Source organism: Zingiber officinale, chromosome 4A (assembly GCF_018446385.1).
Source record: "Zingiber officinale cultivar Zhangliang chromosome 4A, Zo_v1.1, whole genome shotgun sequence".
Classification (NCBI taxonomy): Eukaryota; Viridiplantae; Streptophyta; class Magnoliopsida; order Zingiberales; family Zingiberaceae; genus Zingiber; species Zingiber officinale.
This window is the reverse complement of record NC_055992.1, coordinates 83217104-83289192: the sequence shown is the minus strand read 5'-3', so window position 1 is coordinate 83289192 and position 72089 is coordinate 83217104. Positions and strand designations below refer to the sequence as shown.

The window sequence follows — 72089 nt, the reverse complement described above, 5'->3', positions numbered from 1 at the left end:
GAAAACTACTCATGCTCATCTATTAGTAAATAAACAAACATACTGAAGTGCTAAACATGTAAAGCTACTCATGCTCTTCTAATAGCAAAGAACAGTAAGCTAATCTAAATAACATGCTAACATAAAAGGAAATTAAACTTGCTGATTTTAAAATAAAGTGAAACTTGATTCATTTGTTCTAAACTTATTCTTTTATATTTTTATACTTAAGTGAAACTTATTTTGTTTGTTCAAAAACTTATACTTATAATACTTCAAAATAATAATCAACTGTCTTCTTGGGCCCGACAACTGTACTTGCTATGCGCGCATCCCTAACTAGACCCGAGATAGCTGGTCCCGAATCTAGTAGGGTTTACTAGGTTATCTAAACCTAGGGACGACTATGGGAGTCCAGCCCAAGGACAACTGAGAGTCCTGCATACTAGGTTATCTAAACCTAGGGATGACTATGGGAGCCCAACCCAAGGACAACTGAGAGTCCAGTACAGTGCCACTGATAAAAGTAAAATACTTGTTATCTTTTAATACTTCTAATATATAATACCTCGGCATCTTCTTTAGCACCTTGTGTGCCAAAATCCCTAAAGTCTTGACTTTGGGATCTACTTAAGGCCTTGGCCTTTTTCTTTCTTTTCTTTATCTTTCTTATACTTGTTAATACTTCTAAAAGAATGCTTCTTTAAAAGAAACTGAAATGTTTAAGCAAATTCTAATTTTAAAATGCTTAAAAAATATGCCTACTATGCTAATAAAATTCTGCATATTAAGCTACACAATTCTGCATACTAACTTAATTAAATTCTGCATTATAACTTAATAAAATCTGCATGCCATACTAAACTGAAGTGCCTAAAAATAACATGGTACAACACTTAAAACCTCATGATCAAGAACTCTGAACACTTAAAACAGAAATTAAACATACTCCCATGCATCTGATATTTACTAGCTTTGTAAGTTGAGTTAAACATGGGTAAGTTTCTAATCTTCTAAGGAAAACAACTAGAGACATGATAAAATGGCACAGAATAAATTCTGTAACACATTCCAAAAACAGAACCGGTCATGAAGCACAGAGGATAGAGCTCTTCAACCTACAGGAAACCAATGGCACAGAACAACTGAAATCTTAAGCATACTATGCAGCAATGCAAGGAGAAATTAAACATTGGTCTCTTTCTATTATAGCTATTCATAATCACCTCAAGGTTTTAATAAAACTCCTATTCATATAGCAACAGCTCCTAAGGATTTTATATGGCCACTGAATTCTTCAAGCATGCTTCAATCGGAAACAACAAAAAAAAACAATCAAATCTTGATACCACTCTAGGGTTTCCTACAAGCTCTAAAAACATCAATCCACGACAGAAAACCTCAAAGAACACTGCTCTTAAGAACCTGCTCCAACCAGAACTCACGGCAGGAAACCAAAAGAAACAAGCAGCATTCACGGAAATCACATTCGGAAATCTTAAGAAGCTCAACTCTACATCTGTTATGGAATAAATGCTTGCCAAATTGAAACCGAACCAACACCACAGCCATCCCAAGAACAGAACCATCTAAAGAGGTAGAGCCATCTAAAAGAGAAAGGAATCCACACAAGAAGCCAACTTGAACCCGAACTACTCTATTGCAAACCATAAGAAACCAAAGCTTCACCGTTCAAATCGCAACAACACAGCCCTAGGCTTCATCCAAAGCTTCGGGAACAAGAAATAAACTTCAAAGCTATCCTACCACAGGTGAGTAAGTGACTTACATTGCGTTCTTAGACTCTCTACCGAAGGAGAAAAGGCTGTTAGGATCAATGGTCGCGGCTAGAGAGGGGGGGTGTGAATAGCCGCCCCAAATCGTTCGTTTCTTTCTACAAGTCAAGGTTAGCGCAGCGGAAATAAACAATAGAAACGACAACGGAGAATAGCAAACCTCAAACTCGTCGATGTAACGAGGTTCGGAGATGAAACTCCTACTCCTCGGCGTGTCCGTAAGGTGGACGAACCCTATCAATCCGTCGGTGGATGAGTCCCCGGAAAACCGGCTAATAAGAACACTCCTTCTGGGTGGAGAAACCTCGCCACAGAAACTTCTTGCAATAGCAAGAAAGGTGTACAAAAATATAGCACAAAACATAAGACAATATGAATGTACAAAACAAAGCTTGCCTACTATTCTTGTCGACTGGAATCCGAAGCAGCAACTTCAGGAAACTCACAGCAGCAGCTGATCAGTCGAGGAAAGCTCACCCGAAGCTTCGGAGCTCAGCAAAGCTCAAGAGCACAGCAGTGAAGAAGAAAAGGAGAAGCTTCAGAGAGAGAGAGAACTGTAGAAGCCCTCACTCCTCTTATAACCTGCGCCAAGAAGAAGCGAAGAAGACGGAGATAGCTGTTGTCCTCACAACGGATATACCTGGACCGATCAGGCTCCACCGATCATCCGTATCACTGGATCGATCCACAGATCGATCCAGAGCTTGGTTTTTCCCAAACCAAGTCCCAAACCTTCCAAACCAACATCCGGTCAACCTTGACCTATTGGTACATCATGCTTAGCATCCGGTCACTCCCTTGACTGCTAAGACTCCCACCAAGTGTCCGATCAATCCTTTGACCCACTTGGACTTTTCTCTTCGTAAGTATCCGGTCACCCTTGACCTACTTGACCTTCACAATACCGATGTCCGATCACCCTTGATCCATCTGGATTTTCCTGGCTTCACTCACTCGGACTTTCACCTAGCTTCACTCACTAGGGTTTTCACCGCTTCACTCACTGACTTCCCCGCTTCACCACTGATTTCACTCATCAGGACTTTCCGAACTGCCTGGTTTCACTCACCAGGACTTTCCGAACTTCCTGGCTTCACTCACCAGGGCTTTTCCAACTGCCTGGCTTCACTCACCAGGACTTTCCCTTTCACCTAGCTTCACTCACTAGGATTTTCATTCTGCCTAACATCCCAGTTAGGACTTCCCAGTCAAGTATCCGGTCAACCTTGACCTACTTGACTCTTCTTCATTCAACCCGATCAGACCTTGATCAGTATCTCTCTGTATGGACAACTGCACCTGCATTGTCCATGTCTACATGTATTTCTGTATTGTCAAACATCGAAACCATGACCAAGGTTTACGCTTGGTCAACTAGGTCAACCTTGACCTACTGGAAATTGCACCAACAAAGGCTTCTAGGGTTCGGATAACTCGAGTTTTCCGACCTCTCCTTGCGCCTATAGCTTCTTCTCGGTGAGAGGATCTCGGGAAGGCGAAGAGCTCTCGGATGAACCTTGGCCGGTCGCTGGATGCGCACAGAAAAGGGAGAGGAGAGGGATTCTGATCGGGTAAATCAAGCCCTAAGTTAAGTTCCTCTTTTATAACTCAATATTCTGTTAACTTCTTTAAATAAATTTACTACCCTTTTTAAACAAAACCGGCCGCGTGAACACTTGGTCAGCCGGGTTTTGACCGAGCCAAAGGCCGCAGGTTCAAATCCCTAGCCGAGCCTTTTATTCTCCTTGCACACTTGGTCAGCCCGGTTTTAACCAAATCCCAGGTCGTAGCTTCGATTCCTCAGCCGTGCACTTTTTATTTCCAATTTATTTAAACGTTCCTAAATACTGCTTATATATATTTCATCCCATATATATTCACAAAAAGGTTGCAGACCAGTTGGCTGGTTGGATTCGGTTAAGACTCGGGCCAAGTCCGAGGTCCACGGTTCGAATCTTGACTTTGAACATTTTTTTGTCAAAACTTCCTTCGTTTAGTAAAAATACCAAATGACCTCCAAAAATTACATAAAAATATTCTAAAAATTTCTAAAAATCTCTAGAATATTTCTATAGCATTTCTAAATATTTTTAAGAACTTTTAAAACTCCTAATGAGTAAAATTGGGTCGTTACAACTTATGATTATGTTTTGTATTGAATTTTGGATATTTGGATAGTTATGTCTATGTTTTGTATTGAAATTTGAATAGTTTGATTGTTTGTATGTTGTAACAACCCAAATTTGCTCATTACGAGTCCTAATAGTGCTTAAAAATATTTAGAAATGCTTTAGAAATATTCTAGAGATTTTAGGAGTTTTTAGAGTATTTTTATGCAATTTTTGGAGTTCGTTTGGTATTTTTACCAAAAGAAAGAAGTTGCAAAAAAAAATAAAGAGGTTTGGTCGAGGTTCGAACCCGCAACTTCCGACCATTCCAAGTCGTAAGTTGTTTCGACTAGCCAGGCGTCCCAACGGGTGTTTCGTGATAAGAAGGGAAGCGAAACTATCTTAAGCAATAACCGAACCTAAAAATAACCATTGGTTATAAAAGGATAAGTTAAGGAGAGGATGGGACGAAATTTTATCTTGACCTAAATTTTTCCTCCCTGCACGCGTGCGGCGTTTTCTCCCTGGCCGAGAGCAACGAAAAAACTAGGGTTTCTTCTTCGGCGACCGGCCAAGGCTTGGTTCCGAGGAACTTCCGCGGATTCGTGAGCACCTTGTCAAGAAGGATGCGTGGACACGAAGGGAACACCAAAATCGCGAGCTTCTCTGAAACCCTAGGATCTTTTCTTCAGCTGTAAGTCCAAGAACCCCAAGGTAAGTGCTCTCACCTGCAGTAAGGGTAGTTTTCGGGATTTTGAAACGTTTTCTTTTACTTGCATAGCCTTTCACTCTCACAACATGGTTTAAGAATTTGCATTGTGCTTGCTATACATCCATGCGTGTGTTTGTGGTTGGGTTGTTTCGTGCCGCAGCAATTTCATGTGTAGGTGGCTGCAAAACCCTAGTTTCGGTTGTAATTAGACCAGCCTTCCTAGTGAGCTTTTCAGTTTGGTTTCCTTGTAGTTTAACAAGCATGCACAGTTTTGTAATTTAGAAGTTCAGTTTTGAATTCTTTGTTGAAATTCCTGCTATCCAGTTAGCATGATCGTGCTATGTAATGTCATGGCAGTTTTAGTTGTTCTCTTGAAATTTTTGAGCATGAATAGGGCATATATATTTTGCATCACAGATTTAATTTTTCTTGCTGTTTTTATCAAACCGAACAGCCATGTATGTGCAGCATTTTCAGAATTTCTTTAAGGAAGTTCTATTGCTTTATGATAGCCTAGGATCTGTGTTTTTTTTTTCCTTCCATACTGTTGTGCATGCCTTAAAGAACTTCATTGCTCTGTCAACCCTAGTATTTATGTGTAGGCGGCTGTGGAACCTAGAACCCGCATGTGGATGACATGATAAGAAGTTCTATTAAATCCTCTTAGGGGTTTAAGAGGGATTGTAGGAAAGGAAAGACCAAGGTCTTGAAAGGGTCCCAATTTCCAGAAATTTCGGACTAGTAGCATTCCAAGTGCTTGCAAAAATGCCAAGGCATTTTATTATAAGAGTATTAAAAGATAACAAGTATTTTATTTTAAGAGGCTAGTACCCGACTTCCGAGGTTTTCGTTAAACAAATCCAGGTGATCAATTCTGAGGTCTTGGCCCTAGTAAGACCAAGGTATTTACCCTCGTAGGACTGGTGGCTCGCTACCTCAGTTCCTATTAGGGAGCGTGCATTAGTACTAAGCCTGGGCCCAAGAAAAGATTATTATTTTGAAGTATAAAAAGTATAAATTTTAAACGAGTGAAATAAGATTCACATAAGTTTAAAATTCAGCAAGTTTAGTTTCTTTTATGCTAGCATGTTATTTAGAATTTTCTTGCTATTATTTGCTATTAGATGTGCATCTTTACATGTTTAGCATTTCAGTATATTCACATGCATATTCGAGTTTTGTGAGTTAGATAGAGCTTACTAAGTAATTTTGCTTATAGTTGCATTTCCTCTTACTGCAGATAAAGGAAAGGAAAAGCTATAGCGAAGGAAGGCGACAAGGAGGTGCGGATGGATGTGTGATGTTTGGACTATGGAAGCCTTAGGATTTATTTTAATAATTCATTAAGACTTTGTATTCAGAATATTGGAACCATTCTTTCATGTTGTTAGATTTGCATTGGATATTTTATGCTTAGAACTCTTTCTTTTAATTGTTATGCACATTGGTTTATTATCTGAGTTGTATCATTGTTGCATGCTTGTGTAGATTCATATATATAGTTTCTAGCATGTTCAGATTTATGTATAGTTTTAGTTGTGAACGTATGCTTGAGTAGTATGTTTTCCGCTGTTACATATTGTATGCTTTGAGTTTTGAGAGTTTTAAGCATAGATAATTTCATGTGAGCAACATTAGTTAAGATAAGTTAGTAGTCCAGTAGCGCTCCACCCTCACAGACTAGTAGTGAGGAGGGTGGGGTGTTTCATATGTTGTGAGTGTTGGAACCCCAAGGTTGTTTTTGATGTGATCAACAAGTTAAGTTAGGTCCTGTGGTGTTTTAACCCCATGTCTAAGTGTGCAGGAACTTAAGAACACAGAAAGTTGAGCGGAAGATGTGGCAAGTGAGAAGGATGGCACGGGGAGAGAGCCGACGGGCTCGGTGCGTCCAAGGGACGAGGGGTCGCGGAAGAGTACCCCGGCGGACGAGAAAGATGTGTGCGCTAGTTCCGAGGGACGAGAAGCCGGAGCGAAAGATTGCTTGAGGAGCAAGAGATGCAGCTAGCGAGAAGGTCGGCACAGGAGAGAGTCTATGGGCTTGGTGGGTCCGAGGGATGAACAACTATGGATGAGTACGCTGGTGGACGAGAAGGAAGCACGCGACGATTCCGAGGGATGAGAAGCTGGAGCGGAAGCCTGCTCGAGAAGGCCGGAAGTTGGGTTCGGGTGAGCCCTATTCCGGATCACCGAGATCATCCAAGCGAGCGGAAGACCCAGACCGAGGCGAACGGAGCCGGAGCAGAAGACCCATAAAATTTTATCCCCTCCCAAGCACCCGGAACCCTTCCAGGCACCCTGACCAAGGCTATAAATATAACAATGATCCAGAAGCTAAAAAATAGACAAGCAATTAGCATTTCCAACATTTGTGTGTTTCATTTGTAGTTTAGCTTCTTTATTTTCTGTGCTTAAATGTTGTAAGAGGCTTCTCTGCCTGAAGGGGATATTCTAGTGTGCGATTCATTCCTTGGATTAACAACCTCACCGGTTGTAATCAAGTAAAATATTTGTGCCTCTTCTTTTAGTTTCTTTCTATTTATTTAATCTATTTTATGCAAGTGTTATCTTGAAAGATCAAGAAGGGTTGTATTTTGTTTTTACAGGGCTTTTCAACCCCCCTTCTAGCCAACCAACATGGTCCAACAAGTGGTATTAGAGCCAGGACGCCTCAAAAGGACTAACCGCCGACTAAAGCAACGAGATGGCCGGAGTTAACATCTACCCGCCAACTTTCGAGGGGGAGTTCGCTTTTTGGAAGCGACGAATGCAGGTTTATTTTAAAACTGACTTTAATATGTGTCTAACAATGAAATATGGTTTGAGATGCCCAAAAGCAAAGAAGGAGAAGAACTTGTGGATCATCAGTGGACTGACGAGCAACGTAACGATGTTATGGCAAATGGTAAGGCCGAGTCCAGTCTTTTAAGCGTACTACCTGCCAAGGATCTCGACAGAGTCAAAAAATACAAAAGTGCAAAAGAACTTTGGGAAAAGTTCTTGAAGCTATACGAAGAACCAGTTGAGGTCAAAGCCGACTCCTCGATGGACACTGAGCCGTCGTCAGAAGAATCTGAAACCGAGAAAATTGCTGGAACGTCTCTCACCTCCGAGCATCTACCAGAAGATGCAATCAGCTCTTCCTCATTGAGCATCAAGAGCATCGATGAAGGGGGAGCAACGTCGGAAGAAAACAACTCAACAGGGGGAGAGTTAACAGTCGAAAAGGTAAGTCAGGTATGACCTCCACCTCCTGGCCAATTGATTAATTCAATCAAAACCTTATCGAAAGATTTTTTCGAATTAGAAAATATATTATCAAAAGATTTTTGCAAATCAGAAATTATTTTGTCGAAAGGATTTTGCGAATTAAAACCCAAAAAATTATTAAAGAATAGTGAGTTAAAAGAAACTCAAGAAACAACTTGTCAGTTAAAGAATCTCGACAACCTAACAATAGAAAATAACATGATAAAGGAAAGAATACAATTTTCTGCATGCTTAATATTTTTCGCTTCAAATTTGAAAAATTATCATTCGAGAAATTATGATAGACTAAAATCAAAATTAAGATATCATAATGATATTAAAGAAATGGCAATAACTTAAGAATGAATTTTGTTTAAATAACAAGAATAATAATAAGCGAGTATTATTCTTTTTGCAAATTGTTAAACTATGAAAATTTCGTTTGAATTATCCCTGCCTATAGAAGAAATTTTTTTTAATTAATTTTTTTTTCAAAATGCAAGTTGTGATAAATCTTGAAAATGCATGTTCTATTTTTTTCAAGATCTCAAAAATTGAATTAAAAAAAAGGCTATCAGAAAATTCCTTTGGTTTCTATCTTTCAAAGTATTTCATATAAATATACTTTGCTTATTTCAAAGAATTAACCCTTAGACTTTTTCTTGGAACCCCATTTTTTATGTGATCAAAGGGGGAGAAGGTAAATATTAAGTCTAGTGGGAACTAGAATCAAAATTAAAATTTTGATCTTTTTGCACTTTCATTGCAAAATTTAGTTACTTTTAATTTATGTTAGTTACCCTAGCTTAACTTGGATTGCTCACATCAAAAAGGGGAAGATTGTTGGAACCCTAAGGTTGTTTTTAATGTGATCAACAAGATAAGTTAGGTCGTGTGGTGTTTTAACCATGTGTCTAAGTGTGCAGGAACTTAGGACCACAGGAAGTCGAGCGGAAGACGTGGCTAGCGAGAAGGACGACACGGGTAGAGAGCCGACGGGATTTGTGCGCCTGAGGGATGAGGTGCCGCGGAAGAGTACCCCGGCGGATGAGAAGGATGCGTGCACTAGTTCCGAGGGATGAGAAGCCGAAGCGGAAGATTGCTCGGGGAGCAAGAGACACAGCTAGCGAGAAGGTCAGCACGGGAGAGAGCCGAGGGGCTCGGTGCGTCCGAGGGACGAAAAGCTGCGGATGAGTACGCTGGTGGACGAGAAGGAAGCATACTATAATTCCGAGGGATGAGAAGCCGGATCGGAAGCCTGCTCGAGAAGGCCGGAAGTTAGGTTCGGGTGAGCCCTATTCCAGATGGCCGAGATCATCCAAGCGAGCGGAAGACCCGGACTAAGGCGAACGAAGCCAGAGCAAAAGACCTGGCTGAAAAAGTCAATGAGGTTGACTTTCCCCACCCGGGGTGCCCAGAACAGTTCGGGGCGCCTGAAGTTTACTTTTGACTAGGATCGCGTCAAACGCGATCTGTTGCGAAGGGGATACAATTTTATCCCCTCCCAGGCACCCAAAACCCTTTCAGGCGCACCAACCAAGGCTATAAATACAGTCTTGGTCCAAAAGCTAAAAAAACAAATAAGCAATTAGCATTTCCAACACTTGTGCGCTTCATTTGTAGTTTAGCTTCTTTATTTTCTGTGCTTAAATATTGTAAGAGGCTTCTCCGCCTGAAGGAGATATTCTAATGCATGATTCATTCCTTGGATTAACAACCTCCCCGGTTGTAACCAAGTAAAATACTTGTGGTTCTTCTTTTAGTTTCTTTCTGTTTATTTAATCAATTTTATGCAAGTGTTATTTTGAAAGATCGAGAAGGGTTGTGTTTTGTTTTAACAGGACTTTTCAATCCCCCTTCTAGCCAGCCAACGTGGTCCAACAAGTGGTATCAGAGCCAGGACGCCTCAAAAGAACTAACCACCGACTGAAGCAAGGAGATGGCCGGAGCTAACATCTACCCACCAACTTTTGAGGGGGAGTTCACTTTTTGGAAGCGACGAATGCAAGTTTATTTTAAAAATGACTTTAATATGTGTCTAACAATGAAATATGGTTTTGATATGCCCAAAAACAAAGAAGGAGAAGAACTTGTGGATCATCAGTGGACTGACGATCAACATAACGATGTTATGGCAAATGGTAAGGCCGAATCCAGTCTTTTAAGCGTACTACCTGCCAAGAATCTTGATAAAGTCAAAAAATACAAAAGCGTAAAAGAACTTTAGGAAAAGTTCTTGAAGCTATACGAAGAACCAGTTGAGGTCAAAGCCGACTCCTCGATGGACACAGAGTCGTTGTAAGAAGAATCTGAAATCGAGAAAATTGTCGGAACGTCTCTCACCACCAAGCATCTACCAGAAGACGTAATCAGCTCTTCCTCAATGAGCATCGAGAGCATCGATGAAGGGGGAGCAACATCGGAAGAAAACAACTCAACAGGGGGAGAGTTAACAGCCGAAAAGGTAAGTCAGGTATGGCCTCCACCTCCTGACCAATTGATTAATTCAATCAAAACCTTATCAAAAGATTTTTTCGAATTAGAAAATATATTGTCAAAAGATTTTTACAAATCAAAAATTATTTTGTCGAAAGGATTTTGCGAATTAAAATCCAAAAAATTATTAAAGAATAGTGAGTTAAAAGAAACTTAAGCAACAGCTTGTCGATTAAAGAATCTCGACAAACTAACAATAGAAAATAACATGATAAAGGAAAGAATACAATTTTCTGCATGCTCAATATTTTCTGCTTCAAATTTGAAAAATTGTGATTCGAGAAATTATGATAGACTAAAATTGAAATTTAGATATTATAATGATATTAAAGAAATGGCAATAACTTAAGAACGAATTTTGTTTAAATAACAAGAATAATAATAAGCTAGTATTATTCTTTTTACAAATTGTTAAACTATGAAAATTTCATTTGAGTTATCCCTGCCTACAGAAGAATTTTTTTAATTAAATTTTTATTTCTAAAATGCAAGTTGTGATAAATCTTGAAAATGCATGCTCTATTTTTTTCAAGATCTCAAAAATGGAATTAAAAAAAAAGGCTATCAGAAAATTCCTTTGGTTTCTATCTTTCAAAGTATTCCATATAAATATACTTTACTTATTTCAAAGGATTTAACCCTTAGACTTTTCCTTGGAACCCCATTTTTTATGTTATCAAAGGGGGAGAAGATAAATATTAAGTCTAGGGGGAAGTAGCATCAAAATTAAAATTTTGATCTTTTTGCACTTTCATTGCAAAATTTAGTTACTTTTAATTTATGTTAGTTACCCTATCTTAACTTGGATCGCTCACATCAAAAAGGGGGAGATTGTTGGAACCCCAAGGTTGTTTTTGATGTGATCAACAAGTTAAGTTAGGTCCTATGGTGTTTTAACCTTGTGTCTAAGTGTGTGGGAACTTAGGAGCACAGGAAGTCGAGTGGAAGACGTGGCTAGCGAGAAGGACAGCACGGGGAGAGAGCTGACGGGCTCGGTGCGTCTGAGGGACGAGGTGCCGCAAAAGAGTACCTCGGTAGACGAGAAGGAAGCATGTGCTGGTTCCGAGGGACGAGAAGCCGGAGCGGAAGATTGCTCGGGGAGCAAGAGACGCAGCTAGTGAGAAGGTCAGCACGGGAGAGAGCCGACAGGCTTAGTGCGTCCGAGGGACAAAGAGATGTGGATGAGTACGCTGGTGGACATGAAGGAAGCACGCGACAATTCCGAGGGACGAGAAGCTCAAGCGGAAGCCTGCTCGAGAAGGCTGAAAGTTGGGTTCGGGTGAGCCCTATTCCGGATGACCGAGATCACCCAAGCGAGCGGAAGACCCAGACCGAGGTGAATGGAGCTAAAGCAGAAGACTCGGGCTGAAAAAGCCAACGAGGTTGACTTTCCCCACCCGGGGCACCCAGAACAGTCCGGGGCGCCCGAAACTATTCTGAGCGTCCGGAGTTGACTTTCGACTAGGATCGCATCAAACGTGATCCGTTGCGAAGGGGATAAAATTTTATCCCCTCACAGGTGTCAGAAACCCTTCCAGCGCCCCGACCAAGGCTATAAATACAGTATTGGTCCAGAAGCTAAAAAACAGACAAGCAATTAGCATTTCCAACACTTGTGCGCTTCATTTGTAGTTTAGCTTCTTTATTTTCTATGCTTAAATGTTGTAAGAGGCTTCTTCACATGAAGGAGATATTCTAGTGCGCGATTCATTCCTTGGATTAATAACCTCCCCGGTTGTAACCAAGTAAAATACTTGTGCCTCTTCTTTTAGTTTCTTTCTATTTATTTAATCTATTTTCTGCAAGTGTTATTTTGAAAGATCGAGAAGGGTTGTGTTTTGTTTTTACAAGGCTTTTCAACCCCCCTTCTAGCCAGCCAACGTGGTCCAACAGTGAGCATGTTGTATTTGTGAGTATGTTGCATGGATTGTGATTTATGTGTGGATTGTATTTGTTTTGCCATCATTAAAGATAGTTTTTATTGATATGGAAATTATATACAGGATACGTTGTAAATATTAGTGGGGTTTTAAAAATTTTTATTAAATTTTACCGGTGAAATCATTATTTCGTCGGTAATTTTCGATGGAAATCGCCATTTCGTCACAAAATATCAAATTTGCATAGTAAAATTTTGATACAATACTGACTAAATTAACGATTCAATCGGTAAATACCGATGAAATCAGTAATTCAATCAGTAATATACTGACTGATTTATGGATTCAGTCGATAAATACCAACTGAATTATTAATTCAGTTAGTATTTTATCGACTGAATTATGGATTCGATCAGTAATTTTATCAACTTATTTAAATTTAGCCGATAAATTCTGTTACCCCGCCGTTTATGTATGCCGACGGAATTAACTATTTCGTCATTAAAATTTATCTACGAAATTTAAATTCCTTCTATGAATACCAACTAAATATCATTTCCGTCGGTAAATTACATTTTTGACCAAATTATTTCCAATATCACGTATTCCATCATTATTTCATTGGTAAGTCCAAATACCGACGGAATTATGACAACTCAAAGGCATTATTCCAATTAGTCATTATTCGTTGTTATTTTTGTAGTGTATAGAGTAAATTGGAGAAAAATTTCTAACCACAACTTCAACTTTGTATATAGTTCTCATATTCAAAAAACTTTATTTCCACTCCTTACATATAAAGTTTTGTTTGCTTCAACTCCCTCATACAAACATCGTTACCTAATTACTCCTCATATTTTTTAGGTACAAAAAAATCCAAAAATAAAATAATTCTTTTTAAATTCAATATTTAAACTATAATCGAGTATATTTTTTTAATCAAATAATCAAGTATATTTCACTAGACACAAGAAAAGCTTCACCAAATGCAACATGAAAAAGATGTCCAAGCCTGCATCCAATAACTCAAAGGCAAATGTTATATGTTATGGTTGCAACAAGAATGGGCACTTCAAACACGAATGTACGAACGAAGACAAGATCAAGAAGTAAAAGAAAGCACTGAAGGCGACTTGGGATGAGTCTTCTTCGGACGAATCAGAATCTGACGAACTGAAGTAAGCGAGTTACCTCACGCTAATGGCAACTAGAGGTAAAATGAATCAAAAAGATGAGTTAGAATATGAATCAAGCAATGGATCCGCATCTGGTTTAAACAAACCAACTAGGGTAAAATTTAATTATACTATAAATTTCTTTAAAATTATTTCATGCCTAAACAAAAAGTTAACTAAACATGAGGAGCATGCTAAACTCCTCCTTAAGGAAAATAACATCCTTACGGAACAACTGAGCTTGATCTCTTTAACTGACCAAGTTCAAGATAGAAATTTAACTCAAGCTATAAATCTTGAGGAAGAAAATTCTGTTGGTACACGAAATATTGGACAATCAAATCTGAGTTTTGATAATGGCAAAGGGTTCAAAAGTTAAGATGTCTTGTAATCTAACAAGTGTGACTAAGCTTGCAGGAAAATCCTAAGTGTTCTTAGGCAAAAGTCCTAGTGGATTCTAGGCAAGTAGAAAACCCTAAAGGGAGGTAACTCTAGGTCTTAGGGGGAGGTAACCCTAGGTTATAAAAAATCCTAGCTACGGTTAGGCAACGAACTCCTGGTTCGGGAGACTGGGCGAAGTCTTGGTAGGTCGAGGACATTAGGCGAAATCCTAGAGTCAAGGACTTTAGCTGAAAATTCTGGGGGGTGCGGACACCAAGTGTAAGACTATACGAGTCCGGATCAGATGTTCAGTATGAAGTCCTGACATCTAGGCGCTGATCAAAAGTCCAAACGGTCTGGAGGACCAGTCTGGCAAAAAGTAAACTCTGATGAGAGGAGTAGGTGAGGACGTGCTCCTTGAAGAGAGAACAGTAGGTGTCAGTCCGACCTAGAGTTTCAGCCAAACTCAAAGTCAATACCAGATAGTTCGGAGACTATCAAAGTTACATTTTATACTATTTGCCTATTATTCTAACTCTATTTTGCAGGAAACTAATGTTGGTACCCCAAGGTAATTTTGATGTGATCAAACAAGTTAAGTTACGTCCTGTTGTGTTTAACCCTATGTCTTAGTGTGCAGGAACTTAGGAGCACAGGACGTCGAGCAAAAAATATAGCTAGCGAGAAGGGCGACACGGGAGAGAGTTGGCAGACTCAGTGCATCTGAGGGACGAGGTGCTGCGGAAGAGTATGTGGGCGGACGAAAAGGAGGTGCACGATATTTTCGAGGGATAAGAAGCCAGAGCGGAATCTTGCTCGAGAAGGCCGGAAGTTGGGTTCGAGTGAGCCCTATTCTGGACGGTCGAAATCACCCAAGTGAGCGGAGCTAGAGCGGAAGACTCGGACCGTTGTAAATGGAACCAAAGCAGGAGGTCGGGACCAAAAGTCAGCAAAAGGCTGACTTCTGGGGCTCGGGGTGCCCGGACCAGTCCAGGCCACTCAGACTCTGAGCGCCCCTAACCCGAAACTTAACCACATTTGACATGGCATGTACCATTCCGTCACGAATAAAATATTATCTCATTCCTGACGCCTGGAATGCTTCCAGGCGCCCCGAGCAGGGCTATATAAGCAACCCTGCTCCCAGAAACTAAATACAACAAGAAAAAGAGAAACAACACTTTTACTCATTCAGTTTTTTGTTTAGCTTCTATTTCTATGTGTTCATTACTATAAAAGGCTTCTCCATCTAAAGAAGAAATTAGTGTGACTTCATCTGCCTTAGATTAACAACCTCCCTGGTTGTAACCAAGTAAACCTGTTGTGCCTCTTTCCTTTTAGTCTCTTTTATTATTCTTATGCAGGTGTTATTTTCATTAAGTTATAAGTCAAGAAAGGTTCATTTGCTTAATTTATGCAGGGGCTACTCACCCCCCCCCCCTCTAGCCGGCCACCAAGGGCCCTAACAACTAAAAATTTTACATGTTCAGATTTTGACTGAATGTCTGGATCGGTCAACCGAACTACCAAGCTAGAAGATCATATTTTAGCTTGTGATGAAGTGTAGACCGAGGGATCGATTGACTAAATAGGGAGGTTCAATCGATCGAACGGTGGATAAACTGATCAGACTAGATAAGACAAGGAGCGTCGAGGGTTCGATCAATCGAATGGCGGTATCGATTGACCGAATGAAGACTTATCTGGAGCGGCAGCATCTGAACAAGAAGCTAGGCAAATTCATGCGGGTTTAGTTGACCGATCAGGGGGATTGGTCGACCGATCAGGGGGATTGGTCGACCAATCAACGTTGAGTCAAACTTGATCCCGAGATCAGTGGATCTGTATCAAGTTCAACTCGGGTATAAAAGAAGGCCTCAACCTGCACTTCGTGATAACATATTATTCAGGAATAACTTGAGCTCTTGTGCTCACTCCAAAAATATCTAAACGCTGCTCCGACGACGATCAAGCCAGAAGATCAATTTCTCCAAGTCGTCGGTAACCAATTTCTTTTTATGCAATACTTTTATGCTTCATCTTTGTAATCTAAACTTGTAAAGATTTTTTGATATTATAGTGATGGCCCAATGAAAGTGATTAATGGTTGTGGGCCTTGGAGTAGAAGTCATCGCAGGCTTGGAACTAAGTAAATCTTAATGTGTTTGCAATTGTCTAATTCATTATTTCCGTTGTGCATTCTATGTTTTGCGAAAAATGAACGTGAAAGCCATGAGTGCTATTCACCCTCCCTCTCCTTTTAGCAAGTCTCGATCCTACAAATTCTGTTTTAAAAAATTAAGTTATGGAGTTAAAAGAACAGTTGGACAAGTTTACCTCAGGAACCAAGTATCTAAATATGATACTTGGATCCCAAAGAGTTGTGTATAATAAATCCAGATTCGGATACAAGTCTAACTCAACATTTAAATCATTTTTAACTCTAACTTAAAATTTAAAATTAACTAAATCTTGTATTCTGAAAGCATGTCTAACCAGGCAAGTAGGATTCAATCAATACTATGTACCAAAAAAATAAAATTCACTATATAAATCAAAATAAATCAAATAAATCACTCACAACCTCAAAAACTAAACCCTAAAAAATAAAATCAAATAAGCCTTAATTAAATAAAAATAAAATAAGTCTAAACTCAAACTATAACCAAGACTATTATAACTATAAAGCAAATCGACACAAGCCTAAAACCTAACCCCGAAGTTCAATAATTCAGAGGGATACTCCAAATTAGTTGACACCTTTAAAAATAATAATTTACCCGATTTGGTAATTAGGACTAATTTAAGTAGGGACAAAAGTTTAACATGATAAACGATAATGGAAAAGTTTTGAATGATAGTAGATTAGGAAAGCTCTATTTATGCATGTCTAGGAAGATATACCTTTGACTTGGTACATTTGGCTTAGTGGAACTATCTGAAATTACCCCTTACTAATCTTAACTGGTTAGACCAAAGTTTTGTACTAAGTTTAGTGGATATGACTATTTGAAAATTTTTGAAGACATGGTTACTCTAATGATGTCCAGGTGACTCACTACAGCTTAGAGGTTTATCCAAACAATGTTTGTTTGTTGGACCCAAAGCTAAACTTGAATCTAATACAAGTTAAACCAAACCCTAAAATTCAACTTAACTCATCTCATAAAATTATAGAATTTCCTTATTGAAAATATAGATCAGTTTGAGATGAATAAGGATTAAATTTAATTTAAATTCAAATTAAATTCAAATCAAAATTAAATTCAAATTAATAAGTTCAAATTAAGTTAAACAAAGTTCACACTTGAGCTAATTTTTTCCCTATGCATTGGAGGAATCTAAATGGATATTGGATGGTGGTTACTCCCAACACATGACTGGGGATCAAGCAATGTTTACAAAATTATCCTTCAAGAGACTAGGAACAGTTACGTTTAGATAACGACAAACTAAAGGTAATTAGAATAGGTAATATTGAACTAAAATCTAATTTCATTATTCATAAAGTACTACTTATTGAAAATTTCAAATTTAACCTATTCAATGTCAATTAATTGTGTGATTTAGAGTATAAGGTTAGGTTTGCATCCACTAAATGTGTAATTAAACATATGAAAGACACTACAATAAAATTAAAAAGACTTAGAAATAATAGCATTTACACAACTAACCTAGTCAGCTTCTCACTTAAGTATCACTTGACACATAAAAAGGAAAATTGGTTGTGGCATAGGAGAATGTCCCGCACTAACTTTAGAAACTTCACCATACTAAATGGCTTAGTTAGAGGACTACCAAACTACCCAATATAAACTTAACAATCTATAATGTTTGTCAACATGGAAAATAGACTAAATCAACCCACAAACCAACTAACCAAACTCAAACTAATTCAACCCTTGAATTAATACATTTATATTTATTTGACTCACATGGGATTAAATCCATTAATGGAAATTTATACTATCTGGTAATAATTGATGATTACTCAAGATTCACTTAGGTAAAATTCTTAAAAAATAAAGATGAGATATTTAAAATATTTAGTAATTTTTATAAATAAACTAAAAATGAAATATATTTAAAAATCAAGAGAATTAGGAGTGATAACAGTGGAGGGTGTAAAAAATCATAGGTTTACTAAATTATGCTTAGAAAATGGGTACCATCAAGAATTCTTGTGCCCTAACACAGCTCAACAAAATGGAATAGTTGAAAGGAAAAATAGAACTCTCCAAGAAGCCACTAAGACAATGCTAAATGAATACCAACTACCAAAATATTTCTAGGCAGAAGCTGTTAGTACAACCTGCTATGTACAAAAGAGAACAACGATTAATAAAAAAACAAAATAAAACCCCATTTAAAATTTACTATAATAAATTACCAAATATTAAATACTTTAAGTTATTTGCATGTCCTATATATATATTAAATACAAGAGAATACTTAGAAAAATTTTCCTCAAAAGTAAAAAAAAAAAATAGAATCTTTATAAGGTATTCCCTAAATAGTAGAATATATAGAGTTTACAATAAAACTACTCCAAGAATTGAGAAAACAACCAATGTAAAATTCGATGGAGTTACTAAAGAACCTAATTCAACTCAACCTCAATATCAACCAATTATTTCGTTAGAGCGAGCACTGATCTAGGGGGGCAAGTGAAAGCTCAATAGATGAATATGAAGATGAATAAAATCAACCACAAACACAAACTAAGTATAGAACAATAAGAGAAAGTTTAGACCACCCAATTGATCAAATAAAAAGTGATCTGGAACTAAGGGTTTAAATTAAATCCTCATTTAGAAACCAAGTCAAATATCCATAATTTTTAAGGTTAAACCCGAAATAGTAGAAGAATCCTTGGTTGATCCAAATTGGATCATTACCATATAGGTAGAACTAGCCCAATTTGAAAGAAACTAAGTCCGGGACTTAGTTCCTCTACCTAAGAATAAGAAATTCATAGAGACTAAGTGGGTATTTAGAAATAAGTTAAATGAAAAGGGAAAAATTGTAAGGAATAAAGCTAGACTACTAGCTAAAGGGTTTAGTCAAGTAGAGGGACTTGACTATGATGAAACATATGCCCCAGTAATCAAACTTGAGTCCATTAGAATGCTATTAAGCTATGCAGCTCATAAAGGATTTAAGCTCTACCAAATACACGTCAAATCAGCCTTCTTAAATGGACTAATAAGAGAAGAAGTATATGTAGGTTAACCACTTGGATTTGAAAACCTAAAACACCCTGATTATGTTTTAAAATTAAAAAAAAAAGATATTATATGGTCTAAAACAAACACCTAGGGCTTGGTATGAACGATTATCCACCCATCTGATTTTAGAAGGATTCAAACAAGGTTGAATTAATCCAACCTTGTGTTGGTGCAGGAAGCATCCGACGATCGAACCTAAGTTTTGATAATGGCAAAGGGATTCAAAGTTAAGATTCTCTGTTATCTAACATGTTGAATGAGCATTTCAGGAAAGTCCTAACTGCGGTTAGGCAGGTGAAAACCCTAGGGGGTGGTAACCCTAGGTGGAGAAAAGTCCTAGCTGCGGTTAGGCAAAGGGAAAACCCTAGGGGGTGGTAACCCTAGGTCATATGGGGTGGTAACCCTATGCGGAAAGTCTTGGCAGGTCGATGGCTTCAGGCAAAAGTCCTAGGGGGTGGTAACCCTAGGTGGAAAGTCCTGGTGTCGCGAACCAGGTGAAAGACTGGACTAGCCGGGGAAGTGGATGTCCAGCAGAAAGTCCGGAAGCATCGAGTGCTGAGCAAAAGTCCAGTCGATCTGGAGGATCGACTGGCAACAGGTAAATCTCCTGAGTGGAGTAGGTGAGGACGCGTTCCCCATAGAGGGAACAGTAGGCGTCGGGTCGACCTAGGGTTTTCGGTCGGAAACCCGAAGTCAGACTCGGACAGTCCGGAGACTGTCTATACTTGATTTATCATGTTTATTGTGCTAACTTTGTGTTGCAGGATATTGTTTGGGACTAATGTATCTTGTAGGTGCAAAGGAGCAACCTAAAGCCTCGGATGAACAGTGTCCGAGGCGCCTCCATGGAGCTTGGAGGCGCCTCGGGTGCAAAAGCTGAGCTGGCTGCGAAAGTTCATCGAAGGCGCCTTGGAGGGAGTATAAGGCGCCTTGGAAGGCGCCTTGAGCAGGGTATAAGGCGCCTCCAAGGGATGAAGTTCAACCAGTTCAGATCTGATCCACGCGGAAGACTAGGCAGCATGGAGGCGCCTTGAACACCCTTTAATAGGGGGTTTCGACCAGCATCTCAATAGATGAAGTTCTGAGCTTTCCTTCTTCAACGTGCTGCTAACAAAGTCATTCTGAAGTGATGTTGCAACATTCCGACGACCCAGAGCTTCGTTTTTCTCTTCTTTAAGTTGTCGGTACAAAGTTATTCTAATTGCTGTTACATTTTGTAATCTGTAATTCTTATCGAGCTTATAGTTGTTGCCCACCGGAAGCGATCAAGGATCGCGGGCCTTCGAGTAGGAGTCGCCTTAGGCTCCGAACGAAGTAAATCCCTTTGTGTCTTTGTGTTTATTTTATTCCGCTGCATTTTAATTACTCCGATAGTTTTCCGATAATCGAACAAATAACCACGAGCGCTATTCACCCCCTCCCCCCTCTAGCGCGTCTCGATCCAACACCTTGTTTGTAAAAACCTTTAAATCTGATATTTTTGTCGTTTAAGTCTACGTCGATGACATAATCTTTGGATCTATAAATTCAAACTTCAAGAATTTATTGACTTAATGGAGAAATAATTTGAAATAAGTCTAGTAGGTAAGTTAACCTTCTTTTTAAGCTTACAAATTAAATAAACTAATGAAGGCAATTATGTCTATCAAGAAAAATTTACAAAGGAATTGCTTAAAAAATTTAGAATGGATAATGCTAAAGAAATAAAAACACCAATGACAGTAAATGAAAATATAGATAGTGATCCTAATGGAACACTAATAGACCTAAAGTATTATAGAAGTGACATAAGTAGTATGTTATATCTAACTAGAAGCTAACCTGATATACTATTTACAGTTAATATGTATGCTAGATATCAAACCTGTGCTAAGCAATCTCATCTCAAACTTGTTAAATGAATCTTCAGATATCTAAAAGGTACACAAAATATAGGAATGCAGTACCTCAGGACAACTAATTTTGACCTTTTAGGATATTCTAAGTCAAACTATGCTAGCTCTAAATTAGTTAGAAAAAGTATAAGTGATAGATGTCAATTACTTGGACTATCACTTGTGAACTGGCTTAGTAGAAAATAATATTGTATTGCTTTGTCTACAACTGAGGCAGAATATATAGCTATGGGTGAATGTGTAACACAATTATTATGGATGATGCACACATTGCAAGACTTTAACTTAATTATAAAAATACAAAATCTTTATTGATAACATAAGTTCAATAAACTTAACTAAAGGCAACATGGTCCGAGTCATCAAATGAATCCGAATCGAACGAAGAAGAGCAAACGAGCCTTCTCGCTCTACCAGTACTAGCGAACATTATCGACACCGAGTCTGAGTTCGAATCCGAAACGGAGAGCGAGTCAGAAACAGAGTCCGAGCGAAGCCACGAATCCGCATTCGTTTCCGAAGGACCAAAACCCACAGTAAGTGCTTTAATGTCTAGTATTAACTTAGATGACTCACAAAATTTAATTCCATACTTGCTTAAAAAATTGGCTAAATCCAACGTCCGGGTTAAGTCGCTCCAAAAGGAGGTAACAACCCTTAAGGAAGCGACTGACTCGAGCTCTTTAACTGAGTCAGTTCAAATTGAAAGTTCAACTCAAGTCCAACAACTTGAGGAAGAAAATTCCAATTTGAAAGCTCAAATTAAAGAACTCAAGAACACATTGGAACGGTTCACCTTGGGCTCCAAGAATCTGGATCTGATTCTTGGAAAACAGCGAGCCGTTTACAATAAAACTGGACTTGGATTTAAAACTAAAATAAAATACAAATCATACTTATCGCTAGTTAATAGAAATAATAGAAAAATTCTCCATGCATGGGTGCCAAAATCCAACTTGGTTAATCAAGTTGGAACTGGTCACTATTGGGTCCCCAAGGATCAAGTCTATTACCTTGATAGACCATATCGAGGCTATGATTCAGGGGGAGCTAATAGAAAAACAATATTAAGAACATAATTCAAATTCAAATTCAAAATTCAAAATTCAATTAAAAATTTGAAATTAAATTAAATTCGAAATTCAATTTGAAATTAATTCAAAATTAAAAGTAAATTTCAACTTAAGTTAAATAAAAATAGATGGAGGATCCAGACTCGTTGGCACCCCCAACTGGTAATCCAACTTAATCTACCCGAAATGGGTAAACAAGAGTAGACTACCCGACAGGGTAATTAAGGTTAGATCAAAATGGGCTAGGTTTAACTTGACCCACAGTACTGATGAAATTTTTGGATGATAGTACGTTAGGGAAGCTTGGGCATCGTATGTCTAGGAAGATATGGCTTCGACCTGGTGCATTTGGCCAAGTGGAACTGACCGAAGCTACCCTTAAATGGATCCTAACTAGTTAGACCAAGGTTTAGTATTAAGTTCAATGGGTAGGACTATTTGGAAAACCTCGAAGGCATGGTTACTTTAATGAGTTCCTCGGGACTCACCATAGCCCAGAAGTTTATCCAAAGAATGCTTACTTGTTGAACCCAAAACTAAACCTGAATCTAACACAAAGTTAAACCAAACCCTTAAATAGAACCTCAATTCATCTCACAACAATTATAGGATTCCCTGATTGAAAATTTAGATCGGGTGAGATGACTAAGTAATTAAAATCAAACTGATAATTAATTCAAAACTCAAAATTCTTTTAAAATTTATTTGAAAAATCTTTTCAAAATGAATTTCAAGATTTATTTAAAAATTTTTTCAAAATGAATTTCAAAATTACTTTAAACTCAATTTCAAAATGAATTTCAAAATTATTTAAAAATCTTTTCAAAATGAATTTCAAAATTATTTAAAAATCTTTTCAAAATGAATTTCAAGATTTATTTAAAAATCTTTTCAAAATGAATTTCAAAATTATTTAAAAATCTTTTCAAAATGAATTTCAAAATCATTTCATAAAAAAATCATTTCAAAATCATTTTAAACTTAATTTCAAAATCTTTGAAAAATCATTTCAAAATCTTTTAAAAATCATTTCAAAATCTTTTAAAAATAATTTCAAAATCTTTATTTTCAAAATCATTTCATAAAAAATTATTTCAAAATCATTTTAAACTTAATTTCAAAATCCTTTGAAAAATATTTGAAAAACTAATTTCAAAATCCTTTGTAAAATACTTGAAAAACTTATTTCAAAATCCTTTGAAAAATATTTGAAAAACTTATTTCAAAATCCTTTGAAAAATATTTGAAAAACTTATTTCAAAATCCTTTGAAAAATACTTGAAAAACTTATTTCAAAATCCTTTGAAAAATATTTGAAAAACTTATTTCAAAATCCTTTGAAAAATATTTGGAAAACTAATTTCAAAATCCTTTGCTCCCCTAAATTTACTAGACTTACAAAAACATGGAATTAGCCCTGAAGGAAATGGAGATTTGAAGTTTGAGCATGCTCATACTTTAGGGCTCTGATACCTTAACAAAACAATCTCGATAACTTAAAATCTATTTAACCTCATGCTTGGACTTAAAGACTAGCTAAAATAAATAACCTAAATTAAACATTTAGTCACTCCCTCTTTGTATCAACAAATTCTTACTCCTATCTTTTCAAAATTAAGTTTTAACGCTAAGTACCTTTTAAACTGAACCTACATTCTCAAAATTCATTGTTTGCAAAAGGCTTAGCTAAAGTGACTCATATAGCAACCTTCAAACTTTCTCAAACTTAGCCCCCTTATAAATTTTAACTCTAAATGCTAAAATACTTTTCTAAGATAATAATATTCCGTTTAACTAAGTTTCACAAGCCTTCTTCTCTCAAAAAGATTATTTTCTTAAAATCTTAAAACTTGCTTTCAATTGCTTTTTGATATATGGCAAAGGGGGAGAGTAGAAGAAAATTCAAAGAATTAAAGAAAATTGAACGAAATTCAAATTTAAAAAAAAAAAGTGAGCTTTTATTAAGGGGGAGTCTTTATATTAAGGGGGAGCTCAGGGGGAGTCTTTATATTAAGGGGGATCTCTGCACTTAATTTAGCTCTGCACTTAACTATCATTATGCTTGTATTTTCATGCTTATCTTTTAATGGCATTATTTTCTTAACTTTGAATTTTTGTTGTCATAATCAAAAAGGGGGAGATTGTTGGTGCAGGAAGCATCCGACGATCGAACCTAAGTTTTGATAATGGCAAAGGGATTCAAAGTTAAGATTCTCTGTTATCTAACATGTTGAATGAGTATTTCAGGAAAGTCCGCGGTTAGGCGGTGAAAACCCTAGGGGTGGTAACCCTAGGTCCTAGGGGTGGTAACCTAAGTGGAGAAAAGCTGCGGTTAGGCAAAGGAAAACCCTAGGGGTGGTAACCCTAGGTCATAGGGGTGGTAACCCTAGGAAAGTCTTCGATGGCTTCAGGCAAAAGTCCTAGGGGTGGTAACCCTAGGTGGAAAGTCCCGTGTCGCGAACTGGTGAAAGACCCTAGCCGGGAAGCGGATGTCCAACAGAAAGTCCAGCAGTCTGGAGGACCGGACTGGCATCAAGTATGTTCTCCGAGTGGAGTAGGTGAGGACGCGTTCCCGTAGAGGGAACAATAGGCGCTCGAAGTCAGACTCGAACAATCCGGAGACTGCCTATACTTCATTTATCATGTTTATTGTGCTAACTTTGTGTTACAGGGATACTTATCTTGCAGGTGCAAAGGAGCAACCTAAAGCCTCGGATGAGCGAGGCGCCCATGGAGCTTGAGGCGCCTCGGGTGCTGAAAGTTCATGAGGAGATATGCCTTGGGCGCCGCGGGGTATAAGGCGCCTCCAAGGGATGAAGTTCGACCAGTTCAGATCTGATCCACGCGGAAGACTAGGCAGCATGGAGGCGCCTTGAACAGCCTTCAAGGCGCCTTGAACACCCTTTATAAGGGGGTTTCGACCAGCATCTCAATAGATGAAGTTCTTGTTGGTGCGGGTAGCACTAATGGTCTAACCCAGGTTTTGATGAATGACAAATAGGTTAAGTTAGTTGTGTTGTTGTCTGACACTTTGATCAAGTGTGCAGGAAAAGTCCAGCTAGGTCGACGGGCTGACCGGATAGCTGGCGAGAAGTCCAAGCGGGTCGACGGGCTGACCGGACGCTTGAGGTGACTGTGAGGACGCGTTCCCGGGAAGGGGACATTAGGCGTCGATCCGGCTTAGATCCATTTCGGATATCTAAGTCGAGATCGTGACTAGATTCCGGTCTCGGAAAGACGTGTAACACCCCACCCTCCTCACTACTGGTCTGCGAGGGCGGACGCTACTGGACTACTAACTTTACTTAACTATCCTTGTTCACATGTTGATAGAAATTCTTAAAACTCTCGGAGAACTCAAAACATACAATTAACTAGCAGCGGAAGACTAAATGACTCATCTAATACATTCTACTCAACTCTTTGTTAATAAATTCTTATGCTAAATCCCAAGGCTTCTATAGTCCAGGCATCACACATCCATCCGCACCTCCTTGTCGCCTTCCTTTGCTATAACTTTTCCTTTCCTTTATCTGCAGTAAGAGGAAATGCATCTATAAACAAAATTGCTTAGTAAGCGCTATCTAACTCACAAAACTAGAGTATGCATGTAAGCTGAAAGAAATCTAGAAACTGAATGCTCATCTAATAGTAAACGAAACATAGCATACTGAAATACTAAACATGTAAGCAAATCTAAACAATATGTCAGTATATAAGAAAGCTAAACTTGCTGAATTTTAAACACTTTCTGAATCTTATTTCACTTGTTTAAAAACTTATACTTTAATACTTCAAAATAATAATCAACTTTATTCTTGGGCCCAGGCGTAGTACCATCTTATGCGCGTTCCCTAATAGGTTGGGGTAGCGAGCCACCAATCCTAAAAGAGCAGACCTCGGTCTACCAGGGCCAAGACCTCGGAATTGGACACCTGGATTTGTTTAACGACAACCTCGGAAGTCGGGTACTAGCCTTTTAAATAAAGTAAAATACTTGTTATCTTTTATTACTTCTAATATATAATGCCTCGGCATTTTTTTTTAAGCACCTTGTGTGCCAAAATCCCTAAAGTCTTGACTTTGGGATCTACTTAAGGCCTTGGCCTTTCTCTTTCTTTTCTTTATCTTTCTTACACTTGTTAATACTTCTAATAAAAGAATGCTTCTTTAAAAACTGAAATGTTTAAACAAATTCTAACTTTGAAATACATAAACAAAATTCTGCATACTATTCTAATCAAGGTTCTGCATTCTATGCTACACTATTTCTGCATACTATGCAAACATAAATTCTGCACTATAAGCTTACATAAAAATCTGCATTATAAGCTTAATTAAAAATCTACACTATAAGCTTAATTAAAATCTGCACTATATGCTTAATTAAAATCTGCACCTATAAACTTAATTAAAATCTGCACTATAAGCTTAATTAAAATCTGCACTATAAGCTTAATTAAAATCTGCACTATAAGCTTAATTAAAATCTGCAATATAAGCTCTACATAAAAATCTGCATTATAAGCTTAATTAAAATCTGCACCATAGGCTTAATTAAAAATCTGTACTATAAACACTTCTTATGCTTCGAATTCAAGAAGAACAAAGGTCCGAAACTACTCCTACTGCAGGTGAGAAGCACTTACCCTACTTCTTGGACTCATAACCGAACAAAAAGGGCTTCTAGGACCTTGGTCGGCCGCCGGAGATGATGCCCTAACTCCCTTCCGCCATCGTACGCAGAAGAGAAGGAGAGAATGGTTTAAGTCATGGAAAAACAAAGCATCAACTTATCCCTTTTTATAACTTAATATTTCTGTTAACTCCTTAAATAAATTCGCTATCTTTTCTAAACAGACAAATCCAACATCAACTTATCCCTTTTATAATCCAATATTCTGTTAATTATTTTAAATAAATTCACTACTTTTTCTAAACAAACAAATCCAACATTAACTTATCCCTTTTATAATATTCTGTTAACTATCTTAAATAAATTCGCTACCTTTTCTAAACAAACAAATCCAAGATCAACTTATCCCTTTTATAATATTCTGTTAACTATCTTAAATAAATTCGCTACCTTTTCTAAACATAAAAATCTGTTTGCCCACCTGGTCAGCTGGGTTTTGACCGAGTCAAAGGTCGTGGGTTCAATTCTCGGCTTGGACATTTTTTTGTCGAAACTTCCTTCGTTTAGTAAAAATACCAAACGACCTCCAAAAATTACATAAAAATACTCTAAAAATTTCTAAAAATCCCTAGAATATTTCTATAGCATTTTAAAATATTTTTAAATTGCTTTTAGGACTCTAATTGAGGAAATTTGGGGCGTTACAAGACGGAATCTAAGTCATACTCTTATTGTTAATTTTTATTACTTAGCATATCTATAAAAATGTGCTTACAATCTGTGCTGCAGGGTTTTATTTTGCCTCGGACTAACACTGTTTTGCAGGTAGGGAACAGTGAGGGTCCGGGCGCCTGGAAGGGATCCACATTCCAGGCGCCCGGAAGGGATCCAGGCGCCCGGAGCAGCATATAAAAGAAGCCCCAGGCAGGAGCTTCAAAATATCTGTGTTCTGAGAACTCTGAGTTCAATCACTCTGCTACTCTGCGCTCCAACGACGTTCACAAAGCTCCGACGACTCACTCCGGCTTTCTTTTAATTCATTATTTGTCGGTATAGCTTTGTTTTTCTTTCATTAGCAATATTTGTACGTAAATTGTAATTATCCGAATTGCTAGTGAATTGCCCAACGAAAGTACTCAAGGAGTACGGGCCTTCGAGTAGGAGCCGTCAAAGGCTCCGAACGAAGTAAAAATTCGCTGCGTCTTAACTCGAGATTTTCGAATCGATATTCACCCCCCCCCCCCTCTATCGAATCTAACGGTCTTACAAGTGGTATCAGAGCGGGTACCGCTCTGATTTGGTGCAACCACCAAACAGATAGGGGGTGAAATTTTTTAAAACTGATATTATTATTATCTTCTTGGAAGATTTTTTTTTAAATCTAAATTGGTGCAACACCAACTTAGAGTTTCTGTTTCTCCCGCACTGCTAATCCAAGACGAAGTCTTGGGATATTTTTCCAGTTAATTTCGTGTGTGTAGGTAATGATGTCTCAACAAGAAGGCTTCAGCACAGTACGTCCTCCTCTATTCAACGGGGATGATTTTTCGTACTGGAAGAGGAGAATGGAGGTCTACATGAAGACAGACTACGACCAATGGATGAGCGTCACAAGGGCTTACAAAATTCCAGTAGACAACTCCGGGAACATATTAGACCCTGAAGACTGGACAAATGATGTGAAGAAAAAGGCATCAATTGAAAACAAAGCCATCAATACTCTACACTGCAGACTAACACGAGAAGAACTGAACCGGGTCGGACCGCATCAAAACGCTAAGGAACTTTGGGATAAACTGATCGAGCTGCACAAAGGAACGTAACAAAGAGAGATTTGCTGTTAAATAAAATTTTTAATATAAAAATGCAGGAAGGAGAAACGGCAAGTCAGCTCCACGCGAGGGTCAAAGATATCCTCAACGGTCTCCACGCGATAGGCCACCAAATGGAGAACCGAGACTTAATCAGGTACGCGTTAAATGCTTTTCCACGAAACAATTTGTGGGCATCAATCGTAGATGCCTACAAAATTTTAAAAAATTTATCTAAATTAAAATTGGACGGACTCTTTTGTGAATTAGAACTTCATGAGCAAACTAACGCCGGGGTCGAAGAAGATTCCGATCAAGACTCTGAAGACGAAGAACACCTGGTGAACCTGGTAAGGAAAATGTTCACCAGGAAAAAGAGAAGCTTCAGCAAACAGGATCTTCAGAAGATCAGTTCGCCAGCCGACTCAAGAAATGTCACATGTTTCGGATGTAACAAAAAGGGGCACTACAAGAACGAATGCCCAAGATTGAAACTTGACAAACCAAAGTCAACAAAGAAGAAAGCCCTCAAAGCAACATGGGACGATTCCTCCTCAGACGAATCGGAAGGAGAAAGGCAAAAGCACCAAAGTCACCTCGCGCTGATGGCTCGCGAAGCTGAGACGAGTCCGAACCCGAATCGAGCCACGAGTCCGTACTCGTTTCCGAAGGTTCCAAAGAGGTATACCTAAACTTAAATCGTAAATTCTTTAGAATTATCTCGTGTTTGAATAAAAAATTAGTTAAATTGGAAAATAAAAATAAATCGCTTCTTGAGGAAAATCAAAACCTCAAGGAACAATTAAAAACATTCGAATCCAACTCAAGATCGAACACTTGAGGAGGAGAATTTATCATTAAAAAATGAACTTAATAAGTTAAAGGAAATGTTGGAAAAATTCACAACAAGATCTAAAAATTTAGATTTAATTCTAAATAACCAAAAGGCATGCTATAATAAAACCGGACTTGGATATAAGTCAAACTCAAACAAAACCTTTAAATCATTATTAACCCAACACAAAGCAACTAAACAAGCTTGGGTCCCGAAAGCGTGCTTAACCACGCAAGTAGGACTTAATCAATTCTATATAACTAAAGATAAAATACATTATATAAACTTGAATAAATCAGATCAAAAACTAAAATATAAATCTAAATTAAAATCAAAATTCAAAACTCAACAAAATTTAGATTATCACCAAGTTGATTATAACTATAAAAAGAATCGATACAAACCTAAAACCAAAATCTAAATTAATGGCCAATAATCTGGGGGAGGCCTAGCACCTCCAAAAAACATCATAACATAGCAGGTAACCCAAAACAAACTAAACCCGACAGGTAACCAAACAAACTAACCCTAAAGGATTAGTTAAAAGAGACCAAGTTTAACTTGCATGAAATAGTCTAAAATTTGAGTACGGTGTTAGGGAAATGTCGTATCTAAAAGAATGGTTTCGATCGGTGCATGGCCAAGTGGAACGCTACACCCTTAAACGAATCCTAACCGCTTAGACCAAGATTCTGTGGATACTATTGGAAAAGTGAAAACTGAAGGACTATTGGTTACTTCTAATGATTTCAGCTTCAAGCTTTGACTCAGTTAGAATGCATTTGTAGGAAAAGCTAACTTGAATCACAAGTTAAAACAAACAGAACTGAATCTAACATTTCACTAAAATAATAGATTCTGATTGATAATATAGATCTGAATAGATGAATAAAACTTAAAAATTTTAAAATGTTAATAAAAATTAATTTCAAAATTTTTTAAAAAACTTAAATTAAACTTAAATTAATTTCAAAATTTCAATTTTAAAACTTAAATTAATTTCAAAATTTCAATTTTAAAACTTAAATTAATTTCAAAATGTTAATTTTAAAACTTAAATTAATTTCAAAATTTCAATTTTAAACTTAAAAATTAATTTCAAAATTTCAATTTTAAACTTAAATTAATTTCAAAATTTTAATTTTAAAACTTAAATTAATTTCAAAATTTTAAAACTTAAATTAATTTCAAAATTTTAAAAACTTAAATTAATTTCAAAATTTTAATTTTAAAACTTAAATTAATTTCAAAATTTTAATTTTAAAACTTAACTACAAAACCACTCCCTGAGAGTGAATTTAGCAACTTACGACGACAATTAGGGATGTGCTCAATAGACTAGGAAATTTCAAAATACTTTCAAAAATGGTTTTATCAAATTATAGGTTAAACTTGTTTGTTTTCAAAACTTTCCATTTTTAGATTTTTCAAAAACAGTTTTGGCCTTAGACTAGTTTTGAATCCTTAGAAAGCATGTGCCCATAGGTCTAGTTCTTGAGCATCTCACCAACACCTTAGGTTTACCTTGCTTGTGTTTGATAAACATAGAAAGGGGTGAGATGCATAGGCCAACTGTCTGGACTTAAGATGCTAATTTCAGTGCATCAACATAAGTCTGGACGTTAAATACAATTCAGATATTAATCAGATTAAAGTTCATCAGTCAAGTCAAACACTGACTGGTTGTAATTAACTTAATCTGACTAACCAAGTGAAAGCTATTATCTTCTATAGTTAGTTAGAATAATTGGTTAGGCAATGTTTTAAAGTTATGTCAGGTTCAGGGGGAGGAATTAATTAAAAATTTTCCTTTATATAAAATATTTTAAATTTTGTTTGAAAAATGTTCTCTTAAAAATTTCTTAAACCTACTTTTGAAAACTAACTCTTATAAAACTAAGTTGTTTTTAAGAATTGGGTTTTACTTTTTATTGAAAATTGATTTTGAAAATTAGATTTAACTTAGTTTTGAAAATTGTGGAAATTAGATTTCTCAAAACTTAAGTTTACAAACTAAGCTTCTCAAAATCATTTTTCTTAATTTTGAAAATCAAAGTTTAAAAATCAATTTTCAAAATCAACTTGCTTAAAATTGTGAAAATTTTTTAAATCAACTCAAAATTGTTAAATCAATTTTAGTTCTACCAAACTCCTTTGAAAACTAAAAGTAAAGTTCAAAATCAATATTTACAAACTGAAATTTGATTTGCAAAAACTCAAGTGTTAAAAATTATGAAAGTTAGATTTTTTCAAACTTAAATCACTGTCAAAACTTAAGTTTTAAATTAAATCGTTTACAAACTTAGTGTTGAAAAATAAATTTTTCAAACTTAGTTTTGGAATTCTGGTTTTTGAAAACTTGTGTTTGAAAATGAAAACTTAGCTAGCCTTCTAAAAGCTAAAAGCTAATGCTTTAAACAAATTTTCAAAAGCTTAAACTCCCCCAAGTCAACTTGACTATTTTTTAACTTGCTGTTAAAAATTGTACTTTTATCAGTATCTTTGAATTTTTGAACTAAACTTTTTATTACTCTACACTATGCTTGTTTACCCCTGCTTACTTTTTGATGAATGCCAAAGGGGGAGAAGGGTTAGGTGGTTAAGTTAGCTAAACCAATTTGAAAACACAAACTGACTTTAAAACCACACAAATGCATGTTGTTTCGTACATATGCTTTCACTAACTTAACCAGGTTGTCATTCCATCAAAAAGGGGGAGATTGTTGGTGCGGGTAGCACTAACGGTCTAACCCAGGTTTTGATGAATGACAAATAGGTTAAGTTAGTTGTGTTGTTGTCTGACACTTGGATCAAGTCAAGTTAGGTCTGAGGACCGGATAACTAGCGCGAAGTCCAGAGAGGTCAAGGGGTGATCCGATATCTGGCGAGAAGTCCGGCTAGGTCGGTGGACCTGACAGATAGCCGAAGTGTAGTCGAGTCGGCAGACCTGACAATTGACGGGGAGACCTGGTGAGTTAAGAGACAAGTCGATTAACTGCAAGCGGTAAGTGAGGTAAGTCACTGGAGGAGAGTGATCCAGTGAGGACACGTCTCGGAGGAGATATAGGCGCCGATCCGCTTAAATCCATTTCGGATATCTAAGCGAGATCGTGACTAGATTCCGGTCTCGGAAAGACGGAATCTAAGTCATACTCTTATTGTTAATTTTTATTACTTAGCGTATCTATAAAAATGTGCTTACAATCTGTGCTGTAGGGTTTTATTTTGCCTCGGACTAACACTGTTTTGTAGGTAGGGAACAGTGAGGGTCCGGGCGCCCGGGATGGTTCTGGGCGCCCGGAAGTCCGGGCGCCCGGAGGCAAATTTTATCCCCAGGACGACGTTGACACTTGGAGCATGCTGGTTGGGAGTGTTACGTCACATTCCAGGCGCCCGGAAGGGATCCAGGCGCCCGGAGCAGCATATAAAAGAAGCCCCAGGCAGGAGCTTCAACACATCAGTCTTCTGAGAACTCTGAGTCCAATCACTCTGCTGCTCTGCGCTCCAACAACGTTCACAAAGCTCCGACGACTCACTCCGGCTCTCTTTTTAATTCATTGTTTGTCGGTTAGCTTTGTTTTCTTTCTTTTCATTAGCAATATTTGTACGTAAATTGTAATTATCCGAATTGCTAGTGAATTGCCCAACGAAAGTACTCAAGGAGTACGGGCCTTCGAGTAGGAGTCGTCACAGGCTCCGAACGAAGTAAAAATCAACAGTGTTCATCTCTTTACTTCTTTACTTTTCCGCTGCGTCTTAACTCGAGATTTTCGAATCGATATTCACCCCCCCCCCTCTATCGAATCTAACGGTCTTACAGTTCTGAGCTTTCCTTCTTCAACGTGCTGCTAACAAAGTCATTCCGAAGTGCTGTTGCAACATTCCGACGACCCAGAGCTTCGTTTTTCTCTTCTTTAAGTTGCCGGTACAAAGTTATTCTAATTGCTGTTACATTTTGTAATCTGTAATTCTTATCGAGCTTATAGTTGTTGCCCACCGAAAGCGATCAAGGATAGCGGGCCTTCGAGTAGGAGTCGCCTTAGGCTCCGAACGAAGTAAATCCCTTTGTGTCTTTGTGTTTATTTTATTCTGCTGCATTTTAATTACTCCGATAGTTTTCCGATAATCGAACAAATAGCCACGAGCGCTATTCACCCCCCCCCCTCTAGCGCGTCTCGATCCAACACCTTGTTTGTAAAAACCTTTAAATCTGATATTTTTGTCATTTAAGTCTACGTCGATGACATAATCTTTGGATCTATAAATTCAAACTTCAAGAATTTATTGACTTAATGGAGAAATAATTTGAAATAAGTCTAGTAGGTAAGTTAACCTTCTTTTTAAGCTTACAAATTAAATAAACTAATGAAGGCAATTATGTCTATCAAGAAAAATTTACAAAGGAATTGCTTAAAAAATTTAGAATGGATAATGCTAAAGAAATAAAAACACCAATGGCAGTAAATGAAAATATAGATAGTGATCCTAATGGAACACTAATAGACCTAAAGTATTATAGAAGTGACATAAGTAGTATGTTATATCTAACTAGAAGCTAACCTGATATACTATTTACAGTTAATATGTATGCTAGATATCAAACCTGTGCTAAGCAATCTCATCTCAAACTTGTTAAACGAATCTTCAGATATCTAAAAGGTACACAAAATATAGGAATGCAGTACCTCAGGACAACTAATTTTGACCTTTTAGGATATTCTAAGTCAAACTATGCTAGCTCTAAATTAGTTAGAAAAAGTATAAGTGATAGATGTCAATTACTTGGACTATCACTTGTAAACTGGCTTAGTAGAAAATAATATTGTATCGCTTTGTCTACAACTGAGGCAGAATATATAGCTATGGGTGAATGTGTAACACAATTATTATGGATGATGCACATATTGCAAGACTTTAACTTAATTATAAAAATACAAAAGTCTTTATTGATAACATAAGTTCAATAAACTTAACTAAAAATCCGGTGCATCATTCAAGAAGCAAACATATAGAGGTTAAATACCATTTTGTAAGAAACCATGTCGCCAAAGGCGATATTGAACTCAACTATGTTGAGTCAAAATTTAATTTAGTTAACATATTTACTAAACCATTATCAGAACTCGAATTTAGCAACCTATGATGAAAATCAGGAATGCGTACGATAGACTAGGATTGCTATTTTTAAAATAATTTTCAAATGATTTGCAAATTCTAGGAAAAATTCTTTACTTATGTTTTCTAAAAATTCAAATTTCCTTAGTATTTCAAAATTAATTTTGGCCTTAGACTAGATCTGATCCATAGAAAGTATGTTCCTATACATCTAGGTATCGAGCATCTTACAAACACACTAAGTCTACCTTGATTGTATATTCAAAAACTTAGAATGACATGAGATACATAGGTCTATTGCCTGGACTTTAGATGTTTATATTAGTGCATCAACACAAGTTTGGGTGAAAAATACTAAAATTATAATGATCAAGTTAAGTAATCTAGTTTAGTCAAGCACTAACTGAATACATTTATTTAACTTGACTAACCAAGTGAACACTGTTATCTTCTAATAGTTAGTTAGTAACTAATAGTTAGATATTTAAGACTAAATTGTTTGATAAATATTTTTTTAAAATATATCAGGTTTAGGGGAGGATAATTAAAAATAATTTTTAAAATACTTTATTTTTTTCCTAATACTTGGTAAAAAAAACACTTTCAAAATTACTTTTAATTTTTTTTTCACAAAATACATTCAAAAATACTTTTAGGATAGTTGCTTTGCAAAAATTCTTATACTTTTTCAAACTATCTACTTTATAAAATGCAAGTGTTTTGAAAATTATATTAACATATTTTGAAAACTATTTTGAAAGATAGCTTTGAAAACACTTTGAAAATGTTCAAAATTCTTCAAAGGTTATTTTTTGTGTTTTGAAAAATATATTATTTTTGACGGTGCTTCCAAAACTATTTTACTTAGATAAATTCTTTATTAAAAGGAGCTTTGAACAAATTTTCTTTTCAACAGCAAGTATTTTGAAATCTAGCTTGAAAAATAGTTTGTAGCTTTCTAGCAAAATTTAGCTTTGCAAAATGATTTATTTTTGCAAATTCAATTTTTAAAATTTCCTTTCAAAATACTTTTGACCCCCCCCCCCCCCCCCCTCCTCAAATAAACCTGTGGGTTTTTGTGATGCTTACTTGTGTATTTCCATTTTTTTCATAATTTAGTACATTTATCTATGTTTTTTTTTATGAATGCCAAAGGGCAAGAGTAGGGGTTAAGTAAGAAAACTAAAACTAAATCTTGAACATCTTAACCCTAAAAAGGATAAAGAGAATAAAATAGAAATTAAAATTACTTAATTTTTTCTCTTGAATCATGTTTTCTATTATTGAATATCTTTTCCTAACTTTAGCCCACGTTATCATTGCATCAAAAAAGGGGAGATTATTGATGTAGTTTACACTAACTATTTAACTTAGGTTTTGATGAATGACAAGTAAGTTAAGTTAGGTTCTATCATGATCTAACCTTGTTATCGAGTGTGCAAGGTTGACTAATATGACGGGTCAAGAGGACTGGACACTAGGCAGGAAGTCTAGTCAAAATGTTTGATTCCCGAGTGGCGAAGTTTGGATGTGTGATTCCGGTAAGAGATTGGGATGTGCGATTCCCGAATAGCGAAGTCCGGATGTGCGATTCCGATAGGAAGACCTGGTGGGTTAGATTGATGTCAAGGAAGTAACTTGACACTCGATAAGTGAAAGTAAATCACTGAAGAAGAGTGGCTAAGTGAGAAGCGTCCCGGTTAAGGAGATAGTAGGCGTCGGTCCAATTTAGGTCCATTTCAAAAATCTAAAATGAGAACCTGACTAGATCCTAGTTTGAAAAATAGAGCCTAAGTCATAAATTAATCTTATTATTGTTGTGCTAACTTTATTTTGCAGGTTAGATACTGTTGTGCTAGACTAATCTAACTTGCAGGGAGGAAGGAACAAAAAGGCCTCGGGTGAACAGTACCCGAGGCGCTTTCAAGCGTTGGAAGGCGCCTTCATACTGTTCATGAAAAGCTTCTTCCAAAGGATAAATTTCAAACTTCATTGTAGATAAGGAGTAGCAAACTCGGGATAGAATTTGGCCTATGGAAGACACCTTCAAAGCTATGGAAGGCGCCTTCCAAACCCTTTAAATGTGTGTCTCGACCAAGCTTCAAAACACAACTTCTATACGAGCTTCTACGTGTCTTATTAGCTTTCCGACTGCTTCGGTTTCCTGCTGCTGCCCAACTATGACTCTGCTACACTTGATCACTGCCGAGAAGCTGTCCAAACAACGAACTCGAGCCGATTGTCTACAAAAGTGTTTGGTAGCAAAAATTAAATTTCTACACTTAATTATTGCAAACGGAAAATGTAGCTTGTTACATTCTTCCAGTTCTTTTGTATTCGATCCCCTCTTCTGGTAGTTTCGGAAGAGGTTTTAGTGGATTATCTATCAATAGGTCATCGGGACCTAGGTCTTGGAGTAGGAGTCGTCGAAGGCTCCGAACAAAGTAAAACTATTTGTATTCTTGTCATTTTCCTTTTTTGTCCTTATTTCTGCTGCATGCACTTTGTTTTTAACTTAGAAAAAGGAAAAAGATTTTTTAAAAAAATCACATGATTCACCCCCTCCCTCTCATGTGTGTCTCAATCCAACATCATCTTCGTTGATTGATGCTTCGGAGTCTTGTTCATCCTTTTGGGCCTTTAGGGCATGGTTGTCGTTCGACTTCTCGATTTCAATGGGATCTACACATCGAGTTTCATGAAGTTTGAAAGTCAAAAACAAGTTTTCTAGTGTACTCACCTCAAAGTTCTTAGAGATGTAATATACATCTACTAAGGATGATCATTTTAGAGTTCTCATAAAAGCGTTGAGTGTGTACCAAATAAAATCATTGTTCGTTACTGATTCTCCAAGATTGTTGAGCTGAATAATGAGTTCTTTGATCCATGATTAGAGTTGAGCTACCTTCTCTCCTTCTTTATCCAGAGGTTCGTTAGCTGGGTTCAAAGGATGCCCTATTTTGCTAACTTGGCTTCCGAATGAATCAATTGGGTAATCGATTAAGGCCTTGCTAAATTGATTGGTATGACTCACCAATCGATTTGAGCTTTGAAAAAGAATTGTTCTGCAGGTGAATGGTTGAATGTTGATGTGACAATCAATTGGGGAAAGCTTAATCGATTAGAGGCATCAAAGGAGCCCTAGAAAAGGATATTCGTTAAGGATTGAAGCACAATTCTTGGATGCTAGTTCTTGAGTTCTCGGAGACAAGTATTGTTGCACTTTCCAAGCATCAAGAGGCATTTCTAAGCAAGAAAAAAACAAGTAAAGCAAGATTCAAGTATTGTAAAATTACTTTCGATTTCCATTTGTATTTTCTTCTTCTCTTCTTAGTGTGTTCTCGTATTTGTGCTTGTATGAGGCTTATCCGTCTCCATGAACAAGGTATTCATAGTGGAGCTGTAAGTGTGAGGAGTGGATCCTTAGATTAGTCACCTCAAGGAGGTGGATATCAAGTAATGAAGGTGTTAGCATTGCTTCAAGTTTTTCGCTGTAATGAATCATCAACGAAGCGATTAAAGCTAATTACTCTCCTAGCTCTCTACATGTCCTAACAAAATCATGTCTAAAAATTAAACCCCCAAAATGAAGGTCACAAGCCAACGTCAAGGCTACATCAACACTCCAATGCAAAGTGAATAAATTAAAAAGTGTAGAAGACATGACAATTTCGGTTGAATCCATATTTGACATCTAACTTAAATGGAGGAGAATATGGAAGGATTTTTTAGACCCAATTAAATAATTAGTAATATAGAGACAGGTCTGGTGAAATCCTATATCCATACCCGATCCAAATATGTAATTAAATTATTATTATTATTATTATTATTATTTATTTGTTTGTTTGTTTATATATTAAATGAAGATTTTTTTTTCTTAATTTCCAAACAAAATCCAAAGATGTATAAGCGGGTTTTATTGAATTAATTTTTTTAAGATTTGATATTAATTTTAATATGTTTTTATTAAATGATGATAGTGGGATGAAATGAAGAAAAATATTAATATATAGCTGATCTGATTTTTATAAGATAATAGTGCTGGGATAAATTAGTTTTAATATTTTATTATTTCTTTAATGACGTTTAATTAGTTTGTTGATTGTTATCTTTAATTTTTTTTATTATTTTTTAAAAATTTGATAAATATCAATAGCTTCATTCAAATAATTTAAATTTTAAAAAAATGTAATTATAGTTAGTAATAAGAAATTTGGGTATTCACACCGAATATCTGACATGTATAAGAATGAAGATAAAAATTGAATACTCTCGTATAAATGAAGATGAGGATGAATATAATAAATAAAGATAAGTACGGAATATATAAAATTCGATCCAAAACTAATTCATTGTCGTCTTTATTATATGATAAGCTCATCAAATTTTACAAAGTACATGAAATTCTAAAATTATAAAAGCATCATCTGTTGCCCCGTAATATGTACAATGATAAGGCGTCTTCTCAACTTTTAAGTATCTAAGATTGAATCTTCGAATAGATTGTAATACATGATTTACCTACCTTATGTCAATTTAAAAAAAAAACATGATTTATTAATAAATTAATTACATTAATTTTACTGTAAAAGAAGAATAATCAATTATCCGAATTCAAACATTCGGAAAAAAAAATCTCGTAAACTTGACTTAAAATCTTTTTCCCAAACTATATTTTGGTTATCCAGGTAAATGCATAAAAGTAGATTTATGTATTGTTAAATTAGACAACTTATTTTGGGAATTCAAATTACATAAACAAGCTAATATTATGTCGAAAGAGAAAAGTTTAACTTCGATTGTAGAGGAAAAAACAAGTAAAAAAAATAAACAATAAGTAGGAGAAAGAAGAATTGTCTTCATTCGAATCAAAGAGTGAAATTGAAAGTGAGAGTGAAATATAGGGATGGTAATTTCATCCGAATTCAATGGAGAATTCGACATCCGACCCGAATGGAAGAGAATATGGAGGGATCATCAATATCCGATACCTGACCCGAATACCCGATTAAATAATATATATATGCATGTATTAAAAAAAATTTCTTTTTCCAAAATTAATTTACTATTTTTGTTGATATTAGGAGGAGACTATATAGATGTTTAATCTATTTTTTAATTATATATATAATTTTTAATAGGTTGTTAATTTTAATATATTTTTTTGTTGAATGATAATAATTGGATAGAAAGTAGAAAAATTATAACTATAGAAGATATCCGATCATTTAATGGGTATGAGTATATCCATCGAAGATCCTATATCCGATAGGTATGAGGACGGAGGATATAGAATCCGACCCGAACTCGATCCATTGCCATCCCTAGTGAAGCATCCGCAATCATGTGATAAAAAATAGATGATTCGTTCATCTTCAGCATCTCTGTTAATCCGTCGCTAAATCAACACAGAGAAGAGAAATCACAAGTGGCTACTAGCCATTAGTACAGATGGCAAGACATGAGAGGAATACATGCTCAAACACGACGAATTTTGACCCCAATACTTCATATGATAATACTTCATACCTTAATCATTACACCGCCTTGAGGGAACGAAACCTTCACAATCATGCTGATAGCGGTGTTAATTTAGATGGATTGAATTGGATCATATTTGAATTGAATTTAAAAGAAAATTACAAAAATTTTTAACACAAACTCAAATACAATAAATCCCTAAATATGAATTCCACCATTCTGATTAAAAATTACCTTTTTTATTATTTTCTTTATAACTCACTATTTTTATATTAATATTCCATCATTATTATATTAATATTGATATTAATAATCATATAAATATTTTAATTTTTAAAATAAAATTTAATTTAACCTAAAAAAATTCATTAAATTCTAAATTCAAGTGAACCCGGCTAAAAAAATCTCCCGACTGAAAATCCTTTAACCTAAATTTGAAAATCCCCAACTAAATTTGATATTTTTTAAATCGACTTGAGTTAAATTGCCTGATCAAATTCATTTTTGAGACTCCTACATGCTGGCTCATTTTGATGAAAATAGTGAATTGAAAAAACCAAAGCAAGAGGCTCAATATGAAAGGCATAAAAAACAAAAGATATTTAGGGGCCCAAAAGGATATAAAAAAAAATTAAAAAAAAAAACTAATCAAAATCTAGTATAACTTATTACAAATAAATAAACAAGATGAAAACCAATAGAATAATTTTAAAAATCTGTAATAGCTGCTCGGGACAATTTATCATCCGAACCATCAAAAGAAGAATTGCACAGAAAGAAAAATTGCCCTTCTCAGGAATAGAAAGTTTTTTTATCAAGTCAAATTATGGTTTATCTTATATAGTGTAATGCATGCACAAAAAATTCCTACTAAAGAAGGTCGATGACATGTATCGTGGCTTAAAAGAAACAACATCACAAGGTATTATTGTTTTATTGAAAACAATATTACCTTGTTTCAGCACAAGGTGTTATTGTGTTTTTTTTTTCATAAGATGGACGACACAACAAACGTGCCTACCACAATATTATTCGTTTTATTACAACAGTAATACAGATATTTGAAAATCTTCTGACAAACAAAAACAATCTCAAAAATTAATATCAGAAGAAAGCAATCTGTCAACACAGTTCTTATCAAACAACCTGCCATACTCCCCCAGATCAAGAGAGCTCACCTCATCTTGGCGCCAGAACCAGGCCTCATACCGGTACCATCTCATCAGACCTTCATCTTCAATCATCCTCCTGCACGCAATGCAAGAGCTGCTCTGGCAATACAAGAAATCGCGCATGCGCGAAGCCTTCTGAAAAATGGTCTGGTCTAGTTCTGATCGAATCTGTCTCCGTCCTGAAACGAGGGATTCAAGTAAGAGGCAGTGGGAGATGTTGAGCACCTCCAGATTCACCATGCAATTTAAGATGAACAACAATGCTTCTTTCGTGACTATAGAGCACCGCAGACTGAGTACTTTCAGCTTTGGGAGATGCATTGCAATGCAAGAGGCAAAGTGGACATCAAATGTTCCCATCACCTTAAGGTGTGAGAAGTTTTTGCAGCTCCTACTTATTTCCTCCATTATATAAGAAGGATGGCCAATGCTGGGCATTGTCAGGGATTCCAGATCCTCCCACCTCCGGATGGCTTGCACTAATCCAACTCTTGTAATACGGTTCCAAGCTGGCATGACTAATCTTCTAACATGGGGAGACCTGATTTAAAAAATTCAGAAGTTGAATAAATCAAGAAAGTTCACTACGCAAGATGAAAAAGAGATATTGGTATATAAACTACTATGCATGACCAATTTCTGTTCACAAAATATATAAAAAAGCTTAAATCTGTTACGGGTGCTGTAAATCCAACTAGTTCTGCAAAAAGGTGAAATCTATTACCCTGACAGCCGCCCACGACGGCTCCACACCATTGGGGGGAAGTAAATCAGGAAACCAAAACTAGTCATCACATGAGGGTAATTCCTCGGTCTTTGTCGGGATTCGACCCTTGTCTCAATTCTGCAAATCTGCCATATAATAACCAACTCAGCTATGCCCTAGGGGCACTGTAAATCCAACTAGTGCCTGTATAGCAGTGTCATGGTGATTTTCGTCAATTTTGATTAAAAGACTACAAAACCACTACTAAAGGTAGATCCACTATCTTAACGACCCTCCTAATACCAGCCCACGAATATGGAGGAAGGTAAATATAGGTACAAAACCACTACCAAAGAACATGTGGTATGACCATCAGAGCATGGCAAAGAGAAATTAATCCAAACTTCTACAACTATTACAGAATGCTGAAAAAAGTGATAATGATCTCCTAAAGTAGGCTCAAAAGATTCATAGAATTCATTGACAAAGTTAATTAGAAGTATTCCAGAGATTGGGTATCCAAGTGTAAGTGTTTGCAAGGGTAGTAAGGGGGCAGAGCCACAAATCAATGAAACGGGGGATACTGCAGATGGATAGCCAACAAAGTGAATGATCCAAGGCCTGTAGTTGAATTTATATAGGTCAATGGAATGTTGAGAGATTCATAGATGCAAAAATAATTATATTAGGATTTAATACACGAGATCACCAGTGTATTAGTTGAAACCTTACCATTTTACTTTGAATAAAAATGCAAAGATAATAATTAATTACCTCTCTGAGATGTAATTAAGATGTTCATCCTTCATATAAAGATTGAAATGAAATATCATAGTCGTGATGTTCCCACAACTAAGAGCCATGGCCATCCTCAAAATTCGTGTCAACCTCCGGTCAGATCTTTCATCTACCCAAATAAAAGGCAATGCCCTTGTCTGGATAAAGTTGGATTCCAAAAGCCCTAGATCAAGTGTGTTCCATATGAATGGATCTGAGCAAGCCAAACGCCAAGAACGGCACACCAAAGAAACTGGAGTAAGTTGGATCATATTTAACTCCTTGAAAATTTTCACTAAGACATCAGTTTCCATTTCCTCCCATCTTTTACCAATAGCTTTGGTGTCTACCATTCTTAGTAGCTCCAGAGTCTGGAAAAGAAACAAATATTAGATGTTGGACAACAGTTCACAGACAGAATTAAGTTACAGCTAAATAAATATAAAACATCTAGCAGGAAGGAAGGTGCAGAAAGAATGTCCATGGGGCTTGTATGGAGTCACAGACAAATGTTTAAATTAACAATGTTAAGATAATTCAGTTTGCAAGCAGAGACAATACATGTATTATGCATATATTAATACGTTAGTTCATAATTAACAATTATTCAAGGTAAAAATAAAATTACTGATATGTACCCAGTCATTTTAATTAGATAGCAGAAAGAAATAACTGATGTCTGTCAGACTATTACATCCTTCAAAATCCAAACAAAATGTTTAAACTGAACTTATTTAACTCATTTAGAGTAAAACCCTATTTTGATGGCTATAGAGCTAATATCTCATCAACCATCCATACCCATTTATCCTCAATAATTTCTTTTGATGCATCTACAGCCTATTCAGCTATTTGTTTACTGCATCCAACTACATTTTCATAAACATTTGTTGCAGCATGTGGACATCCTATTTACTTATTTCTCCATTATACAAACAGAAAGATTCTTTCTTCATATATTGCAGCATATGGGCATATCTTCTTGCATTCCAACTGTACACTTAACATGTCATTGTGATTCATTAATCACAGTGTACTTCTTGGCATGGTGTGTGTGATATATGATGATTTGAAGCTTCAACCCATATATAGACCTATGTCATTGTAGTTTGTCAAGCATGGGTGAGCAAATTATGCAGGTCTTGTGACTACAGACGACCTACATGCAGGTGCCTTGTTGTTACACTTAGGCCAACATTTGTCATTCTTGATTCATTTCATCTTATGGATCATTCATACATTGGGTCAAGGAACAGAAAGGATAATGTTGCTTCTAGGCGTTCTTTACAGCAAGTTTTACTATTTGATTATTTATGCTATTATTATCTTTTGAATTAGTGAATGACTTGTTGGTTCTCGATATTTATTGTGGCTTACCTAAATTTTCTTACATATCAACCAAAATGTAGCTATTCTGAATTCTGTGTCAGTAATAGGAGTTGCTTTTCATTGTAACTGAAGATTCAAGCAATCAGGGACTTTTGTTGAGCTATTGCAATTTCTTGCTGACAATAATGAAGTTAGGAGAGTCGTGCCTCAAAATGCCCCTAGGAATATGAAGTTGACTTCACCTAAAATTCAAAATGATATTGTGAGGGCTGCAACATTTGAAACAACTAAAGCTATAATTAGAGAGCTTGGTGATGGATTATTTTCAGTTCTTATTGATGAATCTCATGATGTGTCTATAAAAGAGCAAATAGTTGTTGTTTTGAGATTTGTGTATAAAAGTGGATGTGTGGTTGAGCGATTTTTGTGTCTTAAAACATGTAAGAAGTACTACTGCAAAATCACTGAAAGTAGCACTTGATGATCTATTTTCGGCACATGGTTTGAGCATTTCGATGGTGCGAGGTCAAGGTTATGATGCGGGTAGCAATATACAAAGTGAGTTTGAATAGACTTAAGACTCATCTTGAAAGAGAATGAGTATGCACATTACATTCATTGTTTTGCTCATCAACTTCAATTAGCTCTGATGGTAGTAGTGAGAAAACATGTACTTGTTGGCGGACTTTTCAATTTAAATTCTGATATTGTTAATGTGCCTGGAGCCTCATGTAAGCAGCAAGATACTTTGTGAGAGTCACAAGTTGCTAGAATAATTGCTTGCCTAAAAAATGAAGAAATCTTTAGTGGACGGGGATTGAATCAAGAGACATCTCTCGTTGTCCTGGTGATACAAGTTAGAATCACATTGCATAACTCTAAATGGTTTTATTACATTATTTGCATTTGTGGTTAATGTACTTGATGTAGTTGTGGAAGAGAGCTTATTTTCGAATAAAATGTTCGAGGCATCTTGTTTGCTAAAGGCAAAACAATCTTTTTAGTTTGTGATTACTCTTCATTTGATGCAATCATTATTGGAAATAAGTTACAAATGAGTTGTCACAAGCTTTGCAGAGGAAAGATCAAGATATTGAGAATACTATGGTATTAGTTGATATTTCTAAACACCACCTTCAATCAATAAGGGATGATGGGTGGAGTTCTTTGTTGGATGTGACTTCCAATTTTTGTGGGAAATATTTTATTAATGTTCCCAATATGGATGATACATGTGTAGCTAGAGAAAGATCGCGATGCACGTAGAACTAAAGAGATGATAAATTTCAATCACTACCATCATTGATATGCAATTACAAGAGCTAAATAGTTAATTTAATGAGACCAACACTGAATTGTTGCTTTGTGTTACATGCTTAAATCCATCTAATTCTATTGCTTCTTTTGACAATCAAAAGTTGATTCGATTAGCCGAATTATATCCAAGAGATTTTTCTGATATTGACCTTTTAGAACTCTTAAATTAGCTTCAGACTTTCATCATAGATGTTCACTCGGATATTAAGTTTTGAAATTTGAAGGGATTAAGTGACATTACTCGACTGATGGTAGAAAATAGAAGAGACATAACATATCCATTAGTTTACAAGCTTATAACATTGGCTTTGATTTTGCCGATTACAACTTCCATAGTAGAGAGAGCATTTTTAGCTATGAAGATGGTGAAAATTTGATTTAAGGGTGATCAATGGCTAAATGAGTCTTTGGTGGCGTATATTGAAAAAAGTATATTTGGTATGCCAAGTTTCATTGTAACTCCTATGTTGAACAAGGTAACCGAACCTGGGACGACCGGCCCGTCCTTTGAAAATTTCTCACCAATCGTCGATGTAAATCGAGAAGCAAGCGACTCACTCTTGAAATTGTTGGAAGCTTACTACATTCAATTTCTATAATTGATTTGCCAATGATAAAGTTACACACACACACACAGAAGCACTCGTGACGAGCGGGCGGCTCAGAAATCTAACATCCCGTGGTTGCGCCCCCCCCCCCCCCAATTTGGAGGAAAAATCCCTGCAAATGCACCATAACTGGGATCGAACTATTGGTGTCTGGGTGACAACTTGGTGTCCTTCAGCTGCACTGTAGCCTCGAGGGCAAATTTCATTTTTACTCTTGAAATTGTTGGAAGCTTACTACATTCAATTTCTATGATTGATTTGTCAATGATAAAGTCACACACACACACTATAGGTACAACTAAAGCTGTCAGACGGGTCAACCCATGGCGGGGCGGGTCGGCACATCAAGGGCTAGCCATTTGGCAGGGTGAGGCAAGCCGACCAGTCATCTTAGCAGATTGGAAAATCCCCAACCCAACCCAATCCAAGGCCGGTTGCGGGTTTGGCGGGCCAACTCACGGACACATAAAAAATTAAAAAAAAAATTATATTTTCAATGTTTTACTTTGGAAAGGTTTCATCAATCAAATATATACAAAAACAGGTATTTTAAATGTAAATGGACATAAACAAGTACTCATATTTGATGAAAAATACTATTTTTATTTCAAAATTATAATAAAGAAAGATAATAAATTGACATAAAAGTTGGCTTACATGTGTTTCTCAACATGCAAGCCAACCCAAGTCTATCGTAAGCTGAGGCACGAGCGGTGGATTGATAAAATTTTAATCCAATCCTCTTAAATTATTTGGCAGGATGAACCAATGGACCTAATCCAAATTGACGGCTCTATGTACAACACTTGTAGAATAATCTGAACCAACCTATTGGAATTTGTAAAATGTGCAAGTGTGTCTTTACAATTTTTTTGAGTGTCTAGTTTCTTATGTTATTTTGGCATAAAGTTTTCGTTGTGGTGTTAAGTAAAAAAGTGATATCGCTCACCACAAACGGCCTAGTATCGCCGGCGCCACAGTAAAATACAAGCAGGAAAATTACGAGGTCATTTTGCCCTAGCATAGTGACCCTTTGCATGTGAGGTTAAGCACCGAACACGGCATTTTGCACCCGCTAGGAATGGACCTCGAGACCTATTGGATCAAACAATCATGCATGTACATGCGTCAACCCATGGGGGCATAAAGTCTTCACCATGGTGTTGATGATTCCAAAAGTTGTTCAGATGTTTACATATATATAGTTGTTTGGGAACGAAATTCTTGTGTGTATTTATTGCAATATGTATTTATTTTGTCTTGGACATCGTTGGATGTATGTTATCTCAGGACCCTTCCATATGGGATTTGTTGGCTTCCTATTAGAACATGACAATAATAAATTAGTAATGTAGCGAGACGAAATACATCTTCATGTTATGTGGGTTTAATAATAGCTGCAATGTACAGACAGCCGACGCAACTTTCAAATATTACAACTTTCTTTGTGAACGTCTTTTCCTCTTATAAACCTAAACAATGCGTAATGAAGCTGACAGCATTTTATTTATCGTTCACTCTAGTTAACTTAATATTTGTTAGGGGATGATGGTTTCTTTGTGAAATTAGATATCCATTATCCATCGTAAGTTTATGTGGATAAATTTGATTAGATATGTCGTGATTTTGTTTGATAGAATCCTGGAAACAGCCTCTTGTAAAAAACAGGTAAGACTGCACACAATGGATTCTTCCCCGAGACCCCGCATAGCGGGAGTTTCGTGTACCGGGCTGCCCTTTTTTTTTTAATGTCATGATTTTGTTTAATAGAAATAAATCTAAGAAGATAATTATTGGTAATTATTAGGATTAGAATATTTCCTTATTCTATTCCCTTATTTTAGAATATTACATTATACTCTTTCTTCTATTTAATATTGAGATCTGAATTATGTATGAATAAAAAGTATATTTTAGTCTTCCTCCTTCATTCTCTTTTGGTGTATTATTTACATGGTATCAGAGCCTAGTTCTCGATCATGAATTTCAAAGCTGCTATGGTCGGCGCAAACTCAAAATCGTCTGGATTAGCAATCAGCGACAACGCACCATCCTTAAGAGGAAATCAACCAAATTCAAATATCTCCTTGTATGATTCTCTCCAAATCACCATACATAGATTAAATGGAAAAAATTACCTTGAATGGGCTTAATCCATGCGCTTGGTGATTGATGGTATAAGGACACTTGGACATTTAAATGAAGAAATAAAGCCACCAACTTCGAATGATCCGAGATACAAACAATGACGCTCGAAAAATTTTGTAGTGACTACCTAGCTTATTAACTCGATAGATCGGATCATTGGCAAGCCTTTCATTTTCTTACCAACAACCCGTCATGTATAGGAAGTGGTACATGAAACCTACTTTGATATGGAGAACCATTCTCAACTATTCAAATTAAATATTCAAATATGGAGATTGCAGCAAGGAAACCGAGATGTTACTACCTATTACAATGAAATGATGAGGAACTAGATTTATTTGAAGAAGAGCAATGGGAAAACACTAATGATAGTATTCGATATAAAAAAAGGTAGAGAGACGCAGGGTGTTTGTGTTTTTGGTAGGTTTAAATAAGGAGATTGATAAAGTTCGGGGGTGGATACTTGGGAGAAAACCTTTGCTTGCCATTAGAGAAGTTTTCTGTCTGTCGAAAGGAGGCTCGACACCAAGTGATGCTGAAAGGAATTGAAAAACCAAAGATAATGGAGAGTGAGGGATCTATCCTTGTCACCAAAAGGACCAGTTTTGAAGGTGATAAGCCAAAACTCTAATGTGAACGGTGCCACAAGCCGTGGCACACTGTGAAGACATGCTGAAAAATTCATGGCAAACCAGCAAATTATAAAAGGAAGTTACGCGCTTTAAAGCTACTAATGGTGGCATTCGGCCCTTTCAAACAAGTGGTATTGATTATAGATAGCAATCATCAGCCTCTGAATCTCTTCCTTTCACAAAGGATTAAATAGAGCACCGGTATAAAATGCTTTAATCTCACACTATTGGAAATTCTAACTCTTCTAGTTCTCTAACTCAAACACATATATTACCTATAGCTTCTATTACCAGCAGAAACTCAAATAGTTCTTGGATATTAGATTCAGGTGTCACCAAGCATATCACAATTTTTCTCTTCATATACACCATGCGCACGGAATAAAAAGGTTAAAATTGTTGATAGATCCTTTCCTACTATCACAGGGAAAGGAACTGTTGTTTCTCCTTTCCTTGTCCTTGGAAATGTTTTGCATGTACCTCATCTATCATATAATCTATTATCTGTCGGCAAACTTACCTTTGATCCTAATTGTCGTGTTTTTTTTTTGTCCTCTCATTGTGAAATTTAGGATTTAGCCTCAAAGAAAATGATTGACAGTGCTAGATAGGGCAATGGTCTCTACATCTTCAATGTTGGATCAACCTTCGTCAAACAAGACCTCAAGACCTATTTCAACTAGATTTCTACTTCCCATGACAGTGTGATTATGTTACGGCATTATCGTTTAGGGCATCCAAACTTTCAATATTTAAGACAATTGTTACCTAAGTTATTTTTAAATAAAAGTCCTTCATTGTTTAGATGTGAATCTTGTGAATTAGTCAAACATCATCGCTCGATGTTTCCATTACAACCATATAAAAAATAGCACCATTTACTTTGATACATAGTGATGTTTGGGATCCCTCTACTATAGTAACATTGTTTGAAAAATGGTGATTTATCACATTTATAGATGATCATACTAGAATGCCTTGGGTATTTCTTTTGAAAAATAAATCTGATGTTGGAAATATGTTCAAAAATTTTTATAATATGGTTCAAACATAATTTCAAGCACAGATTAAAAATTTTCGTAGTGATAATGGGAAAGAATATTTCAATCAATTATTAGGGAATTTTTTTGCTGACAAGGGAATTGTTCATCAAAGTTCTTGTATTCACACTCAACAAAATGGAGTGGCGGAAAGAAAAAATAAGCATTTCCTCGAAATTGCAAGGGATCTAAGTTTCCACACTAAAGTTCTAATGTATCTTTGGGGTGGTGCGATTCTAACAACTACTTATTTAATAAATAGATTACCAACAAGAATATTGACTTTTCAAACTCTAATAAAAACCTTTCCGATTTGTTTCCCTAACTCGCGGCTCTTCATAGATATTTCCCTAAAAAATTTTGGTAGCATTGTCTTCGTTCACAATCATGACCCAAGACGTTCTAAACTTGATCCAAAATCTTATAAATGCATCTTTGTTGGGCACCCTACAAATCAAAGAGTATACAAATGTTTTGATCCAATTTCAAAAAAAAAGTTATCCATGGATGTCACAATTTTTTAGGGATAATCTTACAACGATTCTCATCTTCAGGGGGAGCATAATACGGAAGATGAATGTAACCTGTTATTTTGAGGAAGAACCGAAACTTGTGCCATTTCAAAACAATGACATAACAGAAAAGATTAACAATCGGTTCATAAGTCTTGTTTACATAAGGGAAGGTCGGGCTCAAAGAAAAGAAGACATTGTCAATCTACACAACCAAGAATTTGATCAAAGGCAAAATCATCAGACTATCAATGATTACTCAAAGATCCCTAACAATAGAACCCAAGGTATGTCTTGAGTTAAATTCCATAGGTCAAGTAAATCTTCCTATTGTCCCAAGGAAAGGAGTTCAGTCATGCACACAGCACTCACTTTCGAATTTTCTATCTTCGAGTCTCATTATCAATTGCTGCAAATCTTGATTGGCCACTAAATCAATTAGATGTGAAGAATGCATTTCTAAATTGTGATTTAGAAGAAGAGGTCTACATGGAGGAACCCAGGATTTTCGGATCAGTTTGGATCAAAAATGTGTAAGCTGAACAAAATCTCTCTATGGACTGAAGCAATCGCCCAAAGCATGGTTCGAGAGATTCATAAAATTTGTAAAAAGTCAAGGCTACACCCAAGGACAATCTGATCATACTTTATTCACAAAGACATCTAAGAAAGACAAGATCTCTGTGCTGATCATGTATGTTGATGACATAATCTTGACCGGAGATGATGTAAAAGAGATGAGCAAATTGAAAGCAACCCTAGCCAAGGAATTCAAGATTAAAGACTTGGTCAGCTAACTACTTTCTTGGAATTGAGATAGTAAGATCAAGGAAAGATATTATGGTGTCTCGGAGAAAGTATATTCTCAATTTCTTAAAGGAAACTAGGATCAGTGGGTGCAGGACAGCAAATACTCCAACTGAAGTGAACACAAAGCTGGGAGATATAAAAAATGGCACTACAGTGTAAGATATCAAAGACTTGTTGGGAGACTAATTTACTTGTCTCATACTTACCCAAACATTGCTTTCATAGTGAGCATGATCAGTCAATTCATGCATTCTCCATACGAAGAACATATGGGTGCAATGTACCGAATCCTACTATATTTAAAAGGAACACCTGGAAAAGGACTTTTCTCCAAAAAGGATGAGAAAAGAGACAATGAAGTATATACAGATGTAGACTGGGCAAGCTCTGTTTCTGATCGAAGGTAAACTTCAGGATATTGCACATTTGTGTGGGGCAACATGGTAACTTGGAGAAGTAAGAAGTAAAGTGTTGTAGAAGCAGTGGAGAGGCTGAGTGTAGAGCAATGGCTCAAGGAGTATGTGAGATTCTTTGGCTAAAGAGAGTTTTGGATAAACTAAAGAGACCAATAAACCTTCCTATGAAACTATATTGTGATAACAACATAGCAATCAATATTGTTCATAATCCAGTTCTCATGATGAATGAAACACATTGAAATTGATAAACACTTTATAAAAGAGAAGCTGAAAGATGGAACAATTTGCACTCCATTTGTTCCTACCACAATACAAGTTGCAGATGTATTGACCAAGGGTCTTTCAAGACAACTCTTTGAAACACAAGTTAGTAAGTTGTTCATGATGGGCATTTTTGCACCAACTTGTGGGGGAGTGTCAATAAATTAGGTATGATTTGATTCGATATGTCATAATTTTATTTGATTAAAATAAATTAAGGTAATTATTGGTAATTATTAGGATTAGAATATTTCCTTATTCTATTTCCTTAATTTAGAATATTACCTTGTACTCTTTCTTTTATTTTATTATGTATTGAGATCCAAATTATGTATAAATAAAGAGTAAATTTTAATCTTCCTCCATTCTCTTTTGGTGCATTATTTACACCGACTATATTTGCCAATGTACGGACAGTGATAGGTGACAGACTGGTCCAAGAACAAAGTTGAACACACTTAGGTTACGTTTGGTAGGGTGTAATCTGTCTTGTAATGTAATCAGGATTACATTACAAGACTGATTATTTTGTTTGTTTTAACTTTAAATCTGTAATGTAATGTAATCTCGATTACAAAAGGTAATGAAGTTTTATAATCTGGATTACAAAGTAAATAATATGTAATCCGATTACATTACGAGATCACTGTTTAACCAAAAATTGAATGTCGAATATAGGCCTAATCAGCCTACCGCCAGTCGGCCGTCGCCACCACCGGTCACTGGTCGCCGGCCACCGCCGTCGGTCGTCGGCCGTCGCCACCGATCGCCAGCCGTCGCCACCGGTCGCCGGCCGTCGCCACCAGTCGCCGGCCGGCCGACATCGGTCATCGGACACAAGCTCCGACAGAGGTTCGACGGCCGTCGGTAGAAGTCACAGGATATTTTTGTCATTTTATAATAATATGAATAACATTCCTTATAAAAAATAATGGATACCAAACAAAATAATGTAATTATCCCTGTAATCAAATATTACATACATTATATTACCAAACGTAGTAATGTAATCAAGATTACATTACATTACATTACAAATTTGATTACATTACAAGTTCGATTACATTACACCAAACCAAGCGTAGCCTTAGCAATGATAAGCTCAGGCGACCAGAGCTCTAAACCAAAACCCATCAAGATCAGTGCTGCACATAGCAATGATAATTTGCATCAACTGCATCTTTCTCAAATTTGTCATTTTGCCAAATAAGTCATTATAGCCTTTTCTCATTAACCTCCTATGGGTCTCCTCTCATCTCTACTCAGTTACTCCCCAGGTCTCTCTGATCTCTTTTTAAAAAATGATGAACCAGATAACACCGAACCTGGGGTAACCGACTCTCTAATCTCTTTCTAATAAATATGTAAGAAACATATGGAGGATCCAAAGATGTACAGGGAGTTATTTACATGGTGGAATTTTAAAAACTATAATCTAAGCTTTTTATAGAGAATGAAGAAAAAAATTGGAAATAAAAATTGATAATGTTGACGCCATGTGGATCTCAATGTCAAATAACATTAGAAATGTCATTAGAACAATCCTTGGGAAGTTCAAAGGTAAAGATGCAACATAAATAAACCAAGATGGTAATGGTGCAAGTATAATGAGTTATTAATTTAAAGAAGAAATGTTTTAAATATTAATAAACTTCTAGAAATTGGAGAAGTTGAATAGGTATACAAATTGAGGCAAACAAGATAAAGTGTAGCAAGTGTAGAGCATTTGATAAGCTTTATGACAATCTAGGAATTAAGAATTAGGAGAAATCATTCATCCTATTGATAGTAGATGCATAAAAGCTGAATATCAAAAAAAAAAAATTGTTGGTGATTGTCATTAAAATAAGATTTAAAAAAAAATAATGAACTTATTCCGAGCACTTCATCAACAATCTAATTTTCATTCGTCATCAAGTCATGTTTGTCTAAACTATTTGGGGAAGTCTAAAAGACAAACTAATTTTAAGACTGAAAATATGGTAAGTTTAAGAATCATATGTTTTGAAATATCTAACTGATTATAGAAGTTTTCAAAGTGAAGGTAGAAGCATGTGTCGGTTCAAATGACAATCCTATCGAAGCAAGGAAGAATCAAGGAGACCAAACTTTATTTTGATTAACTAAGTTATTCAACTAAATTTTCAGAAGTAAGAGGATGCTAAACAAACAGAGAAAAACTATAAGCAGATCAAGATAACGGAGTAAACTTTGGGAAGGAATAATGAGAGGACAATAAGAAATAAAGCAGAAATTTTGCAAAAAAAAATTTATTTTACCTAGAGAAGATCAACTATCAATATATTTATTTAATAAAACAAGTAATGGATACATATAAAGAAAAAATGAATTTACATTTCATTTTTATTCACCACAACAATAGTCTGTAGACAATTGTTGTGGTGAGTTTTATAGATGAAAATAAAACATGATAAGTATCCTAGTGAAATAAAGGCATGCATGATAATATGATTACTAATGTTATAGCTACCAATAACATGACAAGTGATATTCCTATAATCGAAGGTTACTAAAGAGTCAACTATAAAAGCTACCACACTAATGCTAATTAGGATAAACCTCTTCATTGTATGTGATTTGTAGATGTAATATGCTACTTGATGAAACTATATTAGACTAAACTGGAAGCTTAAATTATGGAGAAAAACCTCAAAAGAGTTGAGTTAACAAGAACTAAAATTGAATGTATAAAATATAATCTTAATAATAAGACAACAATTGTGAAAATAAGATGGATGGGAATAAAATTCTTATTGGTAAGAGCTTCAGATACCCTAGAACTATTATTCAACCAGGATAATAAAGAAAGAGTACAACAATAACAATAACTAAGCTCTTATTCCATTGAGTGGAGTCAGTTATATGATTCCTCCTACGTTATTGAACTCAATCCCCTACTATATTCTCATTTGTATTCAAATAAATGTAATCATATTTTATTGTTGCTAATCAAATTTTCTTTAACATCTCTCTTCCTCGATTAATGTGCATATTTGTCATGCTCTCACATCGCCTAACTGAGGTGCATTTATTAATCAACTAAGTCGCTCATACCATTTTAAACATGTCTCTCTCAATTTTCCCTCAACAAACGTAACTCTTGATTTCTCTCTAATGTTTTCATTTTTTATCTATTCATTCTCATATGTGCATATTCATCGGCTCTCATCTTCCGTCTGTGTGCTTGGTTCATAGATAAAATTGAGCTCTATATAATATAACAAGTATAATCATCATTTTGTAAAACTTCTTTAAGTTTTACAGGTGTCTTATGATCACAAAGAATATAGTTTTAAAGGTGTCTTATGATCACAAAGAATATCTAACATCTTTCTCCATTTCAACCATCTTTCTTGTATCCTATACAGAATATTTTTATCAACCCCTTCATCCTATTGCAAAAGCGATCATAAATACTTACAACTTTCGGTTAACGTAACTCGTTATCTCCTATCCTAACAATTGTCTCGTTACATTTACTACTACTAAATTTAAATTCATATATTCTATTTTTACTTTAGTAAGCCTAAAACCTTTAATTTCTAGTGTCTCCTACTAAAATCGAAGCTTAGCATTTACTTCTTCACATATCTCATCGACTAAAATGATAATGAAGAAAGAGTGGGCAGCCCGGTATACGAAGCTCCCGCTATACAAGGTCCCAGGGAAGGATCCATTGTACGCAGCCTTATCTTGCTTTTTACAAGAGGCTATTTCCATGATTCGAACCTGTGATCTTTACCGTTGCGCCAAGGCCCCCCTTCCATAATGAAGAAAGAGTGATTGTATAAAATGGAAAGGAGCTTTTGAAGTCATATACATGCCGTTAAAAGAAAAGTTTATAAGAAAATGCTCTGAAATGTCATTTTTTTACTAATTAGAATAGTGGACAATAGAAAATAAAGCATATAAAAATTTTATATACGTTGAAATTTAAAGATGGAAGTGTGGAGTTATTAAGGAAAGATAAAATAAAATAAAAAATCATAAATTATGTAAAATAAGTGTAGTTTCAATAAAGAATCAAATCAAAGAAAATAGGTTATGAAGGTATGGACTTAATCAAGGTGAATAATGGGCAACAAAGTTTGACAATTGAAATAATCTGAAATGAAGGTGAAGGGGTTGAAGGAGATCAAAGAAAATTGTAGTTAATGTGTAAAAGAGTAATTTAATTGGTGATTTTGCAAAGGGTTCTATTAGCAAGAATTATTTCACAAAGAGAATAACCCTACATAGTCCTCCACTATATTATATAGATGTTATTGATAAGGAATCTTACAAACTTACTCCTATAAATTACATATTTACATACATGTCCCTCTTAATGAATTAATTAGCAAATTTGTCAATGAACCGTTAGAATAAATAAAAAAGTGACAATCTTATTTGATTGTATCTTCTCCTTAATGAAGTATCAAAAAATTTCTATATGATTTGTCCTCTCATGAAATATTGGTTTTGAAGTTATATACATTGCAGTTTGATTGTCCAAGTAAAGCTTCATTGGTTTTGCAGGGGCATATCTGATCGGCAGATGCTTAACCCAAATGAGCTCACATGTAGTTAAAGTCATAAACTTATGTTCTACCTTTAGACCTGCCAGCACTATTTGTTCCTTCTCTAAAAAAAATGATTAACTCCTAAGAGGATACAATAATCAGATGTAGATCATGTACATCGTTTATTTGTAGAAAAGTTTACGGAGCCTATGTTGATGATTTGAAGGCGGCCTTATCACAAAATATGGCATGGTTTGAAATTTACCGGTAAATCACCGAAACTCAATACCACTCGACACCAAAGTTAAAAATCTCAACTCATGCCCTAGTTTCGATCTTAGACCATAAAGATGTTGTTCTAGTATCATATTGACGCTTCAATGATATAAATGAAACCCTTCTTGAACTAAGAGACGAGATAAAACATTGAATGATATGCCACACTCGTGATCGTCAGTTGATCTTTCCAAACCAAACTCTCGGAGATTTTTTAAGTTATATAGTGATTTCTTTAGTTTGAGCACTTAACAGTTTCCTACTAAGCAACAAACCCAAGAAAATGTTGTATATATACTTCCTTTGACAATTTTCTATAAAGAAATGCATTTTTAGTGTCGAGATGATCAAGTGATTAGTAGAAAATAGCTACTAGGGATAGGAATAATCGAACTAAAGTAACCTTTGCTATCAAAGAGAGGGTATCAAGAGGGAGAGGGACAAGTGCCCAGTACATAGAAGTTGAATGCATCCATAACTTGCATAGTCTACTTGCATTTGGGATTTGAGGCTTCTGGGACATTTATAAGAATAAGCTATGAATATAAAGAAACAAAAAAAGTTGAGTATTTAGGTGATAATGAAGTACAAGATATAAAATGAGAGAGATTGTATCATAGAGCATTGTTGGGTACTCTTGAAAGGAAGGCAATAGGAATGTCTTAGTCTAGAGGGAGATCCGGGAAGCAACAAGTTGACTAAGGCATGACAAAATCGAGGGTAAAAGCTGGGGCATCATTACGTCGACAACGGCGATCATACACTTGTAGGGGAGGGTAGTGGGTGGAAGCACCGCGAGAAGTGGGAAGGAGTGACTGCAGTAATGGAGTGAATATGATATTAGTGTAGGAACAAGGAGATCGTCATGAACTTCTAGTGGTGTAGGAATAGGGAGACTAATTATAATAAGTGAAAAAGGAAGTTAACTAAAAAAAGGTTTCGCCAACTGAGATAAAAGCATGTCGTGACCAAGGACAGTAACATTGATAACCTTTTTATAAATGATAGTAACCAAGAAAGACACATTTGATAGACCATAATATGAATTTATCACGACCAAGAGATACTAGGTGGACAAAACAAGTACAACTGAACACCTGTGATAGAACCTAGTATAGAAGTAAAAATCTCAAACTGATCCTAAATCTCAACACTGAAAGAAGAAAATATAAAGAACTTCGAATGTTCTTTCATTAGCAAATAGCATGTCATTCTAGAATAGTCAATAGATAAAGGTTACAAAGTACTTAAAACCAAAAGTAAAGTTAACATGACTCAGACCCCCAAACATTGGAATACATTAAAGAAAAAGATGCAAAAGTGCGTTTGACGCCAGACAATACTCACATTCAAGAGTTTAAATCCTTGAAACACTAAGAACCATAAATTTTATTTATTAAGGAGCAAGATGACCAAGACGGCTATGAATTTGTAGGGAAGAGGTTGTAACCAAAAATGATGATGATGATGTAGGTGCATCCAGCTTATATAATCCATATAACTTGTGTTCGACGTCAATCACCTTGCCCGTCCACAAATCCTGAAAATATATAAATGTGGAGTCAGATATGATAAAGCATTTTATAAATAGATAGTAAACTTAAAGGTAACTCAGATATGTAAAAACAATAGTAGACAAGTTAAGCATGGGAGAAAAATAAACAAAGGGTCAAGATGTAAGATGTGTTTATGAAAAATATACTCTAAGACCTCTGAAACTAAGATCTAAGAGTATAATCCAAAAGTATGGGTTATGCAAGCAAAAGAGGCACCTCCATTAATAAGAGAGGTAACAGTCTAGGATAATTCATTGGCAATCACTTGAAGCTAAAGAAGCCAGCACTAATCCTCATTAGGATATGACAATGCAGTCTAAAAACCATAACTAAGAAGTCATAGTGATACAAGTGCAGCATGATGTTGGTAACTAGTGGAAATTTAATGAGAGGATAGCAAGTGTCCTTGGCATGTCTAAGTCTGTCATACAGGAACAGTTAGACCTATTTTAGTTCTCAGATTAACCACTTATAGGTCTTTGTTGGCCTCCTCATCCCTCACGTGACCTTCAAAAGATGAGGCAATGGCCTAAGAAGATGGATCAATCACATTGTCAAATGATGGCGAAGTTGTTGAGGCCCCCAGCATCAATATATATACACAGTGATCAAAATGGTGATCAAGGCAGCCGGCTAGGCGGCGCCTAGGCGACGGGAGGCGGACATCAACCGCACCGGCTTTGCCTTAAGTCGTGCTTTAGCGGTCAAAAATAAGGAGAGACTGGTGGGCAGCCGAAGCGGCCGAGGCGGCAGGTGAGGTGACATACGTGGCAGGCGAGGTGATGGGACAACAAAAGTTAAAAAACCCTACTCCCTTTCAAAACATAAATAACTTCACAACCCAAGTCACCACAACTCACCTCCTACAACCATTACTGCTACTACTGCAACAACTTTTATATATTTCTAGTCATGGATTGAAATCTCAAGCCATAGCCATTTCGCGAAATACAATTGTTGTGTAAGTGGATTGGCACTGACACAAGCACGCCTCCATTGCCGACAAGTCGCCTAAGCCGACGACGAGTCAGGACACGTCGTGCAAGCTCAAACGTGTTGCCTAAGCCCAACGACGGCCCAAAAGCATCCCAGGTTCGACAATGGGCTCGGACGTGTCACGTGGTCTCGACGGTCCCAACGACGAGTTAGACTCGTTGCACGTGCCGAAATAGGGGTTAGAGGGTCAAAGTTAGGTTTTTAACTTAGTGTTTAATTATATAACTTTAGGTTAATTTTAAACTCCTAATTATGATTGGAATAATTTAAATAGATTTAATTAAAATTTAGTAAAATTATTCGATTAATTTAATATATATGTTCAAAGCAAAACCTAAATTCTCGTGTTTTGGGAACCACGAGTTAGGCCTTTATATAGAAAAGAAGATATACACTAAAAGACAAAAATACCCCTATAATTATTCTAACACTCCCCCTCGAGCTTGAGAATATAGATCATATACACCAAGTTTGTTACATGTAGTCAATCCGGGGACCTCCAAGTGACTTAGTGAATATATCTGCTAGCTGATCATTTGAGTTGACAAAACTAGTAGATATTTCTCCAGATATGACTTTCTCTCTGACAAAGTAACAGTCAACTTCAATATGCTTTGTTTTCTCATGGAAGACTGGATTTGAGGCAATATGCATAGCGGTCTGGTCGTCACATATGAGTGACATTTGTGTAACCTCTCCAAACCTTAGTTCTCAATTTAACCATATAAGTTCTTGACTCGATGCGTCATAGCTCGCATATTCGCGATCTTGCCACAACATTTCTTTTGCTTTCCAAACAAGGTTACCTCCAAATATACAAAAAGGATCTTCTATGAGGAAGATCCCGCCTAACCTGATCCTTACGACTTGAGTACGTCCTTTGTCTTCACATAAGACCCTTTCGTGCACCCGATATATCGAACAATGCAAGTCACTACATCCCAATGTTCTTGGAGAGCTAAGAAACGACTTACTACACTCAAATGAGATATGACGGTGATAGCTTAGTTTCTACCAATCGCTGCACTGCTCAGATGATCTCAAAGACGATTTGGTAGGAGCTCGACATTAGGATCCATGGGATTGTCGTCTTTGAGTTTAACATTCTGTTTCTCAATATCCACTACTTCCTTTGGGATATAATGATCCCATCTTTATATCTATCCCTAGAAAATATTTGAGTTCACGAGATTTGTCTGGAAATGTTTGAAAAGATGTTGTTTTACTTGTGAAATCCCAAGATGATCATTACCCGTGATGGCAATATCATCAACATAAACCACTACATAGATGCAACGGTAGATGAGTGGTGATAAAATGAATGATCATCGCCGAGTCATGCTAAACTGCTGAATTACGGTACTAAATCTCTTGAAACCGGGTGACGCTGAGACCATATAAAGATTTTCGCAAGCGACATACAAGACTAGAAGACTCCCCTTGAGCAACAAAACACGGAGGTTGCTCCATGTAAACTTCCTCGAGCAGGTCACCATGTAAGAATGCATTTTTGATGTCCAACTGATGAAGGAGCCAATGGTGAATTGCAGCAATAGATAGAAAAAGACGCACAGAAGACATCTTGGCAACAAGAGAAAAGGTGTCTCCATAATCCAATCCAAATACCTGAGTATAGCCTTTAGCGACAAGACGAGCCTTAAGTCGATCAATCGTGCCGTCTACACCAACTTTCACCGTAAACACCCATCGACAACCAACCACTAACTTCCCAGGAGGTAAAGGAACGAGGTCCCAAGTCTCACTGCTCTGTAAGGCACTCATTTCATCAAGCATAGCCTGTTTCCATCCTGGATGGGCAAAGGCATCACCTGCAATCTTTGGAAGAGAAACAGACGACAAGGAAGATAGACAAGAATAATAGGATGGGGAAAGACGATGATAGCTTAAAGAAACATAGTGAGGAGAAGGATTATGAGTGGAACGCATACACTTTCGAAGTGGCAGTGTCAGTGTTGGTCGGCGGCAAAGCAGAACGAGGACGACGCTGAAAAAACCTGCAAAGGAGGAGACGAGGCTGGAGATGATAGAGGCGCCTCCGGAGGACAAAAGATAGTCACTGGTGCAAGCGGAGAGGAAGAAACCTCGGCTGTGAAGCGGAAGGACCAAAGAAAGAAACTGACTCAAAGAATGTGACATCAGCAGAGATGAAGTACCAACGAAGAGTAGGAGAATAACACTTGTACCCTTTCTGAGACCGTGGGTACCCAAGGAAGACACACTTATGAGACCGGGGAGAGAGTTTGTCAATGCCGGGATCAAGAGCATGAGCAAAACATATAGAACCAAAGACCCGAGGTGGTAGAGGATGAAGGGACTGATGTGGATAAAGTACCTGATGAGATATTTTACCCTGGAGAGTGGATGAAAGCATGTGATTGATGAGATAACACGCAGTAAGTACGGCATCACCCCAAAACTAATGAGGGACATGAGAATGGAGAAGAAGAGTTCGAGTGGTCTCAAGGAGATGACGATTTTACTGCAACCCCATTCGCTGAGGGGTATGAGGCGAGATGCAATAGTCTGACACTACATGAGATAAGAAATCTCTGAGGCGGGTAAACCGAATACCATCATTATCGCTACAGAGATTGAAGGAGGAGTACAGGTGGTTTCTTTAAAGGAAAATAGTTTAAAAATGAAAACAGGTCAAGACGTTCATCCAATGGGCATAACCGTATACAATAGGAAAATAAATACATAAAAATAGCAAAATACCTTGACCCAGTAGAAGAAACCGACTAGGACCGAACATGAATGAACCAAAACAAAAGGGGGCGTAGCCCGACTCTCAATCTCGAGGAAAAAGAACTCACGAACATGCTTACTGAGTGTACATTCAAGATAAAGACTACAAGTAGAGAAAGACTAGGATGTATTTGACTTATTAAGACACGGATGTCCCATTGACATGATGATAGTGGAGAATCTATATTCAGACAATAAAAGTTGGTGGTAGTGTGATTCGCATCCGAAACTGATAAATATCCGTCTCGGTCTTGTAAGAAAACGGATGTATTAGTAAAAGAAATAGCCCCGATCGAATCATCGATAGGATGGCTTTCTCAGCCAATCCCATTCAAAGGCCAGGAGCATATAAAGAACATGATGGAAGAGATGAAGAAAGATGAGCAATCTGAATACCACAGGATTGAGTTTGGAGCCGTTAGTCATGACCGATAGTAAAGTACAGTATTAGAAATAGGGATTTGGCTACGGTGATATGATGTTGATCAAACGTAAAGTTTACTTGGTCGATGGAGCAGTTGTACGCCCAACGCCCGATTTCCCCTCCTTCCGAGATGTGTTTGATTCGTTTAACTCGAGAGGAGGTGAGCGATCAAAGAGGCACGGGTGGAGAGGACAACGTCGCGGACAGGTCAGACACCTGCGAGAGGAGTGGACGACTCCGCGGTGCTCGGGGACGTCAAAGGCGGCGGCTGCAAGCAAGGATTAGGGCAGAGACGGAGGGGGAATTCCTCCGCGTCGTCGTCGTCGGACGGCTCCTGCGAGATGGAGGTCAAAGATGCAGCCGGCGTGGAGGGCTCCTAAGAGACGGAATCGGAGGCGTCGCCGGAGGTCGAGAAGCCCGTCGCGTGCTCTCCGACTTGCTCGAGAGAACGAAGAGGAGAGGCAGAGAGACGACGCGGGGAGGAAAACAAATTAGGGTTTTAACCTTGCTCTGATACCATGTTCAAAGTAAAACCTAAATTCTCGTGTTTTGGGAACCACGAGTTAGGCCTTTATATAGAAAAGAAGATATACACCAAAAGACAAAAATACCCCTATAATTATTCTAACAATATATATATATATATATATAATATTATTTTATTTTTAAATATTTAGATTAAATTTTTTATTTTTAGTTAACATATTTTATATTTAAAAATTACTGAAACTATATCAACATGATACGGTACCGAAACTGTATCATTCCGATCCGAGACTGAACCTCGATACAACTCAAAATTTTAAATCATGTTTTGCTAGATACAATCGTTCCACCCACGAACCGGCACCTTCACATCCAGATGCATCACACGAGCCTAGCCAAGTTGCCCAGCGACGGGCCTAGACGCTTTGCCCGAGCCTGATGACCGGCCCAAAAGCATCACTCGGGCAGTCGTTAATGCTTCCAAACTCATCGCATAGTCCCGATGAAGCGTCAAACTCGTCGCGCGTGGTAAGAGGGTCAGAGTTAGGTTTTTAAATTAATGTTTAATTAAATAACATTAGGTTAATAATTTTAATCAACTCATATCTATTAGGATAATTTAAATAAACTTAATTAAAGCCTAATAAAATTATCTCATTAATATATATATATATATATATATATATATATATATATTAAATATTTAAATTAATTTTTTAATTAATATATTTTATATTTAAAAAATACTTAGGCTATATCAGCACGGCACAATATGGTCCCGAAATTGTATTGTTTCGGTCCGGGACTGAAACCTTAGCACAGTTTAAAATTTTAAATCCTGTTTTTAGTAAGTTTTTGTTCTAGTTTTTTTTATCTTTTATTTAATTATTGAAGAATAATAGAGAAAAATGAGAAACAATCAGAGGTGGAATTGAAACGAAAGTCTAGTAATATTGTTTGGAATTATGGAGTGTTTTGCAAAGAAAAAAGTGATTAGATCACATGCAAATTGTGTAAGAAGCTTATTAAGGGAAGAGTTTATCGGATGAAGCATCATATTGCTGGTATTATAGGACAAGTTGATGAAGACAAAAAAAAAAGTGTAAGAGCTTATATTGAAAATAGCAAGAATAAGAAGTGAGAAAGGGTAGAAGAACTAAAAGAAAAATGGGCAAAAGTAAATATAGGTGTTGATGTAGAGGATGATGATTGTACATGGAGGGAGATTCTTCTAAAAAGAAGTCAAAGTACCTCGGGCCTATTGATAAGTGGACATTTGCAATCGATCGAACAAAGGTAAGACAGCAAAACATAAATGATACATTGAAGTTAAAGTTTACAAATGATGTTCATGAGTACCTTGCAAGATCGATTTATGAGGTGGGAATTTTTTTTCATGCAATTGACAATCAAAGCTTTAGACAATTTGTAGAGGCCCCCATGGCATCTCTGGCGTAATAACCAGGGGTCAATTCTCATGAACTGACGACCTGGGGTTTACCCCACCATGCACCTGACGCCTGTGTACCTACATGTACCTCCCTCCATATCCGTGGGGCCGGCACTAGGAGGGTCGTTAATATAGCGGGTCTACATTTAGACAATTTGTAGAGGCAATTGGTTGTTTTGACCCGAACTACAAACCTCCAAGTCAAAATCTTCTAAGAGAGCAATTTTGAAACAAGCAATTAAGAGGATCAAATTATCTCTAAAAAAGCATGAAGAATAGTGGATAAAAAATGGATGTTCAATTATAACCGATGCATGGACGGTTCGCAAGAGAAGTATTATAAATTTATGTATTAATTACAAATTAGGCACTTCATTCTTTGGTTCTATTGAAGAATCCATGGAGGCGCAGGGCTTACATCTTCGAGTTTATGGAAAAATATATCAATAAAATCGGCCCTTAACATGTTCAAGTAGTGACGGACAATGCGACAAATAATATGGTGGCGAAATTGTTGAAGGTTACACAACCTTAAATTTTTTGGACCTCTTGTGCGACACATACAATCAACCTCATGCTTGAAGCAATTGGAAAGCTATCCAAGTTTAGCGAAATGCTCGAGAAAGCAAAGGTCTTAACAATATTCATCTATACACATCATAGAACTTTGGCTATTATGAGGAAATATACCAAGAAGAGGAATATTGTGAGGACTAGGGTGACTAGATTTGCCATTTTATTTTTAACCTTTGAAAGTCTCAAAGGTAAGAAAGATCAATTGAAACTTATGTTTACATCCGAGGAGTGGAGCAAAATAAAATTACGGAGTAGTGTGAAGGGGAAAGCAGCGGATGCAACGATAACAAGTACCTCTTTTTAGAATGGTGTTTCTTTGGCTTTGAATGTTTTCACCCCTTTAGTGAAAGTTTTATGCCTTGTTGACATTGATGGCCTTTTTATTGGATGCACTTAAACAAGCCAAGGAAGAGATTAGAAAGACTTTCAAAAAAGAAGAAAATGTCACTCATATTTTGAAGATTATTGATGAGAAAGCTAAAGGTAGATTTGATAGTCCTTTGCATTATACTGCTTATTTGTTGAATCTGATTTTTTACTTAAAGATCCAAACATATAAAATGACACCAATGTTATGAATGTGTTCATGAATTGTGTTAAGAGAATTTCTCCCACTGACGAGGGCATGCAATCCACCATTTCTAATGATGAATTGTTAAAGTATAAGAATATATCTAGAAACTTTGGAAGAAAAATAACAGTCGTGGCATAAGAGATGAATGTGTACCATGACTTTGATCCGGATACATTTCTTTCCTTTATTTCTATTCACTAACATACATGTCTCTTTTACCTATTTTTTGATTTATTATTTTTTTTTGCCTTTTCACTTTTTTAGGTTGGATGGTGGTGGCACTCCAATTACAAAAAAATGACAATGAGATTTCATCAGGGCGTGAAAGAAATTGGAGTCAATTTGAAGGAATAAGTAATAATTCATTAATTATTTTATCTATCATATCATTTTATTAGTTTTTAATAATTTTCTAATAATTTAGATACATACTAAGAAGAGGAATAGGCTCGAGATATCAAGATTGAATAATCTTGTATATGTCAAATTCACCGTCAATCTTATGAAGAAAAAGAGTAAGAGAAATGGATGGTGATTTGCTTCTATCCTCTGAAGCTAATGAAGCTCAAGGTTGGCTTGTTGATAGAGGTGATAAAGATGAGGTTGAGCTGGATTGGGGACTTACTTGGAGAAAGGTAGCGAAGGCCTCGAGAGCAGCTGAAGTGTTACAACCGAGGAGGAGCGCAAGGAACATCCCCATTAGAGTACTTGATGAGGATTTAGATACATCGGAGGAGGAGAATGAAGAAAATGTTGATTTTGAGTCCGATGATTAGAGGATTATGGATGTAGTTGATGGTGCCTGTGTAAATGATTTAGAAGATTAGTTATGTTTAGTCTAGTCCTCGTTGGCTTATTGTCATGTTGGATTGAAATTTTCAATTTTAAACTTGACTTTTGATAAAAAATAATAATATTACAGTATTAATATGGTGATGAATTTTATTAATTATCTTGTTAGTTGTATTTATATATTTATTTGTACTTTATATAAATTGTATTGTATTGTATGTAGCTTATTTATGCATAAACATCATAAAGAATAATGACTATTTATAATATTAGGTATAAAAAATAGTAAAAAAAAAAAAAAAAAAATCAATCGCCTAGGCATTGCCTAAGCGACCAAGGAGATCATTAACCATCTCGCCACCACCTACCGTCATTTACAACACCGTATATACATCAAATAGAGGAGGTATGAAGTCCACATGGAGATATGAGCATTACATGTCTCAAACATCCAAGTGGTAATTTAACTTAGAGATCAATCGAGATAGTCGAAAAGCGACATACATGGGAGGTCATCATGGTGTTACCCTAGTGTAACTAGAATAGACTACCAATCATGTCAGAAGGTCAAGAGATATTTTCATATACAGTGCTCGAGCATGCATAAAACAAGAAGTAATAACATTAGAAAATACTCTCATATAGCCCAAGTGGGTGGAATGCTCATGTAGTGAGGTAATCCAATTTTCCTTAACCCATGAACCAAACATGAATAGTTGCAACCCATGAAGGATAACTTTTTTCCAATTCAATTTCTCTATCATAATTGACATGTGTCCAAAAAAAAAAGTTATAAAAGGCCACAACCAAAATCATAGATAATGTAAAAGAGGATATCATTGACAATAGTGGGTTGAATAAGGGGCTGCCAATACACAACCTTTAGAGATGAAGAGAACCAAATAGGGTCTAGCGCAAACCACATGAGTGTCATGGGCAAGGAAAAGGGAGTGACAAGGGTATGTTTGCATTGGGTTACCAGTATTTCCAATGTCGACCTAAATCCACAACGAAAGAATTTGTTGTATCAACTATTGCATCACGAAGGGTGTGATGGACGTTGCCTTTGCATTGACACATCAAAGCCGCAACGAGCAAGAGAGAAGGCCACAACTAGAGAGAAGGTGCAGTCATGCGTGCACAAAAGAAATAAGGGCATGGCACTAATGACACGCTAAGGGAACAAGGGATGCCAATAGAAGAGATGTGTCATAGGAAAAACACATGGTGAGAAAGATTGTGAAGAGAGCCGATAGTGGCTCTAATACCATATTAGGGAAAATTATTTCTCAACCAGAAGTACCTTAGGTAGACCACACTACTTAATATAGAGTATTGAGATGGTATGCCAAACGTACCTTAGGAATATAGAGTATTATTATGGTATGGAATATCAAATACACCCCCTATAGATCCTAACAAGTTCAATAAAGGAATTCGGAATCTTTAGTCCACCCCAAATAGTTTCGACTTACACAACTTAGTACTTTGCATATGCAACTACATATAGCATGTGTTATGCAATGTCTAAAACACATACCATCATTATGCCCTAATATGCTAGAAGAATCGTACCATCATTATGCCCTAATAAGCTATCTTCCATAAAATCATATCTACTCTTAAATTACATACAGTGGCAAATGAAAATAAGAACTTAGATTTTTGTTGGTCTAGTCTAAATCTAATTTGTGATATCAAATTAAATGAACCCCTTATTAAGAGTTCCGAAAGTAGTCCATTTATTTCACAAAACTCGTTCCTTTGTACCTTGATCAAAGAAATATATACTAAAGAGGAAATTGATCTAGAATGAGATGTTCATAGAATGATGCACTCACAAAAAAGACATGTGGAGAAAGCACTAATCTGGTTTAAGATTTCTGCGGATAACGTACATGGAGAGAGTAATGAACATGGTACGGAATGGTGCACACAGAGAGAATTGATATGGCTTAAAGAGTCCACCAGATGATGCCTATGGATGGCGCAACACAATCTGCTGGTAACATGATGTGCGGGATAACGGACACACAGGGGACTTAGTTGACAATGATGATGCGTGGAATAACACGTGAGCAAAGGCACAACCAACAATGATGATATGCCTAATAAAACACATGCAAGGGCTTAGTTGGCGATGAATGATGGGTGGAGGTTCCACTGTATGATTGATGCTCTAATGAACAAAATCAATGTTGTGTCTTAGTCTAGCAAATGAATTCAGCATCATCATGTGTTTCAACACCTAAGAGGATGGCCTTGTCATGTGCTTCAATGCCTAAGAGGAAGGCTCCAAAGAAGAACATATTGGGTCAGGCAGCTTAATGGAGGACTCCAGCGAGCTTCCCGCAGGGCAAATAGATGGGTGTTGCACATGATGTAGAGAATCATACGAGAATACTTTGGTGAAGTTAACAAAGAGGAGGAACCAGCAGCTCTAATGTGAAATCACGTCATGTGAGACTTGTGCAGAGGACCTCATGCAAAGGATGAAGCGACAACACAAATGAAGTGTCTTGAAGTCATTTGGGATTTGCATAAAAGACATTGTGCAAATGATTAGGAGCGAAATTACCGAATTTTTTTTCATATACTGTATTTTGTACCAAAATATTCGATATACATAAAAATCATACTGATACTGTAAATTCCATACCGTTTAATATAAATTTTCGGTATCGGTACAGTATGTTGAAAATTTTGATATAAATGTTATACCGATACAAATACCAAAAATTTCAGTACGGTATTATACCATACCAAAATTTTTGGTATATCGTTAAATCGGCATGATTCAGTGTACGGTATGTGTGATATACCAAAATTTCGATATTTTTTCCCACCCCTATGAATGATGAGGTCACTATTGGAGATGTGCTGGATGAAATGATCGGTGGACAAATGCATCCAAGTAGAGGCAAAGACGCCTATGCGTGGGTAGAGGCAAAGAGGCATGGAGGTGCACAAAGGCACATGAACAAATGTGAAGATGCGATGGCACAAATAGCGGCACATGTACGAATGTGCACAAGCGAATGCACATTACTAGTGAAAAAAACCTTGCATGAAGAAAAAGTTGAGAAACAAACATGGATGGGGCTTGCGTGAATGCATCAATGATTAGTGCAGAGATATGAGGGGAGGAGGCAGTGTTGAGGAAAAAATTAAGTCTTCTCCCTTTCAAAAAGTCTGAGGTAACCCCCTCTCTACATTTATATATTATTGATGAATCATGTAAAACACTTACTCCGCAACCATGTGGGATACTCACACATGAGTTCGAGTAACATAGAAAAAAAAGTACCGCAAGGACAGTGTTTCAAATCCCAAATCTGCAATAAGCTGTCAAGACATGTATTTTTTCCTCAAGAATAACACTAATATAAAAAGTAGCTTAAATTGGATGACCATAAGAATTATAAAGCATGTATAGAAAACAAAGATGAAAGGATACAATTTCAAGAACGAATATTTTCTTTACATAGAAAATAACTGGTACCAAATTGACATCATCTTTGCAAAAATCATGGTTTAATTATCTACAAATCAGGAGGTACGCAGCATTTTGGAATTGCCAACATAAAATTTCATCGTGCAGTGTCAAAAGTTTATCAGATCAAAGGAAAAAAAAAGGGTCGTGATAATAATACCTTGTTCAAAACCGTCTACTGTAATATATACAACCTAACACCTAAATTAAGAAGAATCGCGCTTCAAAAAGCGTTCACAATTAATCTCATCGAGATTACTTGCCTTTCAGTCCAAAATTGCTTCTATAATTCCGAACCCTATCATCATCCCGCGGCTAATGAGGAGGTTATTACCGAGCAAATCTGCAATTCCGACAAATCAACAAACATCACAATCGTCACCAGCGCATAGGCCTGAAGTGAGACAGTGGCGTACGCAGCGGGCGGTTGTGCGAGGATAAAAATTAGAAAAGGAGAAGGCCTTCAGAGAGAGGGAAGAGGAAAAGGAGAGGAGGAGAAGGATGCGTTACCTTCTACGGAATCGAAGGGACCTCCGGCGTCGACGGGAGAGCGTTTTGCGATCGGAGACGGCGAGGAAGTTGGGACGGCAGGCAAAGGACGAGAGAAAGAGCATCGATGAGCTTTGAGACGAGAGGGGGAAAAAAGATTAAACGGGGAGAAGACTGCTCGTTACTTTCCCTTGTCTGCCCATTTACGTTACGACCTGCATCAAAATTCGTACAAACACGATTTTCTTTTCGTGACCTTGCATCGGTCATTCGGTTCCCACAACAAGACTCCTCCAAAGTAGACCCGACCCATGTCTGGTCAGAATCGGACTACACCCAGACCCATAACCAGGTAACACGGTTACAGAGGGCCGGATCAAGTTTAAAAATAATTGTTGAACCGCCAGTTGAGCGGTGTATTATTTTATATATATATATATATATATATATATATATATATATATATATATATATATATATATATATATATATATATATATATATATATATATAGATCCATTGTATTAACAGTCCTATATTATATAGGGATAATAATTTTTCTCACAGGTTCAGAGTTTCGTGAGAAAAATCTGAAATAGAAATGGGGATCTCTGATTTATTCGGATATAGGGACAGATTCAGAGATTTTTTTTCAGGGATGGGATGGATTCGAGGTGGATATGGGGATATTGTCTCTATCTCCGAATCCGTCTCGAAAATAATAATATAATAATATTATTTTTAAAAATATTAATAATAATATTAATATTGAACAATTTTAAAATATTAATAATAAAATTATTATTAATATTGATATTGATATTGATATTAATATTAATATTAATAGTAAAATAATAATAATATTAAATTAATTTGAGAATGAAAGCGATGATGGGGTTGGGGATGGGGATTTGATCCCCGATGGTTCGATTTCGGGGATTCCTCGAACCCGAAAAAATAGAAATGGGGACGGGGATGAAATTCGAGGGCGGAGATGGGAATGGCAAACTCGTCCCCGCCCCCGCCCCATTGTCATCCCTACCCTAATATTAGCTCCATGGATATGAAGGGAGGTACATATATGTACACAGACGTCAGACATATGATGGGATAAATCTCAGGTCGTCAGTTCCTGAGAATCGACCCCTGACCATTACATCAGAAATATCATGCGTCCACCATCTGTGTTATACTCTAGGAGCATTCATTTTTTAAACGTTGAACGACCGATGATTTCAACGAGGATTTTACTTTAATAAATGGTTAGATTATTTGATATTCATTTTTATAACCATTATGATTTAGTGTCTATTATTTACTCAACTCTATAAAACTCATTTTATTGTTTCCATACCGTCGTCTCTAGTCTTATCTAGGATTGAGTATTCATTTAGAATTAAACCGAACTAAATTAACAAAAATCAAATAAAATATTTTTAAAAAAAAATCGAATCAATTAAATTTTCTAATAAAAATAAAATAAACTGAACTAATAAAATATTAATTAATTTGGCCAAAAATCGAATTAACTGAACTTTTTTAATCATTTGAGGGAAAATTTGCATGCAGTCCCTATTGGCAAACACAACTTTGCATGCACTCCCCATTGAAAAAATTCTTTGTTTTCACTCCCTAGTCTAATATACTTACCTAATTGCTCCTGATATTTTAAGTATAAAAAGTCTAAAAATAAGTCCTCTTAAATTCAATACATTAAACTAGAATCTAGTATATTTTCTATCAAATTGAGTACGATTCTTTTTCCATCTCAATTGGATGGAAAATATACTAGATTTTCTTTAAATTGTACTCAATTGGATGGAAAATATACTAGATTTTTTTTAAATGATACTCAATTGGATAAAAAATATATTAGATTTTTTTCAAATGGTACTGAATTTAATTAGGAGGAATTATATTAAATAGGAAAAAAGTCGTACTCAATTAAATAGAAAATATACTCAATTCTAGTTTTAAATGTTGAATTTAATAGGAATTATACTCATTTTTAGACTATTTATACCTAAAAAAAATATGAAGGGCAATTTTAATAGAAAATATACTCAAATATACTAGATTTTCTTTAAATGATACTCAATCTGAT

The 72089-nt window shown here is 36.3% G+C and overlaps 1 protein-coding gene across 3 annotated transcripts; it reads right to left on the bottom strand.

Annotated features, from left to right (window-relative positions):
* Nucleotides 1-40853: 40853 nt before the first annotated feature.
* LOC121970040 (F-box/LRR-repeat protein At3g48880-like) lies at nucleotides 40854-70168 on the bottom strand. 3 transcript variants are annotated; one of them, XM_042520444.1, is made up of 5 exons: nucleotides 70007-70168; nucleotides 69760-69890; nucleotides 57831-57920; nucleotides 42503-42876; nucleotides 40854-41563 (listed from the first exon to the last, which is right to left on the bottom strand). In XM_042520444.1, the coding sequence occupies exons 4-5, from the start codon at nucleotides 42856-42858 to the stop codon at nucleotides 40942-40944; spliced, it is 978 nt and encodes a 325-aa protein (XP_042376378.1). In that variant the 5' UTR covers nucleotides 42859-42876; nucleotides 57831-57920; nucleotides 69760-69890; nucleotides 70007-70168; the 3' UTR covers nucleotides 40854-40941. The 3 variants fall into 3 exon arrangements, with proteins under 3 accessions (XP_042376378.1, XP_042376379.1, XP_042376380.1); XM_042520445.1 differs by having other exon boundaries at nucleotides 69760-69839; XM_042520446.1 differs by lacking the exons at nucleotides 69760-69890; nucleotides 70007-70168 and having other exon boundaries at nucleotides 57728-57916.
* Between the last annotated feature and the right edge of the window lie 1921 nt (nucleotides 70169-72089).

What these genes read in the sequence shown, in the direction of transcription:
- LOC121970040 (XM_042520444.1), bottom strand. Translation starts at nt 42,858, where the DNA reads ATGGTAGACACCAAAGCTATTGGTAAAAGATGGGAGGAAATGGAAACT. An exon ending in CTTAATTACATCTCAGAGAG is followed by an intron (nt 41,564 to 42,502) that starts GTAATTAATTAT and finishes TTTTTAAATCAG; the next exon opens with GTCTCCCCATGTTAGAAGAT.